Genomic DNA, 72089 nt, shown 5'->3' on the forward strand with positions numbered 1-72089 from the left:
GATACAACAAATCCTGATATCACTCCAAGCTCTGATGTTCCATATAAAAATGGAAATTCTAACACAGAAGCATATATTGAGGGGGAGCAACATGATTCAAATCCAGAGACTACTGTGAGTGATTCAACTCAAGAAACATCAGTAAAAAGATCATCAGACTCATTTTCCTCAAACTCTGATGAGTTAAATAGTGATAACCATGGGAACACTGATTCAGGGGGAGCATCAAGAAATAACAGTGGTACTAATCAAAGATACAATAGAAAGTTCATGAATCAAGTGGGAGGTTTGTCTTCAAGGAGTCAACTTCCATCTGCAAGAAAATGGTCTAAGTCACACACACCTGACTTAATCATTGGAAACCCTGACAGTGGTATAAGAACAAGAAAAACCACTCATAATGAATGTCTGTACCATTCTTTTCTATCTCAAACTGAACCTAAGAAGGTTGAAGAAGCTCTACAAGATGCTGACTGGGTTACGGTAATGCAAGAGGAGCTCAATAAATTTGAAAGGAATAAAGTCTGGACTCTTGTGCCAAGACCAAAGAACAAGTAGGCACAAAGTGGGTGTTCAGAAACAAAATTGATAGAGAGGGCATTATTATAAGGAATAAAGAAAGACTGGTTACAAAGGGTTATTCATAATAAGAAGGCATTGATTATGATGAGACATTTTCTCCGGTTGCAAGGCTTGAGGTAATTAGAATCTTTCTTTCCATTGATGCTCACAAGAAGTTTAAGGTGTTCCAAATGGATGTGAAGAGTGTATTTTTAAAATGGAGAAATCGAAGAGGAAGTTTATGTTGAATAGCCTCCAGGGTTTATTGATCCAAAATATCCAGATCATGTTTACTTACTGGATAAAACACTTTATGGACTGAAGCAAGCTCCAAGGGCCTGGTATGAAAACTTGCTCTATTTCTGCTAGAAAGTGGTTTCACAAGAGGTAAAATTGATAAAACTTTCTTTTATAAATACCATGGGAAGGACTTGTTATTAGTACAGATATATGTTGATGATATCATTTTTGGATCTACTAATGATAAACTCTGTGAGAGATTTGCAAAGCTAATGCAGTCCAGGTATCAGATGAGTATGATGGGAGAATTGAATTACTTTCTGGGGTTACAAGTTAAATAGACTGATGAAGGGATCTTCATAAATCAATAGGGATGACAATCGGGTCGGATCAGGTCGGGTATTATAAAATCCATATCCAAACCCGGAAATTTTATCTATAACCGAACCTGACCCGAACCCAAAAAATACCCGAAAATGAATACCCGAACCCGATTCATTGGATTTCGGATCGGATTCGGGTATACCCGAAACCCAAATTTTTTTTGAATTGGATATTGAAACCCGAACCCGAAACCTGAACCCAAAATCTAAAAATTTGTATAATTATTGATATTGCAGGTATTTTGGATCGAACACGTGACTTGTAGAGAAAGAGTTTTAACCTGTCATCTTCAACCACTCCACCACATCATCAATTGTGTTATTATATGCATAACTAATATTTAAAAAATCAACTCAATTGATACCCAATTTTTTAGATTTATTACTAAAAGATATTTTGTTAACCTTATAAATCTTATCATCCATTTAAATGATTGAATAATTATATTTCATTAAATTTATAATTATTTAATTTTTAACATATATATAAAAATATATGTTCTAAAAATTATATAATAATATGTATAATGTATAATATAGAATATATATTAAATAATATTATAATCTATAATATATAAAATTCTAATATTATATATATATATATTCTTGAAACAGCATCATTGTTTTTCTCAGTGGAGGGGCTGCTTTCCTGAGTGGACAGCATGACTTGAGTGGGAGGTCCTCTTTTTCTCAGTGGAGGGGCTGCTTTCCTGAGTGGGAGGCTGCTTTCTTCACTGGATCTTGAGTATGATTTTTCTTCCACCGAAAGTTGCTTTGTTTGGAGAATATTGCTGAGTTGGTCTCAGTGGGAATCTCCTTTTGTGTCTTCTTTGTCTTCTTGCTGAGTTAGTCTCAGTGGGAAGTGTCTTTTTTGTCTTCTCGGGAGAAATGCTGATAAAATTTTTAAATAATGTACAATTATTATTCTCTTCTTTTTCTCTTCTCTTCTCTGATAAAATCGTGTTTTGGTTTGGTGGTAATTGACTTTGTTTATAGAATGGGTGAGGTATATTGGAAGAATAATCTACACCACTCATAGAGGTATTGGGTATATCTGATGTGGAGTATCTTGGTTTTGAGGTAGTGTTAATGATAGAAGGGATTTGAGAAATCCTTTCTAAGGTTCTTGAAGAAGCATCGGAATATCGAGAACTAATAAAAGAGGCTCGGGATGATCGATCAAATGCAAGAGTGACTCTTCCATTATCATCTTGGTGAACTTGGTGTATTTGTGTGTTTGGTTCTAATCTTTCCGGTAATCTAGGGCGAGCTACTCCTTCTAAAACCCATTCAGTTGGAAGGGAAATGTCCTGCCATTTTATGGATCGAGGAATAACTGTGTTAGACCTTGAAAGGTCAGTTTGGAGAAGGATGGTTTCTCCTTTGACGAAAGCATTTTTATGCCCATCATCTCCAATGGACATTATTGCTTTGTAATGAATTCGAAAGATTAAAGCCACTGGAATTGATCCTTCTAACATTTTATAGTTGTGAGTTTTAACTTGGAGTGTCATGCTATGGATAACATTCCTGTCTTTAAGGGAAATGGATAAATTTGGATAACAACTAAAAGAGATGGGTCCGTTGCATAGACTTGATTCTATGGAACTTAACAGAGAGTCATTGAACTCAAGGAATCTAGCATCTCTTAAAATGGCTAGTATTGAGGTGTCTAATCCTTCCTTGGTTAAGGGCTTATGGCTCTGATACCAAAAGGACTAATAGGATCAACAAATATATAAAATGTAAACAGTAGGGAGAGTAGTATAGTAACAAAAGAACTAAGAACTAAAATGCAGATGCAGAATAGATATATCTATGTTTATGTCATGGCAAATCATAAGAATTAACACAAAATATTAAGACATGATATGAACAAGAATAAGTTTTGAAATTACTTGGAAATGCTTTTGATTATATAACTGAAAGCAATCTGCTAGTCTTTGTGTGTACAATTTGAGAAAACTTGAGAATAAACTTCGGAAATATGAACTGCTATCACTGGTACAAGATGTGTATATTATCTGCTCTCTAATTTTCAAGTCTGTCTATTACTCTCTTCTTCTTCTTATTTATAGAAAGATGAGGAGTCCAGTTTCTTGAAACAGCATCATTGTTTTTCTCAGTGGAGGGGCTGCTTTCCTGAGTGGACAGCATGACTTGAGTGGGAGGTCCTCTTTTTCTCAGTGGAGGGGCTGCTTTCCTGAGTGGGAGGCTGCTTTCTTCACTGGATCTTGAGTATGATTTCTCTTCCACCGAAAGTTGCTTTGTTTGGAGAATATTGCTGAGTTGGTCTCAGTGGGAATCTCCTTTTGTGTCTTCTTTGTCTTCTTGCTGAGTTAGTCTCAGTGGGAAGTGTCTTTTTTGTCTTCTCGGGAGAAATGCTGATAAAATTTTTAAATAATGTACAATTATTATTCTCTTCTTTTTCTCTTCTCTTTTTTTTTTTTTTTTTTTTTTTTTTTTTTTTTAAGTACTTTTTACCGTTTTACCCCTAATAATTTGGAGTAAAAATTTTATCTGTACAAGCTGATTACAATAATTAAATAAAGGAAAACTAAGCAATATGAAATGATGAAAATTTGGACACTATTTTGGGGGGTATTTTGGACTTTTTCTTTTTCTTTTTCTTTTTCTTTTTTTTTTTTTTTTTTTTTTTTTTTTTAATCAGTGGAAACTACAGGGGAAAAAATCCCATGACAGTCATCTTCGTTGTCATTTCCTAAATGAACTGGACTGCTGTCGTCATCGGAATCATAAATTGAATTTGCGAGTTGAAGTAAAGATTCTTTGTATTGGCTTCTGGTTTTTGCTTGGGCTAATAATGCTTGGGCATTTGACTTTTGGGCAAAGAAAGTGGTAACTTCTTTGTTGGTAATAAAATTGTGACTTGATAACCATTGTTGAATGATTTCTTTGGAAATCTTTTGGTCTTCTTTGAAATTGCTCCACCATTTGACTTTAAAGGACCGAACAATACAGGACTGTATTTGGTTAAAATGAATTTTAAATTCCCAAGAACAGACCCATGGAAGGAAGAATTTTGAACATAACATTAAGAGAGGAGGAAAACGACTTTCGTATTCTGTAGGTTTGAAATGTGTTTTGAACAGTTTTAGACATTCTGATGCATTTGGAGTAAGAATGTCCTCAATTGCTCCGAAAAGATCCCACCATTGAAGGAACCAAATAGGGAGTTCCTGGACTTGAATTTTGGTATTGAAATAAAATAACCAGGAATGACTATTTTTCTGGTTTTGGATAAAAAATGAATTATGCCATGCTTGCTGGTAATCCCAGTAAGAATATGAGGAGCAGTGGTTTAGTTGTCTTTTGAAGTTTGAAGGAAAAAATTTTGGCATATGGAGTTCTTGGCCCCATTGACTTGGGTGGATGACTTTTTGTATTTGACATGTTGTATATGAAGGCGTTGAGTGTTCTCTATCTTGGGCATTGAAAAAATGTTTGAACGTGACTGATTCAGTAGACAAGAGAATGGCTTGATAATAGTCACTATTTTTTGATAGATCCCAGGGTTTGAACAGCCATCCTTTAGGGAAAACATTTGAAATTGCTAAGGAGGCATCAGCATTGTTAAATCCTCTTTCGACTGACACTATTTTTTGGTGGTTTCTTTTGGTATAGTAATCAGAATTAGATTTTAAAAAGTTTGACTGGTTGACCACTACCTCCTGGTTTTGCATTTTTGGGGTAACTATATCTAGTTTTGACATGGATTTCTGAGGAACTAAGAGGGTTGGGTTTTGAAAATTGACTATTTGTGTAGTTTGAAAAGGAGTATTTGTAGGTTGGCTGGAAGAAGTGTTTTGTTGGGTAACTTTAGTTGATTTTTCTGAAGAGCTTTGGGAGATTGTTGAGGGATTTTGGATGTTGAGGCCATGGGCTTTGATGGTTTGAAGAGCTAGGAATAAGTTATTGTCTTCTTCACCTGCAATTACCTTATCGATCCAGGATGTGATCGGTTTGCCTGAAGAAGTACTTGCTTTGCTTTGTTGAGTGGCCGGGAGGTGTCCGGGAAAGGCTGGGGTTTTTCCCCCACCTTTGCTTTTGCGAGGCATGATACTTATCTGTTTTGTAGAAACTCACGGGTCAGGAAATCAGGGACACAGTTCATATCTCCCTTAATGTGTTCAATTTCAAAATCAAAAATGCTTAATAATGCTTGCCATCTGGCAAAAATTTGTTTTGATGCAATATTTTGGACATCTTTTTGCAAAACTTCTTTTGCCGATTTACAATCGACTCTTAGGAGAAATTTTTGATTTAATAAATCACTTTGAAATTTTGTAATACATAAAACAATTGAAAGTATTTCCTTTTTTATAGTAGAATAATTTCTTTGACAATCATTCCAATGTGCAGATGTAAACTGGACTATTTGTTCTTTGCCATTGACTACTTGTTTTAGTATTCCGCCGTAACCTAACTCAGAAGCATCTGTTTCAACTACTTTAGATGCATTTGGATCAGCAAGGTGTAGACAAGGGATTTCTAGAACCTGGGCTTTGATTTGTTGAACAATTTCGGTATGTTCGGATGACCAAGGGACAGGGTTAGTTTTAAGGCGGTCATGCAAGGGCTTGGCTATCCTATTGATGTTTGGATAGAAGTCTAGGACATAGTTGAGGCTTCCTAAAAATCTTTGGAGTTGGGTTTTATCTGTGATTTTATCGGGAAATTTTGTTGCAAAAGTTAGGGCTCTTTCAATTGGTGTAACTGTTCCTTTTGATATGTAGTGACCAAGAAATCTTACACGAGTTTGAAATAGGGAAATTTTGGATTTGGATATGACTAAACCGTTTTTTCTAGATACTTGGCAGAAAGTTTTAAGGTGTTTGAAATGTTGTTCAATAGTTTCTGAAAAAACTAGAACATCATCAATATATACTATACAGAAAGTAGAATAGTCATTGAATATGTCATTCATAATTCTTTGGAATTCGCTAGGGGCCGTTTTGATTCCAAATGGAAGGACATTCCATTCATACTGTCCGAAAGGGACTGTAAAAGCGGTTTTATATCTATCTTTTGGGTGGATTTGAATCTGCCAAAATCCTGATTTTAAATCAAATTTGGAGAATATTATTGAAGATCTTAATTTTTGTAAGAGGTCTTTTTTATTAGGTATAGGGTATCGTACCCATCTTAAGGCTTTATTTAGAGGCTTATAATTGATAACTAGCCTGGGAGTCCCTCTCTCAATCTCAGCATTTTTGTTTACATAGAAAGCTGCACAGGACCACGGGGATCTAGATTTTGATATAATTCCTTTGGATTCGAGATCGGTGATCTCTTTTCTGCAATGCAGTTCTAGGTCGGAGTTCATTTGGATAGGTCTTGCTTTTGTTGGTATTTCTTTTTCATCAAAATCTTTTTCATAGGGTAAATCAATCATATGTTGTTTTCTATGCCAAAAAGCATTTGGTAAGTCAGAACATAGTTCTACTTCTATTTGTTTTAGTAATTTTATGATTTTTTCTTTGATAAAGTGGTCTTGTAATTGCTTTTCAATTTTGTGAGAGGAAAGGTCTTGTTTTAGATGGGATAATTGTATTTGTTTTCCTTGGATTAAGGCATTTATCTCGTTATTATATATAGAATATGCCTTTATTGTATTGAGGTTCCTTGTTTTGGGTTTTTCAAGAAATGGGAAGGTAAGTTTGGTGTTATTGGTTTTGAAAGTAATACCTTCGTATGTGACAGTATAGGGGGTTATTAAATTGAAGAAAGGTGTACCTAGTATGACAAGATGATGTATTCCTTTAACTAGGAGAAAAGATGTCTTAATTTGGAAGGTTTTATTATTGATAGAGGCATCAACCTTACTAACTACATTGAGGCTTGAGTTATTAGCGGCAGTTAATCTTTCTTTGGTATGTTGATGAAATCTTTTTGGTATTATTTCTTCTTTAATGCAATTCAAATCTGCTCCTGTATCGAATAAAGCAATGGTATCTAAGATAAAGTCATCTGAGAAGACAACTTTGACTTTTATGAGATATTTCCGGTAGGTAACTTGCCTTAATTCATATAAGAAATCTTTATCTTGATAAGGAGTATTGTTTAAACTGCTTAATTGTTTTTGTTCATTATTTTTCTCTTCTACTTCACGAACTAGAAGGACATTTAAAGCTTCAGAGTCTATCTTCTGCTGCTCTTTAAGGATTTTTAATTCTTCTTTGATTTCCTTAATTTCTTTGTGCAGGTCTTGTATTGTTGGAACGGATTTTTGGTTGGGTTTTTGCTTTTTTAATATTGTGGTCAAGTCATATGTAGTTTTTGTTGATGGGAGAATAGAAGGTTTCTGTTCTGGTTTGGGTTCAATTGGTCGTTGGAGTAATTTTTCTAAGAGTTCTTTTCTTATTTGGGGATCAGTTATCTTTTCTATGATTTCGAGAGAATGTTCTTCATTTCTGGTTAGGACGTTGATGCTTCTGTCTTCAGAGGAGGAATTATGAGAGGAAGATGAGCTTGTTGCAATCTCATCTATTTGAAGAGGTTCATCATTTCCAGACATTTCAGATGTCTCAGAGTCGGAAGATTCAAGGAGTAAAGCCGAGATTTTGTTGGATAAGCTTTCTTCTATGTTTAACTCTTGTATTTTCCTATTAAGCCTGCAGAATCTAGATATATGTCCCCTTTTTCCACATTTGTAACAAGTTATATCTTTATGGGTTGGTTTAGTAAATCTATTTTTGTTGAAAGGTTTTTTGTTGTAGGAAGATTTATTGTTATTATTAGAGGAAGGTTTATTATAGAACGGTTCCGTTGATTTTTTGTAGAAATGTTTAGACTTTGTGAAAGACCTTTTCTGATAAGGTCTTTGATATGGCTTGCATTCACCATCACATTTTAGTTTTGAATAGTTTTTGTTGGGATTATAGTCAAACTGTTGACAGAAAGTCCCTAATTCCTGCTTTGTTCTTTTCATTTCCCATTTGAGATGTCTTTGGAGTTTTAAATCTTGACAAATCTTGAGGCCTTCTCATTGTGTTTGGCTTATGAGTTGGCCATATGTCAGGTTTTTGTAAGGTATCGGGCTTCCGTGTTCAGTTATTAAAGAGGTTCTTACTCTTTCTCCGAGTAAGGTCGGAAGTCCGGCTAAGAACTTTTCTTTCCAATTTGCATGGTTCGAGTCTTCTCTGAGCATGACTCTGGTGAGGAAAGTAGTCTTATATCTTTGAAAATCACTAAGTTTTTTACATTTGAGATTATGTAAAAGCTCAGCATTTTTATCTCTCAGGTGAGAAGGGTCACCAATGAAGTGGTGTGTTATGACTAAAATGAGTTGTGCTACTGCTCCTTGGATAGGGTTTCCTTGTTCATCTAGAATGGGTTTTCCTTCTTCATCTTCCCTAATGGAATTTAGGATTTCAAGATGATTTTCAGGGGTAAGGTGATAGTCCCACCAGCCTTTTAATTGGCCAGAGAACCCTGCTATGAGTAATTCGGCTATAGCTTTGTCTGGGGTTCCTATTTGGGTTGTATAAGCATTGGCTGCCATGGTCATTTGTTGTAAATGATTTAGAATATTATATTCAGACATTCCATCTATATTCCATTCATAAACAGATGAAGCATTGAATTTAGACTGGGTTAAAATTTCAGGTCTATTTTCAATTCCAATGTCTGGGGCTGTGAATTTTGGAATCATTTGACGGAGGTCATGAACCTGGGGTATGAAAGCATCTTCATCGGAGTCATGGTGTATGACGTTTAGCTGTTTAGATGAAACACTGTCAGCAGCTATTTGGGTTGTTGAAGAGGAAGCTTCAAGTCTGCTAAGATGGTCTTTGATGGCTTTAACGAATTCTGGTCTATTTGTTTGAATTTGTTGTTGGCTTTGTCTAGAAACTTGGTATGGCTTAAATATGGGTTCTTGATTATTAATAATTTTGGGTAAATCTATTGTTTTTTGAATTCGGTCTTCTATCCGGTTTAGTTGACTTCCTATGCTATGTAGGTGGGTGTTTGTGTAATTAACAGCAAGGATTGTATTCCTGGTATTTTTTAATATGTCATCATCTGGTCTTTTGATGGGGTGTGCCTCAATTTTTTCACTATGAACTGTTAATGTGACATTTCTAAAAGGTGGGTGGTGTGATTCTATAGTTCCGCTGGTTGTTTCCCATTGTTTTTGTTTTTGGCTCATACTTCGAGTGATGGGGTTTATGTAATTTGTGAATGGGAAAAATAAGTTTTGGTCAGAGGAGTAAATTTCCAACCAATCAAAGAATATCATTTGGATTTTGTTTTGGTTAAGAAATTCATAATAAATTTCTTGAATTTGTGTCTTTTGTTCTTTGAAGTTGGTAAAAAACCAATTTCTTTTTTCAGTGTTTTGGGGAGAGTAAAACTCTTCACGGAGAAAAGTTTTATTGATTTGGAATTCTATTTCAATTACATTTAGCTCACTTGTCATTCCCATATTCTCAGTTATAGCAGAGAAGGTTGGGGATGTTGGTGAGGAAGGGGAAATCGTGTTTTGGTTTGGTGGTAATTGACTTTGTTTATAGAATGGGTGAGGTATATTGGAAGAATAATCTACACCACTCATAGAGGTATTGGGTATATCTGATGTGGAGTATCTTGGTTTTGAGGTAGTGTTAATGATAGAAGGGATTTGAGAAATCCTTTCTAAGGTTCTTGAAGAAGCATCGGAATATCGAGAACTAATAAAAGAGGCTCGGGATGATCGATCAAATGCAAGAGTGACTCTTCCATTATCATCTTGGTGAACTTGGTGTATTTGTGTGTTTGGTTCTAATCTTTCCGGTAATCTAGGGCGAGCTACTCCTTCTAAAACCCATTCAGTTGGAAGGGAAATGTCCTGCCATTTTATGGATCGAGGAATAACTGTGTTAGACCTTGAAAGGTCAGTTTGGAGAAGGATGGTTTCTCCTTTGACGAAAGCATTTTTATGCCCATCATCTCCAATGGACATTATTGCTTTGTAATGAATTCGAAAGATTAAAGCCACTGGAATTGATCCTTCTAACATTTTATAGTTGTGAGTTTTAACTTGGAGTGTCATGCTATGGATAACATTCCTGTCTTTAAGGGAAATGGATAAATTTGGATAACAACTAAAAGAGATGGGTCCGTTGCATAGACTTGATTCTATGGAACTTAACAGAGAGTCATTGAACTCAAGGAATCTAGCATCTCTTAAAATGGCTAGTATTGAGGTGTCTAATCCTTCCTTGGTTAAGGGCTTAATTCCGACTTGGACTAAACCTATATGGATGTAATTATATGATTTTGCTAGTTTTTCTAGGGAACTTTTGGTGAGAAGGTGAATTGTTTCGAATGATTTTGATAGGTGTATGTCCCTTTCTTCGGTTTTGATGGAAGAACTTGAACTATACCATTTTGTATCATAAACTTGGCTTTTGGGGATTTTTGGGATGTCCCAACGCTCTATTGCTTTTTGGAGGTTTTCGATGTTAGTTTCGGCACTATGTGTAATATTTCTTGAATCTAACGTACTAGTGGAAGAGTTTGAAAGAGATGTAGTTCTGCAGAATACAGAATCCATGTTCTAAGATCAAAAAAGAAGTAGGCTAAGCTTTTGCTTACAATCCTAGGAAAAACGGGTTTACTGCCTCCTGTGGACTTATAACCGATAAACTAGGCAAAACGACTCGGCAAAGGCTTAACTACAAAAGTTTAAGAACTGAGAACAGAGATACAATAGTCAACAATAATACAACTCCCTTATGGCTCTGATACCAAAAGGACTAATAGGATCAACAAATATATAAAATGTAAACAGTAGGGAGAGTAGTATAGTAACAAAAGAACTGAGAACAGAGATACAATAGTCAACAATAATACAACTCCCTTATGGCTCTGATACCAAAAGGACTAATAGGATCAACAAATATATAAAATGTAAACAGTAGGGAGAGTAGTATAGTAACAAAAGAACTAAGAACTAAAATGCAGATGCAGAATAGATATATCTATGTCTATGTCATGGCAAATCATAAGAATTAACACAAAATATTAAGACATGATATGAACAAGAATATTCTGTATTCTGCAGAACTACATCTCTTTCAAACTCTTCCACTAGTACGTTAGATTCAAGAAATATTACACATAGTGCCGAAACTAACATCGAAAACCTCCAAAAAGCAATAGAGCGTTGGGACATCCCAAAAATCCCCAAAAGCCAAGTTTATGATACAAAATGGTATAGTTCAAGTTCTTCCATCAAAACCGAAGAAAGGGACATACACCTATCAAAATCATTCGAAACAATTCACCTTCTCACCAAAAGTTCCCTAGAAAAACTAGCAAAATCATATAATTACATCCATATAGGTTTAGTCCAAGTCGGAATTAAGCCCTTAACCAAGGAAGGATTAGACACCTCAATACTAGCCATTTTAAGAGATGCTAGATTCCTTGAGTTCAATGACTCTCTGTTAAGTTCCATAGAATCAAGTCTATGCAACGGACCCATCTCTTTTAGTTGTTATCCAAATTTATCCATTTCCCTTAAAGACAGGAATGTTATCCATAGCATGACACTCCAAGTTAAAACTCACAACTATAAAATGTTAGAAGGATCAATTCCAGTGGCTTTAATCTTTCGAATTCATTACAAAGCAATAATGTCCATTGGAGATGATGGGCATAAAAATGCTTTCGTCAAAGGAGAAACCATCCTTCTCCAAACTGACCTTTCAAGGTCTAACACAGTTATTCCTCGATCCATAAAATGGCAGGACATTTCCCTTCCAACTGAATGGGTTTTAGAAGGAGTAGCTCGCCCTAGATTACCGGAAAGATTAGAACCAAACACACAAATACACCAAGTTCACCAAGATGATAATGGAAGAGTCACTCTTGCATTTGATCGATCATCCCGAGCCTCTTTTATTAGTTCTCGATATTCCGATGCTTCTTCAAGAACCTTAGAAAGGATTTCTCAAATCCCTTCTATCATTAACACTACCTCAAAACCAAGATACTCCACATCAGATATACCCAATACCTCTATGAGTGGTGTAGATTATTCTTCCAATATACCTCACCCATTCTATAAACAAAGTCAATTACCACCAAACCAAAACACGATTTCCCCTTCCTCACCAACATCCCCAACCTTCTCTGCTATAACTGAGAATATGGGAATGACAAGTGAGCTAAATGTAATTGAAATAGAATTCCAAATCAATAAAACTTTTCTCCGTGAAGAGTTTTACTCTCCCCAAAACACTGAAAAAAGAAATTGGTTTTTTACCAACTTCAAAGAACAAAAGACACAAATTCAAGAAATTTATTATGAATTTCTTAACCAAAACAAAATCCAAATGATATTCTTTGATTGGTTGGAAATTTACTCCTCTGACCAAAACTTATTTTTCCCATTCACAAATTACATAAACCCCATCACTCGAAGTATGAGCCAAAAACAAAAACAATGGGAAACAACCAGCGGAACTATAGAATCACACCACCCACCTTTTAGAAATGTCACATTAACAGTTCATAGTGAAAAAATTGAGGCACACCCCATCAAAAGACCAGATGATGACATATTAAAAAATACCAGGAATACAATCCTTGCTGTTAATTACACAAACACCCACCTAAATAGCATAGGAAGTCAACTAAACCGGATAGAAGACCGAATTCAAAAAACAATAGATTTACCCAAAATTATTAATAATCAAGAACCCATATTTAAGCCATACCAAGTTTCTAGACAAAGCCAACAACAAATTCAAACAAATAGACCAGAATTCGTTAAAGCCATCAAAGACCATCTTAGCAGACTTGAAGCTTCCTCTTCAACAACCCAAATAGCTGCTGACAGTGTTTCATCTAAACAGCTAAACGTCATACACCATGACTCCGATGAAGATGCTTTCATACCCCAGGTTCATGACCTCCGTCAAATGATTCCAAAATTCACAGCCCCAGACATTGGAATTGAAAATAGACCTGAAATTTTAACCCAGTCTAAATTCAATGCTTCATCTGTTTATGAATGGAATATAGATGGAATGTCTGAATATAATATTCTAAATCATTTACAACAAATGACCATGGCAGCCAATGCTTATACAACCCAAATAGGAACCCCAGACAAAGCTATAGCCGAATTACTCATAGCAGGGTTCTCTGGCCAATTAAAAGGCTGGTGGGACTATCACCTTACCCCTGAAAATCATCTTGAAATCCTAAATTCCATTAGGGAAGATGAAGAAGGAAAACCCATTCTAGATGAACAAGGAAACCCTATCCAAGGAGCAGTAGCACAACTCATTTTAGTCATAACACACCACTTCATTGGTGACCCTTCTCACCTGAGAGATAAAAATGCTGAGCTTTTACATAATCTCAAATGTAAAAAACTTAGTGATTTTCAAAGATATAAGACTACTTTCCTCACCAGAGTCATGCTCAGAGAAGACTCGAACCATGCAAATTGGAAAGAAAAGTTCTTAGCCGGACTTCCGACCTTACTCGGAGAAAGAGTAAGAACCTCTTTAATAACTGAACACGGAAGCCCGATACCTTACAAAAACCTGACATATGGCCAACTCATAAGCCAAACACAACGAGAAGGCCTCAAGATTTGTCAAGATTTAAAACTCCAAAGACATCTCAAATGGGAAATGAAAAGAACAAAGCAGGAATTAGGGACTTTCTGTCAACAGTTTGACTATAATCCCAACAAAAACTATTCAAAACTAAAATGTGATGGTGAATGCAAGCCATATCAAAGACCTTATCAGAAAAGGTCTTTCACAAAGTCTAAACATTTCTACAAAAAATCAACGGAACCGTTCTATAATAAACCTTCCTCTAATAATAACAATAAATCTTCCTACAACAAAAAACCTTTCAACAAAAATAGATTTACTAAACCAACCCATAAAGATATAACTTGTTACAAATGTGGAAAAAGGGGACATATATCTAGATTCTGCAGGCTTAATAGGAAAATACAAGAGTTAAACATAGAAGAAAGCTTATCCAACAAAATCTCGGCTTTACTCCTTGAATCTTCCGACTCTGAGACATCTGAAATGTCTGGAAATGATGAACCTCTTCAAATAGATGAGATTGCAACAAGCTCATCTTCCTCTCATAATTCCTCCTCTGAAGACAGAAGCATCAACGTCCTAACCAGAAATGAAGAACATTCTCTCGAAATCATAGAAAAGATAACTGATCCCCAAATAAGAAAAGAACTCTTAGAAAAATTACTCCAACGACCAATTGAACCCAAACCAGAACAGAAACCTTCTATTCTCCCATCAACAAAAACTACATATGACTTGACCACAATATTAAAAAAGCAAAAACCCAACCAAAAATCCGTTCCAACAATACAAGACCTGCACAAAGAAATTAAGGAAATCAAAGAAGAATTAAAAATCCTTAAAGAGCAGCAGAAGATAGACTCTGAAGCTTTAAATGTCCTTCTAGTTCGTGAAGTAGAAGAGAAAAATAATGAACAAAAACAATTAAGCAGTTTAAACAATACTCCTTATCAAGATAAAGATTTCTTATATGAATTAAGGCAAGTTACCTACCGGAAATATCTCATAAAAGTCAAAGTTGTCTTCTCAGATGACTTTATCTTAGATACCATTGCTTTATTCGATACAGGAGCAGATTTGAATTGCATTAAAGAAGAAATAATACCAAAAAGATTTCATCAACATACCAAAGAAAGATTAACTGCCGCTAATAACTCAAGCCTCAATGTAGTTAGTAAGGTTGATGCCTCTATCAATAATAAAACCTTCCAAATTAAGACATCTTTTCTCCTAGTTAAAGGAATACATCATCTTGTCATACTAGGTACACCTTTCTTCAATTTAATAACCCCCTATACTGTCACATACGAAGGTATTACTTTCAAAACCAATAACACCAAACTTACCTTCCCATTTCTTGAAAAACCCAAAACAAGGAACCTCAATACAATAAAGGCATATTCTATATATAATAACGAGATAAATGCCTTAATCCAAGGAAAACAAATACAATTATCCCATCTAAAACAAGACCTTTCCTCTCACAAAATTGAAAAGCAATTACAAGACCACTTTATCAAAGAAAAAATCATAAAATTACTAAAACAAATAGAAGTAGAACTATGTTCTGACTTACCAAATGCTTTTTGGCATAGAAAACAACATATGATTGATTTACCCTATGAAAAAGATTTTGATGAAAAAGAAATACCAACAAAAGCAAGACCTATCCAAATGAACTCCGACCTAGAACTGCATTGCAGAAAAGAGATCACCGATCTCGAATCCAAAGGAATTATATCAAAATCTAGATCCCCGTGGTCCTGTGCAGCTTTCTATGTAAACAAAAATGCTGAGATTGAGAGAGGGACTCCCAGGCTAGTTATCAATTATAAGCCTCTAAATAAAGCCTTAAGATGGGTACGATACCCTATACCTAATAAAAAAGACCTCTTACAAAAATTAAGATCTTCAATAATATTCTCCAAATTTGATTTAAAATCAGGATTTTGGCAGATTCAAATCCACCCAAAAGATAGATATAAAACCGCTTTTACAGTCCCTTTCGGACAGTATGAATGGAATGTCCTTCCATTTGGAATCAAAACGGCCCCTAGCGAATTCCAAAGAATTATGAATGACATATTCAATGACTATTCTACTTTCTGTATAGTATATATTGATGATGTTCTAGTTTTTTCAGAAACTATTGAACAACATTTCAAACACCTTAAAACTTTCTGCCAAGTATCTAGAAAAAACGGTTTAGTCATATCCAAATCCAAAATTTCCCTATTTCAAACTCGTGTAAGATTTCTTGGTCACTACATATCAAAAGGAACAGTTACACCAATTGAAAGAGCCCTAACTTTTGCAACAAAATTTCCCGATAAAATCACAGATAAAACCCAACTCCAAAGATTTTTAGGAAGCCTCAACTATGTCCTAGACTTCTATCCAAACATCAATAGGATAGCCAAGCCCTTGCATGACCGCCTTAAAACTAACCCTGTCCCTTGGTCATCCGAACATACCGAAATTGTTCAACAAATCAAAGCCCAGGTTCTAGAAATCCCTTGTCTACACCTTGCTGATCCAAATGCATCTAAAGTAGTTGAAACAGATGCTTCTGAGTTAGGTTACGGCGGAATACTAAAACAAGTAGTCAATGGCAAAGAACAAATAGTCCAGTTTACATCTGCACATTGGAATGATTGTCAAAGAAATTATTCTACTATAAAAAAGGAAATACTTTCAATTGTTTTATGTATTACAAAATTTCAAAGTGATTTATTAAATCAAAAATTTCTCCTAAGAGTCGATTGTAAATCGGCAAAAGAAGTTTTGCAAAAAGATGTCCAAAATATTGCATCAAAACAAATTTTTGCCAGATGGCAAGCATTATTAAGCATTTTTGATTTTGAAATTGAACACATTAAGGGAGATATGAACTGTGTCCCTGATTTCCTGACCCGTGAGTTTCTACAAAACAGATAAGTATCATGCCTCGCAAAAGCAAAGGTGGGGGAAAAACCCCAGCCTTTCCCGGACACCTCCCGGCCACTCAACAAAGCAAAGCAAGTACTTCTTTAGGCAAACCGATCACATCCTGGATCGATAAGGTAATTGCAGGTGAAGAAGACAATAACTTATTCCTAGCTCTTCAAACCATCAAAGCCCATGGCCTCAACATCCAAAATCCCTCAACAATCTCCCAAAGCTCTTCAGAAAAATCAACTAAAGTTACCCAACAAAACACTTCTTCCAGCCAACCTACAAATACTCCTTTTCAAACTACACAAATAGTCAATTTTCAAAACCCAACCCTCTTAGTTCCTCAGAAATCCATGTCAAAACTAGATATAGTTACCCCAAAAATGCAAAACCAGGAGGTAGTGGTCAACCAGTCAAACTTTTTAAAATCTAATTCTGATTACTATACCAAAAGAAACCACCAAAAAATAGTGTCCGTCGAAAGAGGATTTAACAATGCTGATGCCTCCTTAGCAATTTCAAATGTTTTCCCTAAAGGATGGCTGTTCAAACCCTGGGATCTATCAAAAAATAGTGACTATTATCAAGCCATTCTCTTGTCTACTGAATCAGTCACGTTCAAACATTTTTTCAATGCCCAAGATAGAGAACACTCAACGCCTTCATATACAACATGTCAAATACAAAAAGTCATCCACCCAAGTCAATGGGGCCAAGAACTCCATATGCCAAAATTTTTTCCTTCAAACTTCAAAAGACAACTAAACCACTGCTCCTCATATTCTTACTGGGATTACCAGCAAGCATGGCATAATTCATTTTTTATCCAAAACCAGAAAAATAGTCATTCCTGGTTATTTTATTTCAATACCAAAATTCAAGTCCAGGAACTCCCTATTTGGTTCCTTCAATGGTGGGATCTTTTCGGAGCAATTGAGGACATTCTTACTCCAAATGCATCAGAATGTCTAAAACTGTTCAAAACACATTTCAAACCTACAGAATACGAAAGACGTTTTCCTCCTCTCTTAATGTTATGTTCAAAATTCTTCCTTCCATGGGTCTGTTCTTGGGAATTTAAAATTCATTTTAACCAAATACAGTCCTGTATTGTTCGGTCCTTTAAAGTCAAATGGTGGAGCAATTTCAAAGAAGACCAAAAGATTTCCAAAGAAATCATTCAACAATGGTTATCAAGTCACAATTTTATTACCAACAAAGAAGTTACCACTTTCTTTGCCCAAAAGTCAAATGCCCAAGCATTATTAGCCCAAGCAAAAACCAGAAGCCAATACAAAGAATCTTTACTTCAACTCGCAAATTCAATTTATGATTCCGATGACGACAGCAGTCCAGTTCATTTAGGAAATGACAACGAAGATGACTGTCATGGGATTTTTTCCCCTGTAGTTTCCACTGATTAAAAAAAAAAAAAAAAAAAAAAAAAAAAGAAAAAGAAAAAGAAAAAGAAAAAGTCCAAAATACCCCCCAAAATAGTGTCCAAATTTTCATCATTTCATATTGCTTAGTTTTCCTTTATTTAATTATTGTAATCAGCTTGTACAGATAAAATTTTTACTCCAAATTATTAGGGGTAAAACGGTAAAAAGTACTTAAAAAAAAAAAAAAAAAAAAAAAAAAAAAAAAAAGAGAAGAGAAAAAGAAGAGAATAATAATTGTACATTATTTAAAAATTTTATCAGCATTTCTCCCGAGAAGACAAAAAAGACACTTCCCACTGAGACTAACTCAGCAAGAAGACAAAGAAGACACAAAAGGAGATTCCCACTGAGACCAACTCAGCAATATTCTCCAAACAAAGCAACTTTCGGTGGAAGAGAAATCATACTCAAGATCCAGTGAAGAAAGCAGCCTCCCACTCAGGAAAGCAGCCCCTCCACTGAGAAAAAGAGGACCTCCCACTCAAGTCATGCTGTCCACTCAGGAAAGCAGCCCCTCCACTGAGAAAAACAATGATGCTGTTTCAAGAAACTGGACTCCTCATCTTTCTATAAATAAGAAGAAGAAGAGAGTAATAGACAGACTTGAAAATTAGAGAGCAGATAATATACACATCTTGTACCAGTGATAGCAGTTCATATTTCCGAAGTTTATTCTCAAGTTTTCTCAAATTGTACACACAAAGACTAGCAGATTGCTTTCAGTTATATAATCAAAAGCATTTCCAAGTAATTTCAAAACTTATTCTTGTTCATATCATGTCTTAATATTTTGTGTTAATTCTTATGATTTGCCATGACATAAACATAGATATATCTATTCTGCATCTGCATTTTAGTTCTTAGTTCTTTTGTTACTATACTACTCTCCCTACTGTTTACATTTTATATATTTGTTGATCCTATTAGTCCTTTTGGTATCAGAGCCATAAGCCCTTAACCAAGGAAGGATTAGACACCTCAATACTAGCCATTTTAAGAGATGCTAGATTCCTTGAGTTCAATGACTCTCTGTTAAGTTCCATAGAATCAAGTCTATGCAACGGACCCATCTCTTTTAGTTGTTATCCAAATTTATCCATTTCCCTTAAAGACAGGAATGTTATCCATAGCATGACACTCCAAGTTAAAACTCACAACTATAAAATGTTAGAAGGATCAATTCCAGTGGCTTTAATCTTTCGAATTCATTACAAAGCAATAATGTCCATTGGAGATGATGGGCATAAAAATGCTTTCGTCAAAGGAGAAACCATCCTTCTCCAAACTGACCTTTCAAGGTCTAACACAGTTATTCCTCGATCCATAAAATGGCAGGACATTTCCCTTCCAACTGAATGGGTTTTAGAAGGAGTAGCTCGCCCTAGATTACCGGAAAGATTAGAACCAAACACACAAATACACCAAGTTCACCAAGATGATAATGGAAGAGTCACTCTTGCATTTGATCGATCATCCCGAGCCTCTTTTATTAGTTCTCGATATTCCGATGCTTCTTCAAGAACCTTAGAAAGGATTTCTCAAATCCCTTCTATCATTAACACTACCTCAAAACCAAGATACTCCACATCAGATATACCCAATACCTCTATGAGTGGTGTAGATTATTCTTCCAATATACCTCACCCATTCTATAAACAAAGTCAATTACCACCAAACCAAAACACGATTTCCCCTTCCTCACCAACATCCCCAACCTTCTCTGCTATAACTGAGAATATGGGAATGACAAGTGAGCTAAATGTAATTGAAATAGAATTCCAAATCAATAAAACTTTTCTCCGTGAAGAGTTTTACTCTCCCCAAAACACTGAAAAAAGAAATTGGTTTTTTACCAACTTCAAAGAACAAAAGACACAAATTCAAGAAATTTATTATGAATTTCTTAACCAAAACAAAATCCAAATGATATTCTTTGATTGGTTGGAAATTTACTCCTCTGACCAAAACTTATTTTTCCCATTCACAAATTACATAAACCCCATCACTCGAAGTATGAGCCAAAAACAAAAACAATGGGAAACAACCAGCGGAACTATAGAATCACACCACCCACCTTTTAGAAATGTCACATTAACAGTTCATAGTGAAAAAATTGAGGCACACCCCATCAAAAGACCAGATGATGACATATTAAAAAATACCAGGAATACAATCCTTGCTGTTAATTACACAAACACCCACCTAAATAGCATAGGAAGTCAACTAAACCGGATAGAAGACCGAATTCAAAAAACAATAGATTTACCCAAAATTATTAATAATCAAGAACCCATATTTAAGCCATACCAAGTTTCTAGACAAAGCCAACAACAAATTCAAACAAATAGACCAGAATTCGTTAAAGCCATCAAAGACCATCTTAGCAGACTTGAAGCTTCCTCTTCAACAACCCAAATAGCTGCTGACAGTGTTTCATCTAAACAGCTAAACGTCATACACCATGACTCCGATGAAGATGCTTTCATACCCCAGGTTCATGACCTCCGTCAAATGATTCCAAAATTCACAGCCCCAGACATTGGAATTGAAAATAGACCTGAAATTTTAACCCAGTCTAAATTCAATGCTTCATCTGTTTATGAATGGAATATAGATGGAATGTCTGAATATAATATTCTAAATCATTTACAACAAATGACCATGGCAGCCAATGCTTATACAACCCAAATAGGAACCCCAGACAAAGCTATAGCCGAATTACTCATAGCAGGGTTCTCTGGCCAATTAAAAGGCTGGTGGGACTATCACCTTACCCCTGAAAATCATCTTGAAATCCTAAATTCCATTAGGGAAGATGAAGAAGGAAAACCCATTCTAGATGAACAAGGAAACCCTATCCAAGGAGCAGTAGCACAACTCATTTTAGTCATAACACACCACTTCATTGGTGACCCTTCTCACCTGAGAGATAAAAATGCTGAGCTTTTACATAATCTCAAATGTAAAAAACTTAGTGATTTTCAAAGATATAAGACTACTTTCCTCACCAGAGTCATGCTCAGAGAAGACTCGAACCATGCAAATTGGAAAGAAAAGTTCTTAGCCGGACTTCCGACCTTACTCGGAGAAAGAGTAAGAACCTCTTTAATAACTGAACACGGAAGCCCGATACCTTACAAAAACCTGACATATGGCCAACTCATAAGCCAAACACAACGAGAAGGCCTCAAGATTTGTCAAGATTTAAAACTCCAAAGACATCTCAAATGGGAAATGAAAAGAACAAAGCAGGAATTAGGGACTTTCTGTCAACAGTTTGACTATAATCCCAACAAAAACTATTCAAAACTAAAATGTGATGGTGAATGCAAGCCATATCAAAGACCTTATCAGAAAAGGTCTTTCACAAAGTCTAAACATTTCTACAAAAAATCAACGGAACCGTTCTATAATAAACCTTCCTCTAATAATAACAATAAATCTTCCTACAACAAAAAACCTTTCAACAAAAATAGATTTACTAAACCAACCCATAAAGATATAACTTGTTACAAATGTGGAAAAAGGGGACATATATCTAGATTCTGCAGGCTTAATAGGAAAATACAAGAGTTAAACATAGAAGAAAGCTTATCCAACAAAATCTCGGCTTTACTCCTTGAATCTTCCGACTCTGAGACATCTGAAATGTCTGGAAATGATGAACCTCTTCAAATAGATGAGATTGCAACAAGCTCATCTTCCTCTCATAATTCCTCCTCTGAAGACAGAAGCATCAACGTCCTAACCAGAAATGAAGAACATTCTCTCGAAATCATAGAAAAGATAACTGATCCCCAAATAAGAAAAGAACTCTTAGAAAAATTACTCCAACGACCAATTGAACCCAAACCAGAACAGAAACCTTCTATTCTCCCATCAACAAAAACTACATATGACTTGACCACAATATTAAAAAAGCAAAAACCCAACCAAAAATCCGTTCCAACAATACAAGACCTGCACAAAGAAATTAAGGAAATCAAAGAAGAATTAAAAATCCTTAAAGAGCAGCAGAAGATAGACTCTGAAGCTTTAAATGTCCTTCTAGTTCGTGAAGTAGAAGAGAAAAATAATGAACAAAAACAATTAAGCAGTTTAAACAATACTCCTGATCAAGATGAAGATTTCTTATATGAATTAAGGCAAGTTACCTACCGGAAATATCTCATAAAAGTCAAAGTTGTCTTCTCAGATGACTTTATCTTAGATACCATTGCTTTATTCGATACAGGAGCAGATTTGAATTGCATTAAAGAAGAAATAATACCAAAAAGATTTCATCAACATACCAAAGAAAGATTAACTGCCGCTAATAACTCAAGCCTCAATGTAGTTAGTAAGGTTGATGCCTCTATCAATAATAAAACCTTCCAAATTAAGACATCTTTTCTCCTAGTTAAAGGAATACATCATCTTGTCATACTGGGTACACCTTTCTTCAATTTAATAACCCCCTATACTGTCACATACGAAGGTATTACTTTCAAAACCAATAACACCAAACTTACCTTCCCATTTCTTGAAAAACCCAAAACAAGGAACCTCAATACAATAAAGGCATATTCTATATATAATAACGAGATAAATGCCTTAATCCAAGGAAAACAAATACAATTATCCCATCTAAAACAAGACCTTTCCTCTCACAAAATTGAAAAGCAATTACAAGACCACTTTATCAAAGAAAAAATCATAAAATTACTAAAACAAATAGAAGTAGAACTATGTTCTGACTTACCAAATGCTTTTTGGCATAGAAAACAACATATGATTGATTTACCCTATGAAAAAGATTTTGATGAAAAAGAAATACCAACAAAAGCAAGACCTATCCAAATGAACTCCGACCTAGAACTGCATTGCAGAAAAGAGATCACCGATCTCGAATCCAAAGGAATTATATCAAAATCTAGATCCCCGTGGTCCTGTGCAGCTTTCTATGTTAACAAAAATGCTGAGATTGAGAGAGGGACTCCCAGGCTAGTTATCAATTATAAGCCTCTAAATAAAGCCTTAAGATGGGTACGATACCCTATACCTAATAAAAAAGACCTCTTACAAAAATTAAGATCTTCAATAATATTCTCCAAATTTGATTTAAAATCAGGATTTTGGCAGATTCAAATCCACCCAAAAGATAGATATAAAACCGCTTTTACAGTCCCTTTCGGACAGTATGAATGGAATGTCCTTCCATTTGGAATCAAAACGGCCCCTAGCGAATTCCAAAGAATTATGAATGACATATTCAATGACTATTCTACTTTCTGTATAGTATATATTGATGATGTTCTAGTTTTTTCAAAAACTATTGAACAACATTTCAAACACCTTAAAACTTTCTGCCAAGTATCTAGAAAAAACGGTTTAGTCATATCCAAATCCAAAATTTCCCTATTTCAAACTCGTGTAAGATTTCTTGGTCACTACATATCAAAAGGAACAGTTACACCAATTGAAAGAGCCCTAACTTTTGCAACAAAATTTCCCGATAAAATCACAGATAAAACCCAACTCCAAAGATTTTTAGGAAGCCTCAACTATGTCCTAGACTTCTATCCAAACATCAATAGGATAGCCAAGCCCTTGCATGACCGCCTTAAAACTAACCCTGTCCCTTGGTCATCCGAACATACCGAAATTGTTCAACAAATCAAAGCCCAGGTTCTAGAAATCCCTTGTCTACACCTTGCTGATCCAAATGCATCTAAAGTAGTTGAAACAGATGCTTCTGAGTTAGGTTACGGCGGAATACTAAAACAAGTAGTCAATGGCAAAGAACAAATAGTCCAGTTTACATCTGCACATTGGAATGATTGTCAAAGAAATTATTCTACTATAAAAAAGGAAATACTTTCAATTGTTTTATGTATTACAAAATTTCAAAGTGATTTATTAAATCAAAAATTTCTCCTAAGAGTCGATTGTAAATCGGCAAAAGAAGTTTTGCAAAAAGATGTCCAAAATATTGCATCAAAACAAATTTTTGCCAGATGGCAAGCATTATTAAGCATTTTTGATTTTGAAATTGAACACATTAAGGGAGATATGAACTGTGTCCCTGATTTCCTGACCCGTGAGTTTCTACAAAACAGATAAGTATCATGCCTCGCAAAAGCAAAGGTGGGGGAAAAACCCCAGCCTTTCCCGGACACCTCCCGGCCACTCAACAAAGCAAAGCAAGTACTTCTTCAGGCAAACCGATCACATCCTGGATCGATAAGGTAATTGCAGGTGAAGAAGACAATAACTTATTCCTAGCTCTTCAAACCATCAAAGCCCATGGCCTCAACATCCAAAATCCCTCAACAATCTCCCAAAGCTCTTCAGAAAAATCAACTAAAGTTACCCAACAAAACACTTCTTCCAGCCAACCTACAAATACTCCTTTTCAAACTACACAAATAGTCAATTTTCAAAACCCAACCCTCTTAGTTCCTCAGAAATCCATGTCAAAACTAGATATAGTTACCCCAAAAATGCAAAACCAGGAGGTAGTGGTCAACCAGTCAAACTTTTTAAAATCTAATTCTGATTACTATACCAAAAGAAACCACCAAAAAATAGTGTCAGTCGAAAGAGGATTTAACAATGCTGATGCCTCCTTAGCAATTTCAAATGTTTTCCCTAAAGGATGGCTGTTCAAACCCTGGGATCTATCAAAAAATAGTGACTATTATCAAGCCATTCTCTTGTCTACTGAATCAGTCACGTTCAAACATTTTTTCAATGCCCAAGATAGAGAACACTCAACGCCTTCATATACAACATGTCAAATACAAAAAGTCATCCACCCAAGTCAATGGGGCCAAGAACTCCATATGCCAAAATTTTTTCCTTCAAACTTCAAAAGACAACTAAACCACTGCTCCTCATATTCTTACTGGGATTACCAGCAAGCATGGCATAATTCATTTTTTATCCAAAACCAGAAAAATAGTCATTCCTGGTTATTTTATTTCAATACCAAAATTCAAGTCCAGGAACTCCCTATTTGGTTCCTTCAATGGTGGGATCTTTTCGGAGCAATTGAGGACATTCTTACTCCAAATGCATCAGAATGTCTAAAACTGTTCAAAACACATTTCAAACCTACAGAATACGAAAGACGTTTTCCTCCTCTCTTAATGTTATGTTCAAAATTCTTCCTTCCATGGGTCTGTTCTTGGGAATTTAAAATTCATTTTAACCAAATACAGTCCTGTATTGTTCGGTCCTTTAAAGTCAAATGGTGGAGCAATTTCAAAGAAGACCAAAAGATTTCCAAAGAAATCATTCAACAATGGTTATCAAGTCACAATTTTATTACCAACAAAGAAGTTACCACTTTCTTTGCCCAAAAGTCAAATGCCCAAGCATTATTAGCCCAAGCAAAAACCAGAAGCCAATACAAAGAATCTTTACTTCAACTCGCAAATTCAATTTATGATTCCGATGACGACAGCAGTCCAGTTCATTTAGGAAATGACAACGAAGATGACTGTCATGGGATTTTTTCCCCTGTAGTTTCCACTGATTAAAAAAAAAAAAAAAAAAAAAAGAAAAAGAAAAAGAAAAAGAAAAAGTCCAAAATACCCCCCAAAATAGTGTCCAAATTTTCATCATTTCATATTGCTTAGTTTTCCTTTATTTAATTATTGTAATCAGCTTGTACAGATAAAATTTTTACTCCAAATTATTAGGGGTAAAACGGTAAAAAGTACTTAAAAAAAAAAAAAAAAAAAAAAAAAAAAAAAAGAGAAGAGAAAAAGAAGAGAATAATAATTGTACATTATTTAAAAATTTTATCAGCATTTCTCCCGAGAAGACAAAAAAGACACTTCCCACTGAGACTAACTCAGCAAGAAGACAAAGAAGACACAAAAGGAGATTCCCACTGAGACCAACTCAGCAATATTCTCCAAACAAAGCAACTTTCGGTGGAAGAGAAATCATACTCAAGATCCAGTGAAGAAAGCAGCCTCCCACTCAGGAAAGCAGCCCCTCCACTGAGAAAAAGAGGACCTCCCACTCAAGTCATGCTGTCCACTCAGGAAAGCAGCCCCTCCACTGAGAAAAACAATGATGCTGTTTCAAGAAACTGGACTCCTCATCTTTCTATAAATAAGAAGAAGAAGAGAGTAATAGACAGACTTGAAAATTAGAGAGCAGATAATATACACATCTTGTACCAGTGATAGCAGTTCATATTTCCGAAGTTTATTCTCAAGTTTTCTCAAATTGTACACACAAAGACTAGCAGATTGCTTTCAGTTATATAATCAAAAGCATTTCCAAGTAATTTCAAAACTTATTCTTGTTCATATCATGTCTTAATATTTTGTGTTAATTCTTATGATTTGCCATGACATAGACATAGATATATCTATTCTGCATCTGCATTTTAGTTCTTAGTTCTTTTGTTACTATACTACTCTCCCTACTGTTTACATTTTATATATTTGTTGATCCTATTAGTCCTTTTGGTTATATATATATATATATATATAAATATATAATAATTCAGGTTTTTTCGGATTTCGGGTTCGGATCGGGCTCAGATAGAGTTTCGGATTTCGGATCGGTATACCTATTATCCAAATCCAAATCCAAAAAATTTCGGGTTTAAAAATTAAATCCATATCCAAATCCAAACTCAAAAATTCGAGTTCGATAAATCCAAAATTTCGGGTTTCGGATCGGGTATCCATCAGATGGGATTATTTTTCCATCCATATAAATCAATCCAAATACACCAGAAATCTACTCAAAAGATTTGGAATGCAAGATTGCTCAACTGCATCAACTCCCATGGCCACTGCAACCAAGTTAAATTTAAATACTGGTACTTCAATAGATATAACTAACTACAGAGGTATGATTGGCTCACTTCTAAATCTGACTGCTAGTAGACCTGATATCATGTATGCTACATGTCTATGTGCAAGGTTCCAAGCTGATCCTAGAGAACATCATCTATTAGCTATACAAAGAATATTTAAGTATCTCAAAGGCACCATGAATATGGAATTATGGTATCCTAGAGATTCAGACTTTAAGTTAATTGGATATTCAGATGCTGATTTTGCAGGATGCAAAATAGACAGGAAAAACACTGCTAGAAGCTGCCAATTTCTAGGTGGCAGATTGGTTTGTTGGTACATCAAGAAACAAAAGTCAATTTCCACATCAACTGCAGAAGCAAAATACGTTGCTGCAGGAAGCTGTTGTACTCAGATTCTATGGATGAAGAATTAGTTACTGGATTATGGGTTAGACTATTCTGTTATTCGTATATATTGTGATAATTAAAGTGCTATTATAATGACAGGAAATCCAGTGCAGCATTCAATGACTAAACACATCAGCATCAGGTGCCATTTCATAAGGGAACATATGGAAGTAGGTATGGTGGAATTGGTCTTTGTTCCAACATATCAGCAAGTATCAGATATATTCATCAAGCCTCTCTATGAAGTTACTTTCACAAGATTGGTGAATGAATTGGAAATGATATCAGGACAATTCTCAAACTCTGATAATTAGAACTGCTGATATTTTGAAGCATGGTATCTTATTATGTGTTAGTACTTGTGGGATACTGATTATTGTGCTAAATGTTGATGCCATGATAACATGCAATTATCTTCTATGAATCCTATCTGAAAATTGCATGTTAGAACTACTGATTATGTGCATATGTTCTGTTATTAGTTAAACTTGCTTTGACTAATAGATTCTATCAGTAGTTGATAAATTCCGACATTGGTCAAACCAGTGTTGACTGATAAATCCTGATAAGTTGTGATTACATATTGATAATGGTCAAACTTTGATTGACTATTTTTATAAAGATATTCAAATATTGCTTTAGCCACAGATCAGTAATTTTTCATGGTTTCAGATGTTTACACATTAAAGTAAGGATATGAAACACGTTCGTTTAATGCATATCTTTATTCTCGGGAACTGTGCATGCAGTAACACACATTTACATGATTACTTTTACAGTCAATCGTATATTGCCACGTGTCCCATTAAACTAAATTGTGACAAAATTAGTGGAGAGATGTGCTATATAAAATCAATTTTTGATTTTAGATAATGCTTTACTTATCTTTATTATTTTCTCTCTGCTACTTTACCTTTCTCAAAGCCGTAAACTCTGAAACCCTAAATCCCGTTCGTAAATCTTTCTTAAAAATTAACCATGACTTCACCTACTGCTTCTAAATCATTTGATTATGGTGGTGGAAAGTTTGTGACTAACAACTATTCGGCTATCCTGACTAACAACAGTGTGAAAGTTGTTTTTCACATTTTTCAGGACTTTCTTAGATCCAGTGAGATTGGGTTTGCTCTCACAGATCCACCCACAATCTCTAGAGACCAGGTGCTTGCTATTTGGAGGAGTGGAGTATTTGATGATGGAGGAGCTAATGGATCTCCATGCCTTGTATTTGAATTTGATAATAAAACAAGGGTTATAACTCCTCAAACTGTAAGGGATGCATACAGTTGCCTACTCATACATCCTACACAAGTCTGATAGGTGATACTGAGATGAGGAGATTCTTTACTGAAATTGGCTATGACAAGGATTTGAAGAACCATGACCAATTAAAAAGGAATGGGCTAAGAAAGGAATGGAGTTTCTTCTTTGATTGCATCACAAAAGCCTTCAATAACAAATTTTCAAATTTTGATGCCTTGCCCATTATGACACAGCAGATAGGGTACTCTTTAATTCATGGTTCACATTATGATTATAGTAGAGTAGTTCTGTCTTTTATTGGTGATAGGATAAATGCTGATATAAATATAATATATTATGCTAGATTCTGTCTGTTGATTTTTAATGTTTGTTTTCTTGATACCCTTATCCCCTCTAATCAAATAGTGTCAGTGTTTAAATTGACAAAAAGGGCTTTTTCGACTTAATTTTACAAGATAAAAAGTGGTTAAAGTTAGCTCATTTAAGGTTATTATTGTGTATATGTTGTGTACTTGATGATTTCATGAACAAAACACCTTGGTAGATTTTACTCAGTGAAAATGTAGCACTCGAAGGATAAGGATTATAGTCCCGACGGATAACTCATTTTGGTCCCGACGGATGATGACTTATTATCCATCGAGTGAGTAGCTTATGTAACAATAAGTCTGTAGCACATTTCTGCATACACATTTTTTAGAATCTGTAGTAGTACTTAAGTCATGTTGACTTTAACTAGATATGCAGAATAGGTTGATTAATTGTACATAGATGATGTCTTGTAATTCTGCATAGATGAAATGAAGTCCAGTGCCTGATTGCTACCCGTCGGATAAACAACAATGAATTCGACGGATGATCAACAACCCGATGGATGATCATTAACTCGACGGATGATCATAAACCCGACGAATAAAGAATTCAAATATCTGTTGACAGTGACAACACAGTCACATGCGTCGAGTGTATGCAAATGGAATGTGGTAGGCTATTCAACTGGGTTTTCGAGAACAAAGAAGCATTGCCATTTCCATGCTATTATGAAGATATTCAAATATGCCGGAATAGAGTAATGAAGTTGCATTATATTAGACTTGATAGTTTTTGTTTTATTATCCTGTCTTATTACTTTGTAATCTTGGTGATATATAAACCAAGAAGCAGCAAATAGAATAGGAACTAAGGAACTAAGAAACCAAGAAAGAAACATTTGTAAGCTGTATTCTTAGCATTTCTCTCATTCTTAGTTGTTATCATTTTGTAAGCAGCTGTGAGCTTTTTGCACACAGAGTTCTCTCGCTATATATTATATATCTCTGGTGGAATCATTCAAATCCACCAGAAAGTTTTTAAAGACTCTTTTTTTAATTACTTGTATTTTGATTCATTTCAAGTAACTATTCTGCATTCTGCTAATCAATTCACATTTAAATATATATTTGAGTTAGAACATTTTATTCAAGAAAAAGTTTCAAGAATTCCATTCAACCCCCCTTCTGTAATTCTTGTTACATTGTTAAGGGACTAACAGTTATCACTAGTTGCAAGAAACTTGCTTTTAGCAAGGCTTCTTGAGACTTAAGGTTTTCTTAACAGCCAAAGTGCCAAACTGCAGGAAATGGCCTTTGGAAACTCCCCTGTAGCACACCCCAGCATAACAACCCAAACACAAATCCAAACACAAACTCAACCACCAGAACAATCTCAAACAGAAGCCACCTCAGGTTTCTCTCAAAAGACATTTGTTGTAAAAAGAAAGAAAGAATTGGCTAAGAGAGCTACAAATCCTGATGTAGCTAAGTCAAAAGATGAAACATCTCAAGTTTCTCATTCTTCAAAACCTTCAGAAACTGTAAAGAGGAAATTTTTACTTGCTGAATTAGAATCAGATTCAGATGAGGACAATGCTACCTTATCTTCCATATTTACAAACCTTTCATTTGATTCTTCTCTAAGACCAGTTGTTCCATCAACTGAAAAAGACACAGCTGCTGATACTGGTGCAAACCCCAGACCAAAGAAAAGAAGGTTGGTTAAAGCCTATTACAATCAACACTTGCTCCAGATTAAACATGAAATTTTTGAGGAGACACAGAGTGCATCAAATCCAAATTCTGAAATTCAGGCTACTGCTGAGGCACTTATAGAACTGTCTGAAACTCCAGTCAAGCAATATCACAAGAGAGCAAGGGAAGTCTCTGTTAAGAATATGTTGTGAACTTGATGATAAGTTAAACAAAATACTTAGTAGATATTATTTAGTGTATTTGTAGCTTTCAACGGATGATCACTTCAACATCCGTTAAAAGTGTAGCTTATGTTATAGTAAGATTAGTAGCACATTTATGCATATTGTAATGCCTTAGTGAACTAGATGTTGTAGAATGTTTAAGTCATGTTGACTACTAGATTGATATGCAAGATAGGTTGGTTAATTGTAAATATTAGATGCCTTGTAATCTTTTATAAATGAAAAGGAGTTAACTTCCATTAAGACCGTTTTAACGGATGTTTCATTAAGCTTCAACGGATGATCAGCCAAAGTGTCAATGTTGATTAGCCAAGGTTTCAACGGATGATCAACCATAGTTTCAACGGATGATCAACCATAGTTTCAACGGATGATCAAATTCAAAAGAGCAGTTGATAGTGACTTGACAGTCATATACGTTGATTGTATGCAAATGGAATGTGGCAGCCTAATTACAGGTTTTAGAGAACAAAGAAGTATTTCCATTTCCATGCTAAACTGAATATATTCAAAGTTGCTGGATTGAGAAATAAAGAAGTATGAAATTAGACTAGAAACATTTTATCTTATTTGTTTGTCTTTTTATCATGTAACTTGGTGATATATAAACCAAGGGTAGCAAGTAGAATTGTATCGAAGTGCGTAAGCAACTACTAGAGAAGTAGATAAAGCTAATGGAAGAGATAAATATTACATGCTAATGGAAGAGACAAATGTTGGAGTATTTGATGATGGAGGAGCTAATAGAAGAGACAAATGTTGGAGAATTACAGGGTATCCTAAATGGCATCATAAGTACAGAAAGGCTCAAGGGGTCAATCAGAAATCTGATGTTAAATAGAATGTAAATAAATCAAGAACTGTTCAGGTTAATAATGCAGTGCATAATGTTGTTGATGGTGATGCTTATTCTGGGAACCTCTCACTCCACATCAACTTCAACAATTGTTAAAAATGTTGCCTAGTCACTTTAATCATTCTTCATCAAAATTGAGTGACGCAGATGATGATTTTGAGATGGAAACTCCCTTCTCTGGAATGATTACCTGTCTCATAGCAAGTCTGGACACCAAAGAATGGATAATGGATTTAGGGGCATCTGAACATATGGCATCTTCTCTACATCTTCTACAAAATGTGAGGACTGCACCATCTGGTTTTAAGATTGCTTTACGTACAGGTGACACTTCTGTTATTACTCATATAGGAGATGCAGTATTGGTTAATAGTTTGAAGTTGTTCAATGTTTTATATATGCCAAAATTTAAGTACATTCTTATGTCAATACACAAAATAGCTAAGGATAATGATTGTGATATTCGGTTTTCCTTTGCTAAATGTATGATCACTTGTTCTCAATCCAAGAAAGTTGTTGCTGTTGGAATTATGAAACAAGGATTATATTATCTAGATATGACTGAAAATCACGCTGCTAATGCTAATATTTGTCTTACTAGAAATGCAAAGGTGTCTGCAAAAACTTGGCATTCTAGGCTTGGTCATGCACCATTGCCGAAATGGCAGAGTATTACAGACCTAGATATCGGATCATTAGATTTGTTGGATGTCTGTGTAACATGTCCAATGGCAAGATTAACAAAATTACCATTCAATGCAAGTGAATCTCATGCAACGGTAGCATTTTCCTTGGTTTATATAGACATATGGGGGCCATATAAGGTACTTGCTAGAGCCAAATATAGATATTTTCTGACTGTAGTGGATAATTTTTTGAGGATGACTTAAGTATATCTTTTGCAAGCTAAGTCAGAATTTCTGAAACAGTTTAAAGCTTTTGTATCATATGCTGAAAACCACCACAAGACTACTGTTTTTGACTATGAGGACTGATAATGCACTAGAATTTAGTAATAATGCATGTCAGGAATTTTATAGGTATAACGGAATTATTCATCAAAGGTCTTGTCCCTATAATCTACAGCAAAACTCAAGAGTTGAAAGAAAGCATATATATATATATATTGGAAACAACAAGGGCACTCAAATATCAAGCTGGAGTTGGTTTGGATATGTGGGAAGAATGTGTTCTTACTACAACATATATAATAAATAGACTACCCAGTACTCCTTTAAAAAACAAGACACCATATGAGATTTTACATCATGAATCACCTGATTATAATGAATTAAGAGTGTTTGGATGCTTGGTTTTTGCAGCCAATCCAATTCATTCTACTAATAATTTGCAATGAGAGGTGTACCTTGTCTGTTTTTGGGCTAGTCTGCATGTTAGTAAGGTTATAGGTTGCAAAACTTGGTAGATAAATCAATGTTTGTGTCAAGAGACACCATTTTTCATGAAGATGTATTTCCTCTTAAGGATGCTTCTTCTAAACAATTTACTAGTTCTGCTTGTTCTACACCTTCTACATCCATATATGATGATGCTGATTGGCTGGTTTTTCAGGAGTCAGATTTATCTACAGATAATAATTTTGATTAGAAAAATAGTTCCACATCATCTTAAGGTACTTCAGTTACTTTAAGAAGGTCTGAGAGGGTAAGGAAGCAACCACAGTGGGTGGAGTCCTTTGTTACATCTAAACCTACACCTCAAATTAACTTTGTGAAAGTCATTTCTCGACCTATACAACAATAATTTCATTGCTTTGTTAGTCAACTTGAGAGGCAGCCAGACCCTACTTTTTTTTCACAAGCTGTTAGATATGATCATTGGGGGCTTCAATGAATAGAAAAATTGAAGCTTTTGAACTCAATGAGACATGAGATATCACTGAACTGCCTCCTGGAAAAAAGGCCATATGAAGCAAATGGTTGTTTAAAACTAAATTTAATCCTGATGGTAGCATTGAGAGATTTAAGTTCAGGTTAGTTATTTTGGGATGTAGACAAACTTATGGTTTGGATTTCAAAGAAATATTTGCTCCTGTGGCCAAAATGATCACGGTGAGAGAAGACCGGATAACTCTTCAAATGGATGTTACAAATGCGTTTTTACATGGATATTTGGAGGAACTTGTTTTTTATGAAATTTCCACAAGGATATTTTGGACTTTGAAGTCGAATTATGAAAGATCAATTATAAGTTAATTCTGCAGTTTCTCCAAATTTGGTCTGCATGCTTAAGAAATTAACATATGGTCTGCGGCAAGCTCCCAGACAATGGTTTAGTAAGCTCTCTCTCACTCTCATTTCAGATCAATTTGTGCAATCTAAAGCTGATTATAGTTTATTCACAAAGCATAATGCCAATACAATAACTCTCATTCTGGTTTATGTGGATGACTTATTGATTGCTAGTAATGCTCAATGTGAGATTGATAAACTAAAATAAATGTTATATGTGCATTTTCACATTAAAGATCTGAGAAGTTTAAGGTATTTTTTAGGATTGAAAATTGATAAATCAGATCAAGGCTTTATTGTGTCTCAGAAGAAGTATACCTTACATCTTCTTAAGGAGTTCAATATGCAGAATTCTAAACCTTTGCAAGTGCCCTTGGATGTGCATTTGAAACTCACACCAGAAAAAGGTGATGTCTTGTCTGATCCTTCTCAGTATTAACAGTTGATTGGAAAATTATTGTATTTGACTACTACACGACCAGATATTTCATTTTCTGTTCATTTGTTGACACAATTCTTACAACATCCCACTACTGTTCATATGCAAGCTGCAAAGAGGTTATTGAGGTATCTCGCTTATAATCATGCACAAGGTATTCTGTTAGCTTCCAAATTTGTTGCTCAACTGACAGCATTTTGTTATAGTGATTGGGCTAGTTGTGTTTCTACTAGACGATATACCACTGATTTTTGCATTCTTCTTGGTCAATCGCCTATTTCTTGGAAATCCAAGAAACAGTCAGTGGTATCTAGGTCTTCTGCAGAAATAAAATACAGAGTCATGGCTTTGACTGCCTGTGAAATTACTTGGTTACATACCTTGCTTAAGGAGATGGGGCTTGAACATTTGCCACCTATGGTACTTTGCTATGATAACCAAGCTGCCTTGTCAATTGCTGCTAATCCAGTTTTGCATGAAAGGACCAATCATAGAGAGATTGACTGTCATTTTATCCGAGAAAAAATCAAGTCTGGTGAAGTGATTACTCAACATGTTCCTTCACATTCTCAACTAGCTGACATTCTCACTAAGCAGAAGCTACCCCTAAACAACATCACTCTCTTCTGAAAATGCTAGGGGCTGTTTAGTCTGGTGCTTCTTCATCTGTTAGCAATTGATCAGTCTACTGCTCAATCTAGTTCTTGCATCTGTTATAACAGTTTATTGTCTGAATTTTCGGTAATTATATTCATTTTCGGTAGTTATGCTTGTGTGTTTTTCTTTCTTCTGCAAGCCTGATAGTTTTTCATGTTGTTGTTTAACTATCAACTTGCGGGGGAGTAATGCACAATACAAAATAGCCAAGGGCATTTTGGTATTATGACAGGTTGAGAGGGGTAGTTAAGTCTTTTACCTAAATGATTCTACTAGGATTAACGCTGTGCTCCCGAGTTTAAATCAGGAGAGAAAAAAAAGAACTGAAAAGAAATTTTTTTTATTTTCCTTCATAGACGTGCCCCGAGTTTTTTCAGGAGAGAAGAGAAAAGATTGAGAGAGAAAGTTTTCAAAATTTCTACCCAAAAATTTCTTCCCAAAAATGGGATGATTTGGGAAAAAGTTGTCACATACTTTTTAATATATTTCCCTCTAAATTAATATTTTCAAAATTTTCTCTCCTTAATAAGAAATAACTTGGAAACATCTTAAAGAAATTTTTTTGCTTCTCTTCTTTTCCTTTCTCTTCTCTTCCGTTCTCTTCTTTCATAAAAAACTCGGGAGCACAGCGTAAAAGCTCAGCTGATGCAAGTTGCAAATCCATCTGGAACAAACTTGATTCAATTGTGCACATTAATGTCATCCTCTTCTTACTTCATTTCTTCATTTACAATTATTATCAATTCAAGCGATAACTAGATATATTTGGTCAAACAATATTAATCATTCAGCATGGTATAATAGTAAATTAACTGTTATTCAGATAATTTTAAGAAGAATTTAACAAATAACATGAATCATTTAGATGTTCAGAATAACTGTTCGTTCAAATTATGCAGAAATTTTACTGGTTCAGAAAATCTGATTCAGATTTATTAAATGGTGCCTAAATGTTTTTATCCCATGTAAAGAAACAGAATGTATTCTTGAACCCCTTTCATGTCACGTCGAGGCACTACAGCAGAAAAAACTGCACAATTCAACCGAGATCTCAATCGATTAATTGTCATGTTGCTTGACTGCATTTTAAACAATATGCTTACATTTATCTCCTTTACTCAGCTGGTGAATAAGCCATGTTAGATTGTAATAGCATTTTCTGGATATGCTCAAATATACTGGTGCCCAGAAGTTAGAACTCCATTATTTTGTCGTGTAGTTGTGAAAAATACTTCAAACACTTTCTGGTAATCATTTGACAAGACATGTATATACTTCGTTAAAACTGTAGTAGGATTCAGTTTAATCCGCAACTGCATGCACTTTTATCATGACCTACGGGGCGTTTTGATTAGTTGGAAATGGAAATCAAGAATGGGAATCAAGGGGTATGGGAATGAGAATGGTATAGAATTCCACGGGGGGGGGTGAGAATATGATTTACCCAACTCAAGGGAATGAGGTCCCATATTCTATGAACAAAATTACTAATCCAAACACTAACACCTAGGTTTGAGATTCCAATTCCCGTTAACCATGAACCAACTTAACTTATTCGTAGCTGTAGCAGGATTAGTCAATAGGGGTTGTTCCACATCATGAACTTATATGCAAAACTGGTCGTGCTTGTAGAAATGATGCTCAAAATACGACTGCTTAAGCTACGTCGTATTAATTTATGATACGTTTGCGTTGGCATCTTTCAAGACAGGAAAATACATACTGGACAATTTCTAAGCATCATATATGTATCTACCTCGGAATAGAGGGTATTGGTTTTGGATCATAGTTCTGAAAATGGTATCAGATTATGTTCCTAAGGCGTCTGTTTTTTATACACTATAGTCTATATGTAGCAAATCGGTATACTCTTTTTCTCTTCTAAAACAAATTTACTAGCAATTATTTTTGTTTTTCCTTAAATTGTTGGTCTGTAATCCATAATTTTTGGTGGACGATCCTTTCAGGCTTACAAATTGTTTTTATCAATTATCCTTCTTGCAAGCATCTTTTTACACGGAAATGTTAGTTTTTGGACAAGAACTCACAATGGAGTCTGTCAAGTATCTACATGCATTGTTGTTCACGCATGCAAACAAGAATTTTAAAGAACAATTGCATATACCAAAGTTATTTATTTTCATAATAATTTAACATTGATTATTGTGCAATACAAATTTTAGTGTCAGTTAGTATAAATTTAGAACATCCAGGTGATATGTTGTATTAACAAATTGTAGTAGAAAGCACTACTCAATTTAAGAGCAAAATGAAATTTGAAGTCGTATCCAGAGAGTTCATAAAACCACATCATTCAACTCCTCCAAGCCTTAGAGACTATACTTTATCATTAGTAGATGAGCTCTTACCAACAATGAACCTGCCCACCATTATATATTACGCCACTGATAATCACAGTAGTATTTCAAGATGCGAACACTTGAAAAGGTCTCTTTCGAAAATCTTAACCAGATACTATCCTTATGCTGGAAGATACATCAAAGAAAGCTTCATGGTTGATTGTAGTGATCAAGGTGCTGAATTTGTGGAAGCTGTAGTTGATGTTAGTCTCGATGATTTCATTAGCCAAACAAAAAATGCCAAGATGGAGCTGCTTAATTGTTTACTTCCGCATCCAATTGATGCAGGTGATGAAGTCACTGATCCTCTGTTAGCTGTACAAGTTACTGCTTTTGCATGCGGTGGATGGGCCATTGGCGTGTTGGCTTCACACAGAATTGCCGACATGTCAACGAGCAGCACATTCATTGACGAATGGGCTATCAATGCAAACCAACTATTAGAGGGCATGGATGAAAATGATGAATATCCTATGTCCCCTAGATGGACCTCGGCTTCATTGTTTCCCGGGAAAAAGTTGTCTGGTCTTCCACGCGGATTGCCCAGGGTTAAAGAAGATAGTGATGATCATAAGATTGTTACAAAGGTGTTTTCCTTCAACAAAAGTTCCATCTTAAGAATCCGTGAGATGGCTAGACTAGACAAATCAAGCGAGAGGTTACCGACAAGGGTACAGTCTGTGTTTGGAATTATAGGGAAAGCTATAATGGATATACAGGTTGCTAATCATGCAAGCTCCAAGGAATTTTTAGTTAGTCAAACAGTGAACATGAGGGAAAAAACAGATCCGCCTATTCATAAAAACCAATGTGGAAATCTCTTCCTGGTATCGACTGCTCATATCGTGGCAGGCAAAAGAGGTGTTGAATTCCAAAGTATTGTCAATCTGCTTACACAATCTGTCCGAAGTGAAGTGGAAAATTGTAAAACGATACTCTCAGTTGGAGGGCAAGTGATAATAACTGATGGCTTTGATAGGTTGACGAGAACTCTTGCAAATCTTGATAGTTCTAGTAACCTTGTGTTCAGTGACTGGTGTAAGTTTCCATTTTATGAAGCTGATTTTGGGTTGGGAAAACCCGTCTGGATTAGTGGCATCAACAGTCCCCTGGGAAATAATGTCTACCTTTTTAGCGACAAATTTGGAGAGGGAATTGAAGCATGGGTTAACTTGAATGCAAATGACATGCATAAATTTCAACAGGATTCAAACATCATGGAATTTTGCACTTGACAGAATTGGAAAATCATAGGCTTTAGATGTTGGAAACGTGATGAGCTTTATACCTACTTTGTAAACTTATAAGTTATAACCAGGTTGTATAAGTTTTACTCAGAATATAAAAAACACACGCTTGTATATATTTTATAGTATATAAGATTACAGCTATTTCTTGATATACACCACGGCTAGTTTCTTTCTTTTCAAGAGCTACAACTCTTATTTTTTCCCTCTTACAATTTTACTTCATTGTATCTCTTCAACTAAAACTGAGACCTTATTTATAGGCTACAAATACTACCACCTACATCAGTGCTTACATATACCATAGATTAGCCTGGTTGTTTGTAGAACGCTGCAACACTAATTTCTACCCGCCCACCTTATATTTAGCGTTTGAACAACTGTCTATGTCTATATTTATGTGTCGCCATCTAGCTATTACCTTATTTTCAACAGGTGCATTCATCTATTTATTTATACCAGCCCATTTAGTCGTGTATTGTATTTTGCACAACCACCTTGAAATGGTAAATATCCAGAAGTTTTGACATTCAGGCAAAACTTTATATGTTTATGATTATCACTTCCTCGTGATGATGTTGTTGTTTTCTTGTTTCTATCTATTCTCCCAGTTGTTAATATTCATTACTACCACCCGGTGTTGAGCTGTTGTATATACATATTCTTATACTTGTAGAGAGTTTGACTTCTAACACTCCCCCTCAAACTGAACTTTGCATTCCGAGTTTTTTTTTTCATTTTTTCAAACACGTCTGCCTTCAACAGCTTCGTAAAAATATCTGCGACATGTTCTTCGGTCTTGCAGTGTACCAACTCCACGATTTTGTCATTCACATGCTCTCGAATAAAATGATAATTTATGTTGACGTGTTTTCTTCGACTGTGTGATACTGGATTTTTCGCAAGTGAATGACAGATTTGTTGTCCACGTAAATTTTAATCGGACTCGTAAGATTTAACTCGCTCAATATGTAGCCTAGCCACATAGCCTGACATGCGCATGCTGCTGCCATGTATTCCGCCTCACATGTTGAGAGGGCAACTGTCTTCTGCTTCTTCGATGACCAGGAAAATATCGCAGATCCGAGATGAAAAGCATACCTCGAAGTGATTTTCCCGTCATCCAAATCACCACCATAATCACTGTCTGAGTAGCCAACTAATTTCGAATCTTGAGCATGCATGTAAAATAAACCTTGATCAAGCATACCTTTTATGTACCACAAAATTCTTTTAGCTGTCATGAAGGGATCCTGCTTCAGCTTCTCCATGTACCCACTAACCAATCCAACCGCATACATAATATCGAGACGAGTGAAAGTTAGGTACCTCGGACTTCCAACCATACTTTTGAACAACGTCGGATTTACTGACTCCCTCGTTAAATCAACCCTGAGCTTTATATTCGGTTCTGCTGGCGTGCTTTTTGGCTTGCATTCCTCCATTCTGAACTTCTTTAAAATCTTCTCCTCATATTTTTTCTGAGACATAAAAATGCCATCTTCGTTTTTCTTCACCTCGATTCCAAGAAAGTACGACATTTGACCAATATCTGTCATCTCAAATTCATTAGTCTTAACTTTCTTAAAATCATCAAACATACCAGGGTTATTTCCGGTAAAGATCATGTCGTCCGCGTATAAGCAAACGGTCATAATTTCTCCCCCTAAATTTATTTTCGTGTAGAGAGCATGCTCGTATGGACTCTTCACAAAATCATTTTTCTGGAAATATTCATCAACCCACGTGTTTCATGCTCGCGGAGCTTGCTTCAAACCACATAAGGCTTTCTTTAGTCTATACACTTTATTTTCCTGGCCTTTCTGAACACATCATTGAGGCTGCTCAATATAGACTTCTTCTTCAAGATAACCATTTAGAAATACTGACTTGACATCCATCTTAAATATCTTCCACTTGTTCTGAGCTGCAATTGTTGTAAGAAGTCTTATGATATCAACTCTTGCAAGTTGAGTGAATAACTCGTCATAGTCAATGCCATGTCTCTGTTTGTAGCCTTTAGCCACCAACCTCGCCTTGTATTTCTCCACTTCTCCATCTTGATTCGTCTTGGTTTTTATAGACCCACTTGACACCAATTTATTTGTGTCCTTCTGGAAGATCTGTGAGTTCCAATGTATAATTCTTCTTGATTGAGCCAATTTCTTCATCCATGGTTTTGTTCTATTTGCTTTTTTCAGAAGCCTCTTCAAATATAACTGGATCACATTCAACCATTAAATAAAATAGAGAATAATCAAAGGATGTTTGTACCAGACTTATTACTTCATAGATATTATCCAAACTCCGCATCTTTCTCGGTGCTCCCCCTGAACTACGACTTCCTCCCGTCGATGGTGTTGATACAGGAGTTTGTGGATTTGGACTTTGTGGAGGAGTTGGATCATCATCTTCGCCATCTTCACTGTTGGGGTCATCACCGTCGTCATCATCATCATTGAAGAATAAACTAACAACTTTTCTTTCTTCATCGCTCCATCTCTAGTAATCTGATTCATCAAATTCAACATCACGAGAAATGATTAAATTCTTCGTCAGTGGATTGTAGAGTATGTACGCCTTGCTTTTCTTATCATACCCGTCATCTAGCTTTTTTCGTTTCTGATCAGGAACATGTGCATATGCAATACACCCAAAAATTATGAGATGTCCAACTGATGGTTTTCTCCCGTTCCATGCTTCATTTGGAGTTTTGTTTCTGACACTTTTTGTTGGACAACGATTCAACAAATAAACTGCACATAGAACGACTTCCGTCCAGAAATTTCTTGGAAAACGCTCTACTTTCACCATACTTCTTGCCATATAAAAAATTATGCGGTTCGTCCTTTCTGCAACGCCATTTTGTTGAGGAGTATATGTCGTTGTTAACTGATGGTTTATGTCATGTGTCATACGAAAGCTTCTATCAAGTTTGAAGTATACTCTCCTCCTCTGTCTTATCTGAGTGTCTTCAAATACTGGCCACTTTATTTTTCTGCAAGTGCTTTGAATTCCTCGAATTTATCAAGATCTTTCGATTTTTCTTTGGTGATGTACACCTAACTTTTTCTGCTAAAATCATCAGTAAATGTTAGGTAATACATGTTACCACCAAGAGATGCAACATCAAAAGGACCAGTAATATCTATGTGAACTATCTCCAATGGCCTCTTGGATCTCCATGATTTTCCAACGGAAATTTTTTGTCTATGTTGCTTCCCTTGACACACGCTTGACACAAATTTTCTAGTTCGTTGATTTCTGGAAAACCGTCTACCATCTTTATCTGTGACAATAATTTTAAGCCAGAAAAAACAAAATGACCATATCTCAAGTGTCATAGCCACGAGTCATTTTTAATGATCGATTTCAAGCACTTTTGCACCTTCGTCTGCATATCAAGTGTGAACAGACGATTCTATGACATCTCCATATTAGCGATCAATTCTCGAACCAGAGTTCTGATGGTAAGAGAATTATCCTGCATTTGTATATTATATCCTTTCTCCACAAGTTGACAAAGACTGATGATATTATTTTTCAAAGCAGGTAGAAAATAAACGTCATTTATATATTTTTTCTCACCATTCTTTGTCACAATCATAATTGTACCTTTCCCTTTGACCAGAATTTTTGAAGAATCGCCAAAAGTAACTTCTCCTGTGACTGTCTCGTCTATCTCCGTAAATAAATCGTTGTGGCCAGACATGTGATTGCTCGCACCAGAATCAAGATACCAAAAATTCTTCTTTCCTTCCTCGTCTCCTTTGCAAGTGAGAAATATAGCAAAACCAACATCTTAATCTTTTTTTGCTGCTGCAAAGTGACTCATTTCTTCCACTTTTGGTGTTCTATACTTGTAACTGAAGTGACCATAATTTATTACAATTATAATATTGAAACTGAGATTTGTTACCTCGTTGAAATCCACCTCTTCCATGACCTCTAAAATTTTGACCATGATCAGATGGCTGATAACCTTCAGTATTCTAGCCTCTGTTGAAGGACTTCCTTCCACGACCTCGTCCAGCTCGGTAGCCACCTTTAAAGCCACCTCTTCCACATACAGAACTGCTACTGCCAGAACTGTCGTCAATGGATACTTTACTTTGCAACGCCTTCTCCAAATGGCTTGTATCATCATATTGATCCATTCGCTACTCGTGGGCTTGAAGAGAACCTACGAGCTCGTCAATTATAATCGTGGATTATCTTTTGACTCCTCGATGTAAGTAACTACATAATCAAATTTTCTTGTCAACGAACGGGGCCATTTTTCCATGACACGAACATCATCGAGACTTTCCCCATTTCTTTTCATCTCATTTCTCACCGTTTTCAAAAGCGTAACAAATTCACCAATATATTTTGAACTCTTCATCTTCAAATTTTTGAATTCCCCGCGTAGCAGCTGGAGCTGACCTTTTTTACTTTTTCGACCCCTTGAAAAGATTTTTTTTAAATCTCCCATACATTTTTCGCCATTTTTGCATTTGAAATTTTTTCAAAGGTGGATTCATCGACACCTTGAAATTTCGTTGTATATCTTCTACTAAAACAGAGACCTTATTTATAGGCTACAAATACTACCACCTACATCACTGCTTACATATACATGTATTTAATAACCTATAAATTCTACTAGTTTATGCGACGGGAAAAAATGTTGTATATAGATATAGATGCGTTGTATATAATATATACGATAATTTTGGGACGGAAAAGTTCCTGTCGGATAAAATCTTATCGTATATACCATATGGTTGGGAAACTTCCGTCGTTTATAATTTATGCAACGACTCTTTCACGTTCGTCGTATATAGCTTATGCGGGGAACTATTTTCGTCTTTTATAGTTAATAAGACGGTAGCTTATTCTTGTTGTAATTGTCATTTACAACGGACTTCATTCTGCGGTATAAGTATTTACGACAGACCTGGATCATGTCTAAGATATTATATTTGACGGATTTTTAGCTAACTTTTTTCGTCGCAAAAGGCTATATTTTTTAAAAAGAAAAAATATTTGATATTTATACCATTCATAGCACATCCCATAAAATAAAATATATATGTCCAAACCAAATTCCGGAATTAAAATCTCAATTGCACAAATATAAAATGGTATTAGTGTTTTCAAACAGAAATGCATTTAAAATACAGTGTCATGCTTAATTCAAAAACTAAACCGACTAACTTAGTCCCCGATCATCAAAATATTTGTGAAGCTCTCAATGCAGAGGAGTAATTTGAGCTCACAATTCACAGCTAAAAGTCAACTTTCTAAATAAAAAAATAGATAAATTATTATATTAGTACATGATCTAAAATTAGGCTATTTATTATTAAGTAGTTATGTGAATTAATTAACTGAATAAAATATTGGAGACCAAGATATTAAGGTAAAGACATAGGTTGAGATCAAAGTACTAATGAAAATGTTCAAAGCATTGTTAAAAAGTATAATTTAGACAAATCTTACACCGATGGGAAGTAAAATTAAGAGAGTTCCATCTTGACGTGTTGGAAAACAAAGGTAATTACAAGGATTTCACACAACTTGTTCTGCACTGTGTAACGCCCCCAAATCTGGGGTTAGAGGATTTGGTCGTCACTATAAAACCTCAATTCAAATTAACCTGTTAAATCAAAATGCAAATGCCAGCGGAAGATATTTTGCATCTATGACCCCAAACTAATCCAAGATCTTTTAAGGTTACAGTTCTAGAAACAAAAATTCAAAATTCCATAAATAATTTTCACTTCCTTTTAAAACTCTTTTTAACAAATTCCAATTCAATACTAACCCGCTAGTATAACTTCAAAAATAAGTATGCTAGGCCCAACTATAAAATAAAATAATTATAATATAATATAATATAAACAACTTTTCATAACAGAACTTACACTAGCCCGCAAACCCTGGACCAACCACCTTCCAAGAGCTTCTTCTTTGCTTCCTCGAATTACGCGGCTAAACAACGCAAGCTAATCCTCACTGGAGGTTAAATTTAAAAACAGGCAAGTATGAGCGGAAGAAATGCTCAGCAAGTTCATTATAACATATATAGGGTCTTTGAAATATAAAACCCACATCTGCAATAGAGCAGAACCTTTAAAATAATGATTGTTGAATAAGAAAATTTTAGTTGAGGAACCCCATAATTGATTCCTCCTCAGTATTCAAAACCCTTTTGATATTTTCAAGCGAAATGCTTCAGCAATACTTTGAATCTTGACGAGAATAAAACTCGTAAAACTGTGTTTACGGAAATATCATAAACAATAATAATATGAAACAATGATTATGGACTGAATCACAACCTTTATTAAAAGCCGAACTCTTGATATTAATACTCATTTTGTTGTCATATCAAATTAGATATCAATACGAATTTTGATGCTCACAACATCCCATACTAAAGTCAACATCAATCATCTATACTAATACCACCTTTGACATTTAACAACAATGTAAGTATCCTCATAAATCGGAAACTGAATAAAAACCACATTTTACCTTTTTATACAAAACCAACACTTGATAAACCATTCCTTATAAGATTATCAAAAATATTATAATAATTTAGATTGGAATCCTTAAACGACGGTGTGTTACCGCCGGTGATCAGCCGCGGAGCAACACCGGTATGCCGAAGCATATCCAACTAAACAAAGGGGTACCCAAGGCACATATCGGCCTAACAAGGTGTTATATCCCGTATAACATATAGCTCATGCTGGACCGCCGCCACGGCCTCTTACGCAACTATCCAATCTTAAAAACATTTTTTTGAAAGGGGTCATAATACTCGACGCCCTTATAAACTTTTATTCCCCCATTCACTTGGGTAGGAATACTCGCAAAACCAAATCATTTTCCACAAAATCCAAAACATTTATAAGTCTATTAATTTGATAAGTAAAAACATTTAACTATTATGAACATAGAATAACAAAAGAGTATTTGCATGATAAACATTTAATTCACCGATATGTAAAACATTTATCTATTCTGAACTGAGAATAGGGAAATCAATACTTGCATAATAGGATTCAAAATATATATCACTTGAACGATAAGCGAAGTCAGGGGTACTTGCCTTTCGGATTTAACAGTTAGTCACACTCGCAAAGACGCATCTATTCTGACATTCTGTCTCAAAACATCTCCGTCTTTCTTTTTAACACTTTACTGATATGCTGCTCCTTCGATTGCTAGAAGTCAGATACCCAATACCATTCCATCTTAATCTTTATCCAAGTTCTTCTCCCGATCAAGTCGAATGATCCACATCTATAATTAAAAGATACAACTTTAATCGTCTAAACGATAATTACTCGACGAACTACGCGTCAAAATCCTATTGTCTACCCATACGATGGCCCACACATAAAGAAAACAGTCCAACACAAGACTCTTGACTCATATACCCACGTAATTCATATAACATATAAACACATAATCCACGTATCACATAATTCATATAGCATATGACTCGGTTCGCCAAAAGGTTCGACTCAATACATTTAAAACTGAAATCGGGTCAAAAAAATGATTTATCGATCAAAAATCGACTCAGAATGATTTGTAAAACAAGCGACCTTTCGAAACAAAAGAATTTGGGTCTCGAAAGTATTTTTAATGAAAGCGGAATATTTTTCTGAGTCTATACGCGTTCGTTTTCGTATTAAACGGACGAACGGTCTAATTATTACGAATAAAATAAGAATAAATTAAAACAAATTATAAATAATTGAATCAAATTATGATTTTCGAAGATAATAAAAGATAATAATTTGAAATTGAAATAAATATTTTAGAAAAACTTTCGAAATAACGTCTTTGTAAAACGGACTTTTCTCGGGGTCATACCCCTTAAAATCAATCTCAAAAAACACAATCCAACTGTACTCTAATAAAATCAATAAATTTAAAACACACAATAATTTATATTTGCATGCATAAACACGCCAGAAATGAAAAACATGGCCAACAATTACTTCTACAAAAACTTCTGAAATTTATGAAATAAATATATAAACACTAACATGCTATAATATACACAAGTACGAAGGCGGAATTTCGGAATCGTTACCCAAAATAAATTATGATCACCCCGAAGAGAATATCTGATGTCCGTAAAATATCTCCAGAAAAATCTGAAATTTATAGCGATAGATATATACACACGGAGATGCCATGTTGAGTAATCAACACTGTCAAACTCCTTCTCTATGCCCCGAAAATAAATTAAAACGGAAAATATGCTCCGCAAATTTTCTTCTCAAAACCTTGCAATATATATATCAATGCGTAAGTATCAAAGCGCTGATCATTTATATATATAAAAATTGAAATTTGGACGGATGGTTGAGAAGATATAAATTTTTGAAAATTTAAAATAAATTAAAATATATAACAGAGAGGAGAGACAAAGAGGTGAGGGGAGTAATCTCTGTTAAAAATAAAACTACAGGAAGGGGGTTAACATGGGGCAGGTGGGGTGGGGGTTTGGTAACACGTTTTTCTTTTTTGCTTTTTTTTTCTTTTTTTCTTCTTATTCTTTTAACTAAAAATTAATATGACATAATTAAAATCAGCCCAAAATTAATAAATAGCGGGGAATAATATTTAATCAAATAAATATAAAATTTATATCAATTTTTTTAAAAAATTATGAATATTTCAAAAATGCGAAAATATAAAATATTTGAAAGTCCCACGATTTTATAAAAATAAGTCTGATTTTTGTCGGGTTTTACGTCCCGATAGGGGCCGGTCCGATAATTTTTATGAAACCGAAATATTTGTAAAATTCTCAGAATATTTAAAAACTAATAAAATAAAATTTTCATAATTTTTAAAATATTTATAAATTGCGCGTCATATCCGTATTTTAGGATTTAACGGACAAACGTGTGAGTAAATATAACCCGAAAAATTTCCGAAATAATTTTAAAATTCTCGAAATATTCAAATACTAATAAAATATAAGTTTCATGATTTTTGAAATATTTTGGAATTTAATACTGAATTTACACTTATATATCGAATCCAATAATAGATTACTTAACCGTTAAGTAACTATAAAAACGATACAATCTTGGAAAACAATCGAATCGACGGCTGGTCCTATTTACCTATATCTTCTGCTTAATATCGGATTTGGATAATTATCAAAACCGAACTTTTTATAAAATAACCTATGAGAAAATAAAGTAAAATATCCCGTCTCTCGAGAATACGGGTTTTATTGATCTACCGAAATGATTATCGTATCAAAAATTTGCGTCAGGATGTGCACGGGTCAAACCGTAATCCGGATCGAAAAAGTCAAAACACGGAAAATGTCCGGAATTATCAGATTAGGTTAGGAAGGAGTTTTTCGAAGAGTTTCGGGTTGTAAAAACGTAAAAAGGTTGAGGTTGGACGATTCTCGGTGATATAAAATAGTTTTGTAATTATTCGGAAAATAATTATTAAATCTGTAAATCATTATAAAATCATATAACAAACCAAAAATTACCAGAAAAATACCATAATTATCTATACTTTATTCTGCACACATATTAAAAAGCAAAATACTTACATTTTATCACATATAAACGTCCAAATATAAATATCAATCAACAGATAATTCACCAAAATTCCCATAATAATTATCTATTGATAGAAAAAATAATTTCACAATATTTCACGAATATTATCCGAGTTGTACCGTTATAAGGGTTAAAAGATACATTTATCATACTTTAAGGGTAAAAAGGTACATCTTTGATAAATGAAAGAATTGATCAAAGGTAGTGCAAAAAGTTGTAGATACTCATCAAAAGATTGACGAGGCATTTGCTGCCTTTGCTTCAGTGTACAACTAATCAACGCACTCTTGCAAACAAAAAAAACATTAAACTTATAATTCAACAAAAGATTTGGTGTTCTGGATTACGCGTTTAATACAACTATTGCGTGCAGTATAATGTTATTGGACATAGAGCAATGTACCAAGACATGCATGATATAGACATTAAACGGGACTAATACAATGTCGGGGGAGGGGCAGAGAGTTATGCTTGTAAGGTATATGCATATCTTGTAGTGCTTAAGCAGTTGTGGCCTCTTCAACTTAAATGTTGGGGTGACCAAATCTCGCTCAATGTCGAATGGAGTTGGTTCCAAATGAACAGCTCTCAACATCTCAGAATCTCGAAGCTGCAAAATGACATATATTAAATAATCACAACAGAGCACATGTTTTATGTTATTTAACACAAAGAAATATATTTTGCTAATTCGCGTTGATATCATCTTTACACGTACTTTTTTCTTCCGGCCAAGGCTGTTAAGTTCTTCTAACATGTACTTTCTTGCTTTCCCATTTTTGCACAATGATTTAAAATCTCCAGAAAGATTATTAGCTTCTGCCCAGTCTTCGAGCGGTGTTCTCTCAGGAACTACCACAGCCACGAGAAAGGACATGAAACTGTTACCATAGATCCAAATCTGTGGAGAAAAACGAGTTCTCAAAATTACAAAATTTACGAGCATTTTATGAATTATGAATATTCAGAGGACATGTTATTTAAGAGCATACTGTGGTCATGAGAGGGCATCACAAATATGTGCTTTCAATGCTTTCCATTGCTGCATATTCGCCTTGGGATAACTTGAATATGTTTTTCTTTCTGTCAATAATTTCCATTAAACCATTAGGCTGCCATTCTCCGATGTCACCTACAATAATTAATTTCATTCTTATTTAGAAATCACAAAATGACAACATAATTTCCAGGTTATGTAGAATACACGGATCAGTATGATACGATTCAATCTAAAAGCAGTAACACATTCTCCCATAAAAAACACACTGGAGGGTATTAGGGTGTGCCAAGTAAATAATGAAGTTTAAGAGATGAGAAGTATCACATCTTACCTGTATGAAACCATCCATCTAATAGGGTCTCGTTAGTAAGATCCTGTCACTTGTGGTACCCAAAAATCAATGCCAATAATGATGGACGAGTTCACAACCTTATCAAAAACAATTTTGTCCATGAGAGGAGCTGCTTCTTCTTGTTTGTAACATTTCTCAAGATTTCCTAGCTTTTTGTTAGTTAACAGCTTCTTTGTTAGTTTTATAACAAGTCAAGAAAGATATTTATGATCGCCAAAGTAGAACAATGAGGGAAATAAAAGGGAACACATAATAGCTATAAGCGTACTGATAGAACATCTTCTTCAATTTACCTCATTGTTCAATTTTGTTTATTAAATAACTGTTAGCCCTTAAAGTATATTACAGTGTACCTTTTCACCCTTAAAGTATCATAAATATACCTTTCAACCCTTATAACGATACAATTCGGAGGTCAAATATCTTTTCTGCCATTCCGATTTTTTACTGTGACGGTAAAAAGGGCTAAAAGGTATGAAAATACATACCTTGGGGGTCAAAGGGTACGCTCGCAGAATTCAGGAATTCATGAGTATAAACGCATATACTTTAAGGGTCAAAAGGTTAATAAGCCTTTTTAACATGTCGCTTCAACCCAAAATCGTAATTTCTAATTCTGAAACCACATAATTTTGGTTAGGATTCAATTTTAGACCAAAATTGAATCAAAACACATGTGGGAACACTATAATAAACCTATTGTTATGTGTAGAGCTGTTCGCGAACCGAGCCGTTCGCGAACAAGCTCGAGCTCGGCTCGTTAAGGGCTCGGTTCGGCTCAGTTCGTTAAAGGCTCGAGCTCGAGCTCGAACACAAAAATGTGTTCGTTAAGAAAACGAGCTCGAGCCGAGCTTTTGGCATGTTCGGCTCGAGCTCGGCTCGGCTCGATTCGGCTCGAGCTCGGCTCGGTTCGGCTCGAAAAAAAAATTAAAAAAAAAAATTATTTTTTATATATTTAATTATTATGAATTTTATTCAGATTTTTTATAAATATTTTTAAATTATTGAACTATACGAATGTCAAAATATATATTTTAGTAATTTGAAAAAATTCAGATATTAAAAATTAATTTTTTAATTTGATATTTTAATAATTAACAAGTGATTTGACTATTACTTGTAACTAGTATTTATTTCCTGATTGGTGTTTCGATTTTTTGAAATTATTTATAAATGATCCAACCGTACCGATGTCAAGATCTATATATTTAAGTGATATAATAAAAAATTTAGAAAAAATAAATATATTTGGTTTGCTATTTTAACGGTAAACTAGTAGTTTGACTAGTACTTCTCCCATATTAATATTTCGATTTTTTAAAAAATATTTATGAATGATCCAGCCGTACGGATGTTAATATCTATATTATTTAGTAATATGACAAAAATTTTAAAAAAAATAAATATATTTGATTTGTTATTTTCACAGTCAACAGTTGTTTTGACCTTTACTTGTAACTAGTGTTTAGTCTCATATTAATGTTTCAATTTTTAAAAAATATTTATGAATGATCCAACCGTACGGATGTTAATATCTATATATTTTAGTGACATGATAAAAAATTTAGAAAAAAATAAATTTATTTTGTTTATTATTTTGACAATCGACCAATTGTTTGAATAGTTGTTAGAACTAGTGTTTAGTCTCATATTAATGTTTCAATTTTTTAAAAAATATTTATGAACGATCCAACCGTACGGATGTTAAGATCTATATATTTTAGTGACATGACAAAAGTTTTAGAAAAAAATAAATGCATTTGGTTTGTTATTTTAACAGTTAACCGGTGTTTTGACCTTTACTTGTAACTAATGTTTAGTCTCGTATTAATGTTTTGATTTTTTAAAAAATATATATAGATGATCCAACCGTATAGATGTTAATATCTATATATTTTAGTGACATGATAAAAAATTTAGAAAAAAATAAATTTATTTTGTTTGTTATTTTGACAATCAACCACTTGTTTGAACAATACTTGTAACTAGTGTTTAGTCTCGTATTCATATTTTGATTTTTTAAAAATATTTATAGATGATCCAACCGTACGGATGTTAAGATCTATATATTTTAGTGACATGACAAAAGTTTTAGAAAAAAATAAATATATTTGGTTTGTTATTTTAACAGTCAACCGGTGTTTTGACCTTTACTTGTAACTAGTGTTTAGTCTCGTATTAATGTTTTGATTTTTTAAATAATATTTATAGATGATCCAACCGTACGGATGTTAATATCTATATATTTTAGTGACATGATAAAAATTTTAGAAAAAAATAAATTTATTTTGTTTGTTATTTTGACAATCAACCACTTGTTTGAACAATACTTGTAACTAGTGTTTAGTCTCGTATTCATGTTTTGATTTTTTTAAAAATATTTATAGATGATCCAACCGTACGGATGTTAAGATCTATATATTTTAGTGACATGACAAAAGTTTTAGAAAAAAATAAATGTATTTGATTTGTTATTTTAACAGTCAACCGGTGTTTTGACTTGTACTTGTAATTAGTGTTTAGTATCGTATTAATGTTTCGATTTTTTAAAAAATATTTATGAATGATCCAACCGTACGGATGTTAAGATCAATATTTTTTAGTGATATGACAAAATTTTTAGAAAAAAATAAAAGTATTTGGTTTGTTATTTTAACAGTCAACCGGTGTTTTGACCAGAATATTTTAATTAAGCTCGGCTCGACTCGGCTCGTTTTGATGGAGAAAGCTCGTGTTCGGCTCGGTTCGACTCGACTCGATTTTGTTCGATAAAAGCTCGTGTTCGGCTCGTTCGTTAACGAGCTCGAGCTCGAACACAGGTTTTTGTTCGTTAAGAAAGTTCGGCTCGGCTCGGCTCGTCAGAAAAAAAATTAAAGCTCGGCTCGGTTCCATCAAAACTCGACTCGGCTCGGTTCGTGAACAGCTATAGTTATGTGGATAGTGTGCATTGTACTACCATATTAGTAAAATATGATTGGACATGCTAACAAGGACGGACCCCGAAATTTAATTTAAATCTAGTGTGGGGCTTAGCGGGTAAAACATAGAGTATAACTTTATCAAGTACCAAACCTGTATCAGACTTGTGTTAAGTTCTTATTACATCTGAGCTAAGACATACTGTATAAGTGAGCTTAGATTCAAATCTACCACCACTAAATTGTAAAGTTTATTGGTCATGCATGCAATCAGGTATCCTTGAGCTCAAATCTAGAGCAGATGAAAACATGCACCTAGAATTAAAGAAGATCATCAATTACCTACCAAAGTACTAGTGGGGCACAAAAAATAAAATGTAAATGCTATACATTAATTCCCTACCATCTATATGTGTGATACTGCATTAAAATATGATGATACACCTATAGCTTGATTCATTAGCTACCTGGAATATTATAGGGTTGTAATAGATTTTCTTTGTCATGCATAATATATTTACTAGGGGAGGGAGGGACTCTACGACACGAGGGTCTAGATATAAAGATCATACAACAAGTTGGAATATTAGAAAAAAAAGAAATAAATAAATAAGCTGCAACTGAGATTCCTTAATGTGATGTGAAATCTATCATGATGAGTTGTCGTAAAAAACTAGATGAGAGTCCTCATAAAATTTATCTCGAGTTTTTTCTTGAAACCAACTCCATATGTCATCAATTACAGTAAATATCATACATGTCAACTTAATTTATCGATGTTTTGGTATATCCTATTTATCATACTTGATCCTTTGTAGTCATCCTCTATATCTGTTTACTAGTTTGTATGACCAGGGCATCAATAGAATTAATGATTGTGTATGAATTAACTTTTTCAAAAGAAATTAATAGAATTGTATGTTTCTTATGCTAGGGCCGATGCATTCAAGCGTCAAATTGAGAGGTTGGTAAATGAATTAAAAGAGAGCGAAAAAATACACAAACCAAGATAGAGAATATAGAAGAGCGAGCAGATGAACTCATACAGAGCTCGAATCAAATTAAGGAATCTTTATCATTGGTAGATCTTCGTACCAACAACTATTTAACCACAAATAGTAAAATCAATAAATCATTCCTCAAATTGTAGCTTCATATACTAACATACTCAACTACGGTCCCTCAAATGAACCTTCACAAAGTACAGAAAATTTGACATGTCCTAAACTTGCTCCAGATTGACATAGTTACCAAGAAATTAAAGTACTTTTTTCTTTTATTCCGATGTAGTGAAAAGTGCTAGTATTTGGTGATCATAATATATTCAAGAAGGCAATAACTTCATGTTCCATTTCTAAAATACAATAGAAAACTCCATATTGAAACCGAGCCAGATAAAAAGTCAAAAAGGGACTAGATGTAGAGCTAAAACATTTATATCCTCTTCTATAGAACAATTCACAACTTAGATATCTAGCTGAAATATCATAATTATCATATAAATCTTGCAACTAAGTTATCACGATAAATATAAATATGAAACTAATTTACCTGTTTTTAATTGCAGTTGTGAAAGCATTTCTTTTTTAAAGGCTTTCATTCTCAACTCCATTTCAATCCTGCATGCTTCTCGTTCAGTTTGGATGTGAGCCTCTGTTTCCTATTTTTGTAGTTCAAATTTTTCCTCGAATTCTGCACGAATTGCTACAACTGTTTCAGCTGATGTAGTTGGAACTTCATTATTTCTACCATATACCATACTTGGTGTGATACCATGTCCCAAGAAACATATTCTTCCATGTTTTTCTTCACCAAATTTATCAATAAATAAATGCTCTAGTTCTTCAGGAGTATCTTTGTTAGCTTCTTTCAATTCCTGTCTTGAAATCTCAAGCTCTTCCTATAATCAAACATTTTAAAGTAAAAACCCAAAGCATGTAAAAATGGCAGCAAAAAGAGATTATTATTAATGATATTACATTAATTATAAGTAGTATACTTACTATCATGCGCTGCGTAGTAATATCTTTTACACCTTTACGAGAGGCCATAAACATGCTAATGCAGTCAGTAGCCTCCCCCTTATTAGCCCGCTTCACTAGATAAAGATTAAAAACTCATATTGTATTAGTAGAAAATGCAATTAATATAGTTAAAAATGTAATGAATATTTTTGTAATACTACATATTTCTTTAGCACAGCCATTAGTTTTTTGCTGGTGTGATGCAAAAATTCTTCTTTGAATCGATTCTCTTTATTTTATTGTGCTTTTTCTGTAAAAAAAATTAAATATTAATTTGTTAAGCACATCAAACTCTTTGTACTTTGTATTAAAGTAAATTGCATTTAAAATTTACCTCCACATCTTCTCTCCCCCACTTGGATACCAGCACAGGCCATTGACTCTCAATGACACTAGCTGGACAATTAGCTAGTCTTTTTTCATCAGTTGTGTATGCATAATAACCATTTTTCTTAACACGACATTTCCAATCCCGCCACTAATCACCCATACTATCAATACAATGTTTTTTGGCTTCCATGGGCGCATTTGTGTTATTCTAAAATTACATTGATTGCTCTAAATTTCAATATATAAACATATATCTGAAATAAATTAATCTACTAGGGAATTATTATCATGCATAAATAATATCATATAAAACTTTGAGCAAATAACGAAAAAATTAATATCATCCCATACCTTTTCAATAATAGTCAAATCCATTTCAACCCAACATTCTGTAGTTAAAGGAAACGACATTCCATCTTTAACGAAAAATCCAAGTTGAGTTGTCAGTTTCTTATACTTACCCCCACAAGGCCAACCATTAGCATCAAAATTAATCAATAATTCTTTACACCCCAGTTACGTGTCTTTTTGGCTAGGCCTCTGCCTTTTCATTTCCCATTAACAGGAAGAATTTTGATTCAATGATGCATCACCAGTTGAAGAACCACCAATTCCTGAAGAAGCTTGCCTTGCCATTTGCAGCTCTACAATTTTTACAAACAATGACAATAATCAAGTACAGTTCTATTTAGAGAAAACATTTACAAGTAACAATCACAGTCAGCTTTCTAAGTATTTTTTATCATGCGCATATGCTAGACTACTTGCAAATTATGGAAGGGGGATTAACATACTAATAATCACTAACTTTAACTTTAAAACTTAATAGAAAATAAGTGAAATTAATAATCAAATTTATAACTAATAAAAGTTCAACAAGAAAATAAAGTGTCTCCAAATAATCCAATTAAAATATTATTCTTCCTCGTCAATTTGAGTGTTGTAATCCTCCTGATTTGCTGAATCAACTTCCATGCCTTCAATTCCCTCACGCACCCATGAATAATGTTATTCCCAAACAATCTAACAAAGAATTACAGAAGGGGGATTAAATGTAATTCTGGCTACCTTTTGGATTTTAAGAACTGTTCTACTTTGAATATATAATTGTGTTTGATTTAGCTAAAGTGCGGAATGAAAGTATTGAAGAAATCAAACATAAAATAATCAAATACAAGTATTTAAAAACTTTCCGGTGGATTAAACTTTTTCACCAGAGATATATATTAATATGAGAACTCGGTGATGCAATGTTTTTACACACAGCTACTTACAAGTTGAACTTACAAAGAACATAGAAATTCTTTACAGATATAGCTTTATCTATTTCTCTGGTAATTTCTTACTAACTTTGATATTGTTCTACTTGCTACCCTTGGTTTATATATCACCAAGTTATATGATAAAAAGACAAACAAATAAGACAAAATATTTATAGTCTAATTTCATGCTCCTTCATTTCTCTATCCAGTATCTTTGAATATCTTCAGTTTAGCATGAAAATGGAAATGATTCTTTGTTCTCTAAAACCTGTAAATAGGTTGCCACATTCCATTTGCATACAATCAACGCATATGACTGTCAAGTCACTATCAACTGCTTTTAAATTTGATCATCCGTTGAAATACTGTATGATCATCCGTTGAGACTTTAGTTGGATCATCCGTTGAGAGTCCGGTTGAACATCCGTTGAAGCTCTAGTTGATCATCCGTTGAAACCTTGTGGAACATCCGTTGAGAGCATATTCAAGGCATTTAGCTCTATTTCACTTATACAAGATTACAAGACATCTAATATTTACAATTAGCCAACCTATCTAGCATATCAATCTAGTAGTCAACATGACTTAAAACATTTTACAACATCTAGTTCTCTAAGGCATTTACAATATGCAAAAATGTGCTACTAAACTTATTAATACATAAGCTACCCTTTCAACGGATGTTAAAGTGATCATCCGTTGAAAGCTACAAAATCATTAAATTAAATCTACTAAGGTGTTTTGTTTAACTTACCATCAAGTACACAATATATTCCTAAAAATCTCCCCTAATTTATGTCTATAGGAATTATAGGTATAAATTAAGAGAAACTTGATGATATCAAAACACCCTATGAATACAGACTGATTTCTAGTAGATAAAATTAACAAGTGCTACAATTTATTGAAAATAATTTAGAGGAAGGTTTGCAGAGAATCTCACAAGCCATTTTCAAGGTGCTTCTCTAGACTGAGCAAATTTAACTCATTTCCTTGACTAAATGAACTTCTTTCTCAATTTCTCATTGTTTTCTTCAATCTGGTGTTGAAGTTAACTGTAGAATTCAGATTCATCTTCATTTGTCTGATCTAGCCTTTTTTGCATTTCCATGAGAGTTTTATTTCTTGAAATTTTAGCTAATCTTCTAATCTGAAGAATCTTCTGGTGCATTTTTCATCTTTGAACTCCATCAACTAGTAAGGCCTCAAATGCACTCTGTTTCCTGTGTATGGAATTGTTAGAACTCTTGGGAGTGCATTTGGTCCTCTCCAGCTATTCCTTATCTCCTCAATATTATTCAGTACCATCTTCTTGGAAATAATGTTTAACCCAAAGTTCTTCTTTATTGAGGAGAAATTTTTACCATAACATAATAGCCTTCATTAAGAATTCTGTGAAGAGGCCAAGTTAGCTCTCTTTCACCCTTGTACTTGAAGACCAATCTCTTCGGAAGATGTTTGTAGGCATCAATAGATCTTGCTTCTTCTAGCTCATCTAGATAGAGATTAATGTCTGAAAATTCTTTGATGTCACAAATAAAGAGTTGATCTCCCTTGTTGATAGTTAGTTTGGGTTTAACTAAGGCTTTGGATTCAAGCCTGATAGGCTTGACCTTTTTTATTGCTCTTTTCTTTGTTTTTCTTGGTTTAGTTTGGATTGGAATGTTTAAATCAGGAAGAGGTAGGCTTTCCCAATCTACAGGTTCATCTTTAGGTATTACGGGTTCGCCATGGAAAATTATGTCAGGATAAATCTTGAATTCAGACTGATCCATTGTGGACATGGTTGGTTGACTTGAAGTAGTAGATTAGATAGGCATGACCTCTTCTTTGTCTTCATTAAAATCCAGCTTCCTCCTTGGTTTGTATTTGTATCTTTGTTTCTTTGTCTGCTTGGTTCTTCTTTCTTATCTTCATTAACTGACTCAGCTATCACAGTAGACAATTCAGATTCTGTGGTTACAGGCTTCTTATCTTGGTTCTTGGCATATTAAGCAGCTTGCTTTTGTTGTTGTTTGAGCCTCATATTTTCTTCTTTCTTAGCGTCTGCAAACTGTGGATGTCCAGCCACCACACATATCAATTTTCCATTTCTGTAAAATTTAGCAATTCTTTTCTTCAAGACGGAGTCTCTAGGATCTTTGAAGAAAGTAATAGACCTACCAAGCAGCTTCTTCTCATCAGGCTTGGGGGTTTCATAAACTAGGTCCAATGGATTTTTGTCTAAATTCTTTGGATAGTTCCTCTTTGGTTGAAAAATAACATTGGCCTTTGGAGATTTTTTTGCTGAGAGTTGACCCATTTCCATGTTCCCTAAGCTCATGTCATTGGCTGGAATTAGTCTCAATTGAGAGAAATGAGAGAAGACTTTGTCTTACTTCTCAATTGGACCAAATTTCATCTCTAATTTCTCATCAAGCTTCTTCCATTTTTTTCCAACTCTAATTCAGTTGCTGCTATCTTGATCGAATCAATGCTGTCAAGGATTGGTGGCTTAGAGAAAGTAATTGTTGGAACAATCACTTTACTGACATGTATGTTGTGCATTTTCTCCCCCTCACTAACTGACTCCCCCCGATTAACTGGAATTATAGAATCTTTCTTCCCCTTTTTGTTAGGATCAAGTTGAGTAGAGTTTGAGGTTTGTGCAGCCACCAATTTCTGAAGAAGCATTGTCTATTGAGCTTGATGGAGTTGGATTTGAGTGATAGAGGTTTCTAGGGTCTTTAGCCTAGTGTCCAAAGAATCCACCTTTGTACTGAGATCAGAGTTTTTCCTGAGTTGCCAGTTGATATCTAACATTATAGTGGCAGTAAGCATATACTCCAATCTTTCAGAGAGGTCCTTTTTGACTTGTCCAATCTTTGTCTTGATCTTAGACACATCTTGATTTTGATTGAGAGATTGGATTTTATGCAATTGAAGAGACTCAAGGTGTGCTTGAAGAAGACTCTTGGTATTGGCATTTGTAGTAGCTTGAAGAGTTGTCTGAGTCTGATGAATTATGTTGAAGAGAGTTGATTTGAAGTGGTGCTCACTGCATTCTTTGCTAAACATCCATGATGGAGTGTTTGTATTTGAGCTAGGACCTGTTTCTCCCCTATGTCCATGAAATCTCCTTTATCATCCTCAACATCATCCCTAAAATTGTCTTCAGAACCACCAGTTGGATATTCAAAGTCATCACCAGCTGTGGAGGGCATGGCAGTAATTGCATCCTTGGCCCTTTGCATTGAAGCTGTTGTGTGCACCAAGTTGAGAATTCTCTCAGTAACCTCATTGTCCTGTTCATCCAAAGTTTGATAAGCTAGAACATGGTGAGTAAATTCCTCAGCTTTATAAGAAACAAAGTCTAAGACAGCTAGATAATCTTGCTGAAATAGCTGCTTCTTTTCACCCTCATTGACATCCCTTAAATCACTAACAATGGGCTTTTCCCATTCTTCAGTACCTGCTTTTCTCTTATGATCTCTTTTTTCTTGCATCAAGGGCTCCCCTTGGCTTCCCACCCTCACACCCTCACCTTCACCATCTAAGGTGGGACTCCACTCACTCACTTTTTCCAAGTTGGAAGAAATAGCTTGCATAGTTTCACTCTTTTCCTCTCCTTTTCCATGAGAGCAACTTAACCTCTCACTCTGTTCACTCCTTTCCCTCAATCCTAGGAGTGATTGTACAACTATAAAATCATCTGCACTTGTAAAAATAGTTGAGATTTCAAGTGGTGCAATGATAGTCAATGGATGAGAAATATCTGTCGAGGTAGTAGTTGAGAGTTTCAATGGATGACTGCTGTTAAGCACATCTGTCGAGATACAATCACTAGTCAACGGATGAACAATATCCGTCGAGATAATATAAATGATAGAGTTTAGAGTGGAAACTACTGTAGAATCTGTGGTGATTGATTTAAGATTTGGCATAGATTTCTCAGTAGAATCAGAAAAAAAGGAAAGTGAGCCAATAAATCATCTAAAAGATGATGCTCACTTGCTGTAGATTTTGGCTTCTCCATGAGAGTTAAAGATGGAGAATCAGGAATCGATGTGTGAATCATGTCCACATCCAAAGAATTTGTGGGTGAGTTTTGTGTGTGAGGTGCTTCTATTGTGAGAGATTTTGGCTGTGACTGCATATTTACAGGAGCCACATCAAACTGACTTTGAGAAGGTGCTATAACTGAGTCTTTGACTGCAGTATGCACTATGTGTGCACCCTCTGTATCCCCAAGTGTTTTGGATTTCTTCTTTCTTGTGTAAGTTTGAGGTGAGTCTGTGTCCCTAACCCTCTTGGCCTGTGCTCATGGTTGAGAGCTTGTTTCAGTAGTGACATCCTTTTGAGAAGATGAAACTAGTAATGAGCTTATATCCTTATTAAGCACTACAGTTTATTGGAAACTGCATTGTGGCTAGGCTTGGTTACACACACCTCTCCATCCTTATCCTTAGGGTTTCTTTTATGTTCACCCTGTCCCTCACCAGGCTCACTTCCCTCCACACTCCCCTCTTGGTTTTTAGTGGATTTTAAAACTAGTTTGATTTTGTTAGAGTGGTGCAATGATATTTATGGTAGATAAGTAGCAGGGATAGAAGTGTTTACCTCACTTACCTGAGGCTGCTCCATAATTGGCATGTAGATTAGGGGAACCTCCTTATGGTAATTAGCCCTGTTAAGATCAGCAATAACCCTTCTCTCTTGGATCCAACAATCTAACTTATTTGTTGGGTTCTCAATTGAGAGATTCTCATAAACAAAATTAGCTATCATCATAAAAAATCTAGCATAATAGATGTTCTTAGACCTCTTCTTAATATCTCCTAATTTACTCCCTAATTCATACATAACAGAGGTGCTGAAATTAAAATACTTATCACTAAGAAGTATATAAAGCATGTTTACAAGTGAATAAGTTACATCATCAAAATTGCTAACTTTTCCAGAAAACACTTTAAAAAAAGAGTCACATAGAAAGCTCCATTCTTTCCTAAAATCTAGTCTCCTAACCTCACCTAACTTGGTGGCAGTAAGAGTATGACCCATAGAAATAAGCATGTTACTCACATTAGTGTCTGTATGTAGAGCAAGAGTGTTATTTTCAGGCAATATAAAGCATTTTTCAACAGCATCACAGTTAATACAGTGTTCCTTACCTTTAAGAGTGGAGATAGTGGTTTTATCCTTGGAGTTGAACAGAGCAGTAGTCCAAACCTCCTCAACAACCACACAGTAGATGATTAGAGACTCAAGAATTGCATAACTCAGTTTGCAGCTTTGAATGAAGTCCATCATTTTGTGATAGTCTTCAGATGCAGTAATTTGCTTGTTCACCAAAGCTACGAAGTTGTTCTTTTCATAGACATACCAAGTTTGAGACATGATTTTGACTACAGGTGCCATTGTTGTGATTGAAAGTAGTTCTAGAAAGGGGGTTTTGCTTTGGAGACAAAGAGAGTTAAAGAAATTGCTTGAGAAAGATAAAAGTAAAACTGAAAATGAAATAGGCTTTTATACTTTCTCAGAAATAAACTGTCAAAAATTAAAAAGTAAAATAAAGTAACCAATCAAATTAGCCCAAAATAGCCGTTTAAAAATAAAGAAAACTATCAATATTCTAATGATTATCCATCAAAGTATACTTACAGGCTGTAAGTAAATTCGACGGATAATGCCTAGAATTAACGGCTAAGAGTGAGAGCAATTCGACGGATAAGGATTAAAAGTACCTAGAGTAATATTTCATATTTCAACGGATGATGCCATGAAATTTAACGAATATTCATTTTCAACAGATAATGAACATCCGTCGAGATGTAAATTCTGACTTAGCCAAAATTTCATCTTTTATAAGAAACATCAAATTTTATTCTAGCTGCATTTAAATTTACTTAGATATCAAAACAAATTAAGAATATTTAAGCATACCTAACTCACTTATCAACCTAGTAAAGGTGGATTCATCAAGTGGCTTGGTGAAGATGTCTACAAGTTGCTTCTCACTTGGAACAAAATGAAGTTCCACAGTACCATTCATCACATGCTCTCTAATGAAGTAGTACTTGATGTCAATGTGCTTGGTCCTTGAATGATGTACTAGATTTTCAGTAATTACAATGACACTTGTATTATCACAGAAAATAGGAATCTTATTCACCTGTATACCATATTCCAATAATTGATTTTTCATCCATAAAATACGTGCACAACAACTACCACTAGCAATATATTCAGCCTCAGCTGTAGAAGTAGAGACTGACTTTTGCTTTTTACTGAACCAGGATACTAGTTTATTTCCTAGAAATTGATAGGTTCCTGTAGTACTTTTCCTATCAATTTTACAACCTGCATAATCTGCATCTGAGTGACCAATTAGATTAAAATCAGAATCTCTAGGATACCAAATGCCAAGTTTTGGTGTTCCTTTGAGATATCTGAAAATTCTCTTAATAGCTACAAAATAAGATTCTTTAGGATCAGCCTGAAATCTAGCACAAAGACAAGTAGCAAATATTATATCTGGTCTAATAGCTATTAAATATAAAAGTGAGCCAACTATACCTCTATAGCTTAAAATATCCACAAACTTTTCAATAGTGTTTAATTCAAGTTTAGTTGCAGTAGCCATGGGAGTTTTTACAGATATGCAATCCATTAAGTCAAACTTCATTAAAAGGTCATAAATAAATTTGGTTTGACTAATGAATATTCTATCACTAACTTGCTTAACTTGTAAACCAAGAAAGTAAGTTAGTTCTCCCATCATGCTCATTTTATATTTACTTTACTTCAATTTGGCAAACGTTTTACAAAGTTTCTCATCTGTATATCCAAATATAATATCATCTACATAAATTTGAACAAGTATACTAGAGCCATTAACATATCTATAGAATAAGGTTTTATCAACAGTACCTCTTGTGAAATGATTTTCTAAGAGAAACTTTGACAAAGTGTCATACCAGGCTCTAGGTGCTTGCTTTAGTCCATGAAGTGCTTTCAAAAGATAGTAGACATATTCTGAAAAATTGGGGTCTTCAAAACCAGGAGGCTGACTAACATAAACTTCCTCCTCCAATTCTCCATTCAGAAATGCACTTTTAACATCCATTTGATTGACTTTGAAATTGGCATGGGCTGCATAGGCTAGAAAAATTCTGATAGATTCAAGTCTTGCAACATGAGCACATGTCTCATCAAAATATATTCCTTCTTGTTGACAGTAGCCCTTAACAACCAATCTAGCTTTGTTCCTGACTACTATGCCATTTTTATCCATCTTGTTTCTGACTACCCACTTGGTGTCAATAGGATTCTTTCCTTTAGGATTGGGTACTAGCTTCCAACTTTATTCCTTTCAAATTGGTTTAGCTCCTCCTGCATAGCTAAAACCCAATCAGGATCCAACAGAGCTTCTTCTACCTTTTTAGGTTCTTCCTGAGACAGAAAGCTGCTATATAGACATTCTTCTTGAGTTGTTTTCCTTGTTTGCACACTTGAAGATGCATCACCAATAATTAGCTCAAATGGGTGATCTTTATTCCATTTTCTCTGTTTGGGTAGATTAGCTCTAGACGAAGAGGCCTCATAGTTGTCTTGATGTGTGACTGAGTTTTGATTAGAAGGAACTCCCCCTGAGTTTGTGGATATTTGACTTGAAGTTGGGGTTCTTTTTGATTGTGATCTATATTGGCTTTCAACTCCTATTGATGGCTCAACGGATGTTGATCTTTTCCTTTCAACGGATGATGCAGACTGTCTTTCAATGAATGATGCACTTAGTCTTTCGACGGATGTTGAATTATGTGCTTCATTAGTTGTAGATTTTTCTGCACTGTCCTTAGATATTGTTTCTTGATCACTTTTATCATCACTATCATCATAAATCATCTCAACATTATTAAATTTGAGGCTTTCATGGAAATCTCCATGTTACGGTCCTTCAATCTTTTTATCATCAAACACAACATGTACAGATTCTATAACAATGTTGGTTCTGAGATTGTAGACTTTCTATGCTTTTCCAACTACATATCCAACAAAAATTCCTTCAGTTGCTTTGGCATCAAACTTTCCATGCTGATCAGTTTGAATTCTTAAGATAAAGCATTTGCATCCAAAGACATGATGAAACTTTAATGTTGGCTTCCTGTTCTTGAACAACTGGTAGGGTATCATGCACTTTGCTTGATTAACGAAAGAAATATTCAGAGTGTAGAATGCAATATTTACAGCTTCTGCCCAAAAGTATGTTGGTAACTTTGATTCTTCTAGCATTCTTCTTGTAGCTTCAATTAGATATCTATTCTTTCTTTCCACCACTCCATTTTGTTGTGGGGTTCTTACTGCAGAAAACTCATGCAAGATCCCATTCTCTTCACAAAACAATCTCATCACATAATTCTTGAACTCAGTTCCATTGTCACTCCTAATTCTTCTAACTTTGAAATTATGATAATTGTTGACTTGCCTTACGTGAATGATGATGATTTCACTAGCTTCATCTTTGGATTTGAGAAAATATGTCCAAGCGAACTTTGAGAAATCATCCACAATTACTAGGAAGTATCTTTTCTTTCAGATGGACAACACATTGACTGGTCCAAATATATCCATGTGTAGTAGTTGTAAAGGTTCTTCAATTGTTGAATTAAACTTCTTTCTGAATGATGCTTTGATATGTTTTCCTTTCTGACAGGCATCATCCATCCTTTGAGAATTCCACTTGAGGAATACCTCTTACCAAATCTTTCCCGACTAGTTCATTCATAGTCTTAAAGTTAAGATGGGACAGCTACTTGTGCCTAGCCAACTTTTATCTTGACTAGCCTTGCTGAAGAGACAAGTGACAGATTCTGCATTTGATGAGTTGAAGTCATCTAGATACACATTTCCTTTTCTCACTCCAGTGAGAACCACTTTATTGTTTTTCTTGTTGGTCACAACACGGGCTTCAGAATTAAATGTTACTGAGTTGTCCTTATCACAAAATTAGCTGATACTCAACAAATTATGCTTGTGTCCATCCACTAGGGCAACTTCCTCAATGATGACATTTTCTTTAGAAATCAAGCCATATCCCACAGTATAACCCTTGTCATATCCAAAAGTGATACTTGGGCCAACTCTCTCCTTGAACCCAGTGAGCAGGGTAGAATCTCCAGTCATGTGCCTTGAGAACCCACTATCTAAATACCAAAGTTTCTTTTTGTTTCCCTGTACACAACAAAACTAAATCAAGTTGATTTTGGTACCCAAGTTTCCTTGGGTCCTGTTTTGTTAGCCTTTTTCTTAGGTTTCTTAGGATTGTCCTCATTTGACTTAGGTATCTGAGATTCATCCTTAGTTAATTGAGTAGATCCTTTAAAACCATTCATCATTACAGAATTATCATGCACAGGTTGGTTAACATTGAAAGGCATATTTTGTGCAAACATGTTATTCCAGTAAGGCATGCTAAATGGCATTTGTGGCATACTGAATGCAGCATAGTAAGGATTTTGAGCAAATGGCATATTAGAAAATTGTGCATTCAAATTATGTGCAGGCATAACATTCACAGGCATTGTAGGTATGTTAGGAAATAAAGAAGGTGCATACATGGGTGCAGGTGTAGCAAGTTTGTAATTAGAAGACAAATGATTAACACTACCACATTTCACACAGATATTTCTAGGTGCATATTTATCAGGTGTGTAGTTGTTATGTTTGTTAATTCCTACTATTCTATTCGTATTGTTTTTCCTTTTTGATTCTGCTTTAAATTCTATTTTCTCCAATCTTTCATTCAAATGCTTGATTGACAGATGCCCTACATTGACTCTCTTGTTCTTTTCTTACTTGACTTGTTTCTCCTGGAACAAAGTTCTTGGAAACTGATCCATATTTCTTATTTAACTTAGTTATCTGGGATTTGCTATCTGGCTTTCTTTCACTCAACGAATGTGGTTCCTTTTCTTTCGATGGATAATTCTTTTGATCATTCGACGGATCCATCAAATCCACATCCGTTGAAAGTCCTTCTTCCAAGTTGGGATTCAGTTTCTCTTTGCTCTTTTTCCAGGATTCATCATAGAAGGATTCTATACCTTGAACTTTAGTAATTTGAGCATGGACATCTCTAGATAATTTCCATGTCTTAATTACATATAACTTAAATCAAGAGTTGCATCTTGTTTTCCCTTACCTTCTCAGTTCATTCACATATAACTTGAATTGTATCCCAGATCTCTTTAGCAGTTTTGCAGTTTATGATGTTGTCAAACATGTGACCATCAACGCCATTAAACAAAATGTTCATGGCCTTCTTATCCTTATGAAATTGTTCAATGTCTGGATCAGACCACTTTGCTCTCGGTTTTGGGATGTATGGCTCATTTCCTGTAGTACCTCTCATAGGGACATGAGGACCTTTCTCAATACAATCCACATATTCTTCATTTTGAGAGAGGAGATGCAGGTGCATTTTCACCTTCCAGTGGTGATAGTTGTCTTTGTTCAGAAATGAAATTTTTACTCCAACATCTTTTCTGCTCATCTTGTTAGTTGTTGTGATCTTTTAACTCTTTTTTCTTTAAGAGCTTGCCAAAATACCAATTGTTATTCCCAAACAATCTAACAAAGAATTACAGAAGGGGGATGAATGTAATTTTGGCTACTTTTTGGATTTTAAGAACAGTTCTACTTTGAATATATAACTGTGTTTGATTTAGCTAAAGTGACGAATGAAAGTATTGAAGAAATCAAACAACTTTCCGGTGGATTGAACTTTTCCACCAGAGATATATATTAATATGAGAACTTTGTGATGCAATGTTTTTATATACAGCTGCTTACAAGTTGAACTAACAAAGAATGGAGAAATTCTTTGCAGATATAACTTTATCTATTTCTATGGTAATTGCTTACTAACTTCGATATTGTTCTACTTGCTACCATTGGTTTATATATCACCAAGTTACATGATAAAAAGATAAACAAATAAGAAAAAATGAATCTAGTCTAATTTTATGCTCCTTCAATTCTATATCGAGCATCTTTGAATATCTTCAGTTTAGCATGGAAATGGAAATGCTTCTTTATTCTCTAAAACCTATAAATAGGCTGCCACATTCCATTTGCATACAATCAACGCATATGACTGTCAAGTCACTATCAAGTACCTTTGAATTTGATCATCCGTTGAAACTCTTTGGGATCATCCGTTGAGACTTTAGTTGGATCATCCGTTGAGAGTCTGGTTGAACATTCGTTTAAGCTCTACTTAATCATCCGGTGAAACCATGTGTATCTTCGGTTGAGAGCATCTTCAAGGAAGTTAGCTCTATTTAACTTATACAAGATTACAAGGCATCTAATATTTACAATTAGCCAACCTATCTTGCATATCAATCTAGTAATCAACATGACTTAAAACATTATACAATATCTAGTTCTTTAATGCATTTACAATATGCAGAAATGTGATACTAAACTTATTAATGCATAAACTACCCTTTCAACGGATGTTAAAGTGATCATCCATTGAAAGCTACAAAATTACTAAATTAAATCTACTAAGGTGTTTTGTTTAATTTATCATCAAGTACACAACATATTCCTAACAAATAATCAACGTCTGCAACATTTTTATCGAAATCTTGTACATTAAATGGCTGAATTTGAGTTATACGGGTTGTTTTTGTAGACTCTTCGTTAGTATAATTATCAAAGTTGTCTCTCCCTGTCATTCTCATAACAACACTACAGTCGGTGTCTATAGGATCTTGAATAAACCATACTTGCTCAGCCTGAGTAGCTAAAACAAAAGGTTCATCATTGATCTGAATTTCTTTGTACATCATGTTCTTATGATTCACCAATATGAACTTAAATGGATCCTTCATTACACCAGTGTGCTGGTCCACCCAATTACATTTAAATAATGTATATTTCAGCGAATTACTATATCGTATCTCTATAATATCATTCAATTTTCCATAAAAATTCATGTCACCGGTGACTGGATTATTATCTTTACGACTAGCAAAGCTTGTGACACTTGCACTAAGCATAACACCACTATTTTGACTATTTCTACGTGCATCAACCTCTTTAATTCTGTAAGGAAAACCATTTATTAAGTATCCCTTAAACCTCCTGGCATCCATGTGAGGTCCCAAGGATAAGACTTTCACATCATCTGGAATTACATCCTTTGTGGTGCACACCTTAAAAAATTGAATACAGAGTGTAAGTTTGTTAAATAGCTTGATATTATTCATGAATAATCATGAGAAATTTACTTACATAATCTTTGATCCAAGTATCAAAATTCTGATTATGCTCCGTCTGTATTCGATGTGCCTGACTACGAGGAAGTGTCCTCTTTAGGATAGATAAATGCATTCTATAAATTAAAAGAATCAGCTAACATAATTCATATAAAAGATAGATAAACATATATTTTATCAGATTCTTCAACTTACTCTAAATAAGGCTCTGTTGCTTGTGTGTTGAATAATATATATCTTTGTGCTTGCATTCTGGTGACATAGTCAAGGGTGAAGTCTACATCTTTACCCATACAACGACCAGTAATTTTGCCCCCATCATCATTCTGCACAGAACGATTCAGTTTTGTCTCCATGTCTTCCAGATATCAAGAACAAAAGCTCATGAATTCTTCTACAATATATCCATTAGCAGTTCATGCCTCGGGATGAGTACGATTGCTTACATAAAGTTTTAATGTGAGCAAATACCTTTCAACTGGATACATCCAATGGAAAAGTACAATACTACATAGTATTGCTTCATCTGCTAGATGTACCGAAAGGTGTTCCATGACATCAAAAAATGAAGGTGGGAATATCTTTTTGAGTTGATAGAGTGTAAAAGGTATACAACCTTGTAATTCTTCCAGGTCTGCTAATGTATTAGTTTTTTTAGCATAATTGTCTGAAAAAAATTTCCAATTCAATCAACATTTTAACCACATCAGGTAGTAATGTTTTTCGAGCTGCCATAGGAAGGAGCTGCTGGAGCAAAATGTGGTTGTCATGACTCTTCAATCCCCATATATATTTCTTTTTTAAAGTCACACACCATGAAATATTAGAAGAATATCCATCTGGTACTTTGACTTGCTTTAATACCTTAAGAAATATCTCTTTTTGCTTTTTACTCATTGTAAATTGGGTTGGAGGCAAAAAACTTTTTCGAGATCCTCTAGGTTGTGGTGCAATGGTGTGCGGATATTACCTAGAACTCAAATTACCCTTTGATTATAATGTGTTAACAAATTGTCACATACATTCTTCTCAATAAGCATAACATCAAGAACATGACGAACAAGATTGTGTTTCCAATAAGGTAATTCAAAAAAATGCTTTGATTCTTCCAATTGTGAGGCAGTTTGGAAATCTTTCTTTTCTCGACTCTTGCTTGTTGCTTTTCCCTTTGTTCCCTGGTTCTTTTCCCAAGTGCATCTTGTACTTTGTACTTAGTTTCAATATTCTCCACTTGTTGTAATATTTCAGCACCTGAGAGTAGCTTTAGTTTGGATCTGACTTCACGTGCACCATTAAATGCTTTTTTGTCCTTCCGAAAGTTTTGGTTATTAGGTAAAAATCTCATGTGTCCAATATAGCACCATTTGCGACCATTTTTCAACCAGTGGGCTTGTGGTCTCTTGTTACATATCGGACATGCATACTCACCGTTTGTACTCCATCCAGACAAGTTTGCATATCCTGGAAAATCATTTATCGTCCAAATTAAAGAAGCTCGCAGTGTAAACATCTCATTTTTTCAAGCATCATAAGTTTGAACACCGTTTTCCCTAATTCTTTTAACTCCTCGATCAAAGGTTGAAGATAAACATCAATTTTATTACCAGGTTCCTTGGGGCCTTGGGTGAGCACAGATAAAATGAAATTATCTTGTTTCATACACAACCAAGGTGGTAGATTGTATGGAATGACTATAACAGGCCATGTACTATGAGATATTGATATGCTTCTGAATGGATTAAATCCATCTGCTGCTAATCCTAGCCTTAAATTATGAGCACCACTTGCAAAATATGGATATATATCATCAAAGTATTTCCATGCATGAGAATCAGTAGGGTGCCTAAAAACACCATCATCCACTCTGTTCTCAGCATGCAATCGCATGAGATCGGCTGTTATGGAAGACCAAAATTTTCTTTGCAATCATGGTTTAAGAAGAAAATACCACATCTTTATTCCAACTGTTTGATTGCCCTTTTTTCCATCATCTAATTTCTTATATCTTGATGCACCACAAATATTACATTCATCCAGCTTCTCATTTTCATTGCGATACAACATACAGTGATTAATACATACATCCCAGGTCTGGTAACTAAATCCTAACTCTCTGTTCATGCTAAATGCCTCATTAAAGGAACATGGTATCTTGCAAGATTTTGGCATAACCCTCCTTAACAGCTTTAATAACCTATTGATAGAAGTATTTGACCATCTAGAAATGGCTTTCAAGTGCATAAGCTCAACAACAAAGTCCAATAATATAAACTCCTCACATCCTTTCCACAATTATGTTTCAGCAGCTTTTAAAAGTTTTAAGAACTTAGTTATCGATTAATCTAACTGTACCACCTCATGAATCTCAGGTTGTCTTTCGCCCATGTTTGGAATGTCAAAACCTTCATATACCATTCTTCTAATATTGTCACTTTCATCCATTCGAATGTATTCATCTTCAGATATATTATTATAAACATGTGATGTGCGCGCATTCATGTATTCTTCTCCGTGAGAGTTCCAATTTTTGTACCATTTCTTATATCCAACTAAAATACAGTGTGTATTGACAATATCCCTATCTTGATAATAGTGATTAGAACAATCTCAACAAGGACAAAATATTAACCTATATATACACAAAATATCAAGCATATACATACAAAAAAAAATCAAAAAAAATAAATAGATCTTAGACATGAACAATTAATCACATATATAATACCCATAAGTAGACATTACACATATAATACACCCCATGTATATACATAATTCCAAATCAAGTATGTTTACATACATACATAGATACACTTAAACAGATGCACATATATAAATCAGAGATAGAGAGAAAAGAATCAATCAGAGGGAAAGACAAAATCGCACCCGGTATGGGTCTATAGAAATGATTCTTCCGTGACTGAAATGGTTGCTCTGGAGTAAAACTTTAGGGAAACTAAAATAAAATGAATAAAATAAAATGAAATGGAAATGGGGAAAATAAAAACTGGGAGGATCAGGGGAGGGGGAAATAAAAATATTTCACGGTTATTAAAAGTGAGTTAGTGGGAGAAACTAATATAACCTATGGGAAAATAGTATCATGTCGTATATACTGAACTTTATATATGACAGATACATTAGAAGCGACATATATATTACATCATATACGATGACTCCCATCTTGTGTCGTATCCAAATTTGGCGGGAAAATAAAAAAGTGGGAAAATATTGGCGGTACCATTTTATATAGCGAAAAAGTACAACGTGTCGTATATAGTTTTTATATTTACGACGAAATAGATGACGTGTCATATATAATATTATATATGACGGAACCATACTTACCGACGTATAAAGTCGTCGCATAAAACTATTTTTTTAGCCGAACATGAAGAACGCTGCAACACTAATTTCTACCCGCCCACCTTATATTTAGGGTTTGAACAGACCTGCAGCTGTCTATATTTATGTGCCGCCATCTAGATGTTACCTTATTTTCAAGAGGTGCATTCATCTATGTATACCAGCCAATATATACCATCCCATTTAGCCGTGTATTGTATTTTGCACAACCACCTTGAAAAGGTAAATATCCAGAAGTTTTGACATCAAGGGAAAAACTTTGAATGTTTATGATTATCACTTT

At 34.6% G+C, this 72089-nt stretch overlaps 3 protein-coding genes across 3 annotated transcripts; 1 reads left to right on the forward strand and 2 right to left on the reverse strand.

Moving 5' to 3' along the window:
- Nucleotides 1-37343: 37343 nt before the first annotated feature.
- LOC141716749 (pelargonidin 3-O-(6-caffeoylglucoside) 5-O-(6-O-malonylglucoside) 4'''-malonyltransferase-like) lies at nucleotides 37344-38821 on the forward strand. The gene has a single exon (XM_074518935.1). The coding sequence runs from the start codon at nucleotides 37349-37351 to the stop codon at nucleotides 38672-38674; it is 1326 nt and encodes a 441-aa protein (XP_074375036.1). The 5' UTR covers nucleotides 37344-37348; the 3' UTR covers nucleotides 38675-38821.
- A 722-nt stretch (nucleotides 38822-39543) lies between these two features.
- LOC141718587 (secreted RxLR effector protein 161-like) lies at nucleotides 39544-40245 on the reverse strand. Its single transcript, XM_074520966.1, has one exon. It carries the CDS (start codon nucleotides 40243-40245, stop codon nucleotides 39544-39546), a length of 702 nt encoding a protein of 233 aa, XP_074377067.1.
- Nucleotides 40246-55063: 14818 nt separating this feature from the next.
- Nucleotides 55064-70330, reverse strand: LOC141718588 (uncharacterized). The gene is made up of 6 exons (XM_074520967.1): nucleotides 70048-70330; nucleotides 69695-69904; nucleotides 68915-69110; nucleotides 68460-68559; nucleotides 67760-68380; nucleotides 55064-55123 (listed from the first exon to the last, which is right to left on the reverse strand). The coding sequence occupies exons 1-6, from the start codon at nucleotides 70328-70330 to the stop codon at nucleotides 55064-55066; spliced, it is 1470 nt and encodes a 489-aa protein (XP_074377068.1).
- Nucleotides 70331-72089: the final 1759 nt, after the last annotated feature.

Source organism: Apium graveolens, chromosome 4 (genome assembly GCF_009905375.1).
Source record: "Apium graveolens cultivar Ventura chromosome 4, ASM990537v1, whole genome shotgun sequence".
Classification (NCBI taxonomy): domain Eukaryota; kingdom Viridiplantae; phylum Streptophyta; class Magnoliopsida; order Apiales; family Apiaceae; genus Apium; species Apium graveolens.

Coding starts and splice junctions, on each gene's coding strand:
- LOC141718588 (XM_074520967.1), bottom strand. CDS start 70,330: ATGCGATTGCATGCTGAGAACAGAGTGGATGATGGTGTTTTTAGGCAC. Junction 69,905..70,047: donor CCAAGGCCCCAAGGAACCTG/GTAATAAAATTG, acceptor ATGATTTTCCAG/GATATGCAAACTTGTCTGGA. Junction 68,560..68,914: donor TGGATGTATCCAGTTGAAAG/GTATTTGCTCAC, acceptor TTTAATTTATAG/AATGCATTTATCTATCCTAA.
- LOC141716749 (XM_074518935.1), top strand. CDS start 37,349: ATGAAATTTGAAGTCGTATCCAGAGAGTTCATAAAACCACATCATTCA.
- LOC141718587 (XM_074520966.1), bottom strand. CDS start 40,245: ATGACAGATATTGGTCAAATGTCGTACTTTCTTGGAATCGAGGTGAAG.